This window comes from Limanda limanda, chromosome 4 (genome assembly GCF_963576545.1).
Source record: "Limanda limanda chromosome 4, fLimLim1.1, whole genome shotgun sequence".
In the NCBI taxonomy this organism is placed as follows: Eukaryota; Metazoa; Chordata; class Actinopteri; order Pleuronectiformes; family Pleuronectidae; genus Limanda; species Limanda limanda.
In genome coordinates, this window is record NC_083639.1 from 7,268,679 (window position 1) to 7,340,767 (window position 72,089).

Sequence of the window (72,089 nt, forward strand, 5' to 3'; positions counted from 1 at the left end):
CCTTAAATAAGAAAGAGAAAAATGAACTTCTTTTGGTTTGAAACTGAGGCCTCAGGGCAAACCTTCATTTTGCTCTACAGCTCCACCTGCTGGGAGCGCAGAGAACTGAAGTCAGCTGAGTTTTAAGGGGCACTTTAATTTGACATTTTCATGGTGCATATTTGAATCAAAGGATCATTTAAAAAGCACATTTAAAAGCTATAAATAGAATGATTAGGATCAAGGTTTTGCATAGATATGAAGTGTGACCCATATTAAAGATAAATGTGTAGGATATCTCGACCTCTGTATTAAACTTCATGCACCAGGGACCATCTTTATTATGCTTAGTACTATTTTGTGCAAATATAATCTCCACAATAAACTGCTAAATGCTATTTGAAGAATAATGAATGTGTTTGAGCTACAACAGCATGTATTAAAACGATTTAATTAGCCATTACCCATGTGAATGATGCTTCCACTGCACAGTTATTATTAAGAGTCAAACCTTGCTCCTCTGTAGAGGTCAAGTGTACATTAACAAGACTGGATAATGGGCCATTGGTGGGTACACATCCAGAGAGCAAAGAGAAATTGAGTAATATACAAAATAATAGTTTAAAACCCAAATTTGTATTTTGTTGAATATGATCGACTAAATCTGAGTTTGCCTTCTGTGCAAGAGGCTTTTTACAGCACATCATTATTCGGATAATGTTGTTATTGCCACCACTCAATATTAATCTAATTCAATAATTGTTAAAATTACAGTTTAAATTCAACGATAAGTTTTTTTTGATCTTGCGTTAAAATCCTTGAGTTGTTTCAATGAAAAAGAACAAAAAGAACCCCCCCCCTCCCCATTATGAATCAATACCATCAATACATACGACAAACACTGACATGTTTTCAAGGTTTATTGATGATTGTTGATTAAAGGATTCTTGTTCAGTTCAAAAGATAAAGAGTCAATTATTCCCTTATGAGCGTTTATGTGGCAAATTAAATTAAGTACATGGACTTTACTGTATAACATGGCCAGCATGTAGACTTTGCATTTAAATTAGCATAGTTAAACTACACTTGAAATAAGACATGAGGACATTTCTGTGACTGCATCTTACCTTGGGAAGATGATCTTAATCTTAACACCCCCTCTCCTCCCCACTTCCATCTATCAATCTGGACATTGTCGTCTTGTTACAAACAGTGACTAAATGTCAACCTCAGTTAACCTCGGTTTATTCTATGAAAAAGCACTTGTAAAAAACGTCTACTGGTTTGTATCTGGGGTGGGATCCTGCTGGGATCTTTCTGATTGCTCCTCTGGTCTGGACGTCTGTTCTTCTGTCAGTTTGGGTTCTGAAAATCCTGGAGGATCAAGGATATCGGAAAAGACATTGGAAAATGTTTGTTCAGCTGAAAGGGAAACGATATCTGTATCTATTGATCTCCTCATGGGATCTATCTGACATGAATGGTGTTTAAGAAATCAAATCAGTTCTAAAAAATACCAGTGTTAAACATTTCTGTTATCATTTTAAGTTAGAAATCTTAAACTCAGGTATGTTGATATCACATTAGGTCTTTGTTCACTAATGAATATGATGTGTTAAATACCATTGGGGCCGCTCTCCTTCCATTTGAGCTTGTTGTCTTCGGTGTGTCGTGTCCATGTGGAGCGGAAGCTCACCAGCTCAGCTGTGATGTGAGCGAGACTCCACTGCAGACCTCTGGAGCTCTCCTTCCACAGGCTACTGTTGGGACATATAACAGAGAGCTTTCATCCTTTTTCTTTCTTTTCTTGGTTATGTGTCGACAAGGAGGTTTGGATAATTTTTTCTCCATAACATTCTCACTTTTACTTGAAAAGTATTTTTAAAGGTATTAGTTTAAGCTAGATTGTTTACCTCTGTGTAAAGTTGATAATATTGATATCAACCCACATATCTCTTTCATAAATATGCTTGAAGCTACAGTCAAATTTTAATGAACCTCATAATGCAACAAGATATGTGCAGCTCCTTCAGACATTGATCACAGTTTGGCATTAAGACACTTCAGATGATAGAGAAAATTAGCAATGTTTATATCAGCCAATACCAGGAGTGGGGATCGAACCCACGAGGGCAAATGCCCATTGGATCTTAAGTCCAACGCCTTAACCTCTCGGCCATCCTGGTACATAAATCTGTAGTTTGTCTTACAATTTAAAAGCACAACTCATTCATTATCATAACCAATCACTTCAGGGCCGGCCCACACATACTAGTGTTTTGTTTGTGTCTTGCCTGTGTGTCTACCTGTGTCTGTTACAAGGGTCTGGAGGACCTGGATTCTCCTCCACCAGAGGAATAACAATCTTTTCAGCCATGTCCGTCAGCAGAGAGAAAGTAGGATACACGATGAAGTCTATGAAACCTGTAAGAATAAATGTCAGCGCATTAGTATGTCAAAATAATATGTTTCTGGGACATAGAAATATGAATTTTGCAATGTGGTGAGGAGCAGTGAGGAAAGACAAATACATTTCAATGATTTAAATGATTTTCATCAATGCTGAAATAAGAATAAAGCCTATAATGATTAGGATGTTGCATTTGAAAAGAAATAGAAAAGGGCAATAGCTATAATTTCTTATTTCATGTGAACAATCAGTTTATAAAGGACACAATTGAAGTTAAAATAGGTTTTGTAAGGTGTTTGTGAGACGTACCGATTTGGGACTCGGCTACAAGAGTGCTTTTTCGATCACACAGAGGAGAGAAGGGCAGGCCCAGCTCCGCCTCTCTATCACCCTCACAAAGATAGAAAGAGAGAGAGAAAACATCTTAAAGAGCGTCCCACACATTGCCTGAAAATAACTTCCTGAAGGTTATTTGATTCTAACTTCCGTTACCTGAGAAACAAACAAAACCATGTGAGTGCTCGTGTTGTTTTTCACATGAAAGAAGATTTTTAATAGGGAAGTTTCTCACGTCTTATTTTCAAGGTGAACAGGGCTTAACAACTCCTCTATTCTATTTCTTTTTCAAGTCCAATCTTCTAAGGAGGTTCCTTAACATACCAATATTTACACAAAGTCTCAATATACCAGAGTTACATATTCCAGTATCAAAACAAATAAACTAGTTATACAACAGTTACATTTTTAGTCCTTTATATTCTTTGAATATAGCAATACATGATTTAAGCTCTTAAAGAGAGATTACTTTGTGACTTTCTATCCATCTATTGTTCCCAAAGGTCAAGAAGGAAGTTTTCATTTGGTTTCAACAACATCAACTAGTTTAGTTTATATCTGACTCATCGAGTGGATGTTCTCCAGACTTCAATTCTGGATGAAAGCTGAGGTCCCAAGGTCTGTGCTTCAGCAAACAGAGTGGGTGCTCAATAACCTTTAATGGAGACGTTCTTCTCCCTGACCGTCTCCACTTCATACACCTTCGGTCTGTGGTTTTTCATTAGCTCTGACGTAATGAACCTCTCTGAAGGTTTTCCCGCTCTGTTTCTTAGACCCAGATGAGTCATTTACAAAAGCCACGATCTCACATCTTGCCTTTCGACGCAGCAGTTGAGGTAATTTCTGATCAAACCAGTCAAAGGAAGATTAGACATGAGAGTATGATGATGTCTAGACATGAAGAGGAGAAATTATCAGAACATCGCGATTTTCTTTACAATCCTTCAGGGAAAATGTTAAGCTCAAGATGTGGCATTAGTATTCTCAGAAAGACAGTAACACAAAAGATAAAGTTACTCTACATAAAATCTGTAATAATTTTTTCATATTTTGCTGAAATACAGTTTTTAGTTGATCGCTCAGTTAGTTGTTTGAGAGAAAAAATTAATTACATAATCAATTTATTGTTCTAATATCTAAATCGTATTTAACAAAAATGCATAATAGCTTTAACCATAGACCTAGAGCAGAGTGGCTTGGTGGTGGCTGCATTATAAAGCATAAATCCCACCTACACCATGGTAGTGGATGGGTCACAGAAACTAAAAGTCTAAAAACACGTCCAAGAACTTTTTCCTCAAAGATGGTTTCTGTCATTTCAGGTCTCATCCCATTTTACCATTAAGTTTTTTTTTTTGTATTTGTTACTTCATGCTATAAATATGGGTTGAATTTCATGATTGACAGCCGAGGCTGACTGATGATTGGTCGAGGACGTAGACGACCTTGTTATAAGAAGAGACAAGAGGATGGAAGAGAAGAGAAGAGAAGAGAAGAGAAGAGAAGAGAAGAGAAGAGAAGAGAAGAGAAGAGAAGAGAAGAGAAGAGAAGAGAAGAGAAGAGAAGAGAAGAGAAGAGAAGAGAAGAGAAGAGAAGAGAAGAGAAGAGAAGAGAAGAGAAGAGAAGAGACATAACAGCTGTGTCTCAATTCAGAGGCTGTATCATTAGAAGGCACCATTTAAAGACCTATTGCGTCACAGGGGCTCGACCGTCTCATTTCAAAGTTCCTCCAAATGTTTTCAAAGAGGTTGTGGTGACAAGACGTCCGATGCTTGAGTATCACACTTTAACTCCAAACAGCTGAAGATACACTCCTTAAAAAAAACAAGGGGCATTCAAATTTTCTGGTCCTGTCCAACTGCAGCTCTGTTGCTAGGCAACAGCAGTAAAGATGGGATAAACAGAAATCTTCTGTAGACCAGAGCGTCTCATTTTAGTTTGGCCTTAAAGATCCAGGGGGACCAACAAATACCTTCTCCTTCATGAGCTGCGTAGAGCTGTATCTGTATCGGGATACGACGTATGAATTGAGGTCTATGAACCTTCCTACCTGTTGGAAAAACTCCTCCATCAGAGACTTGGTCCAGCGAGAGTGCAGCGCCCAGGGCTTGGACGGATGGCTTATGTCGGCCGTGTGCAGTAGCAGAGAAAGGGCTTTGGGCTTGTCAATCCTGCTGGAGAAAGAAAAAAAGCCCTTCTTGTTTTTGTTGTTGCGCTGTTGTTGTATCTGTTGTTGTGACCCCGGGACATGACTGAAAACCTCCCGTTGACACCAGCCAGCGTGACAGTAATTTCCCCGTCTGCCTCGCCGTGCAGGATATTTTTAATCAGCAGCGGTAAAACATTAATTTTGTGACCTGTTGATTATGCAACACAGCGTGAACAACAGCACAGTCCATTAGCCGTTACCGCTCTTGTTGTTGGAGGCAGGATTTCATGGCTTTGACTTGGAGTAGGTGGGAGGACATGTCTGTGGACAACACCATCTCTATAACCAGGGTCCGCAGCTCCCTGTAAACAAACATATACAGATTACTAGCCGACCTTGTACGATGAGAAAGCGACGTACAGAGTAAAACAGGTTGGAGGATGCAGTGGGGTTGTAACCTTTGTAGATTTCCTGATGGATTTTCTTGTTCCCATGGTAACGCTTGACTGCTAGAAAAGCCCATTACAGTATGCTGCCGGTGTTTATCTTTGGTGATATCTACAGATCTCTTCCATAAATAAGTCTCACATTGTGTATATGATATTTAAAGCATCAGTCTCCATTATTAACTGTACAGTATAAACAATATGGATACTTTGACATCGCTAGCTGTACTATAAACGTCACAACAATATATAGAAACTGCAAATATAAGGTTTCCATTTTTAAAAAGGTTATTTTACTAAAACAGTTTGGCACTATAGTTTTTAGCAACGTAGGAATGAATAGTTTTTTTGTGTAGGACGATTTTTAACTGCGAATTAATACACATTTGGTTCACCAGTGAGTAATAACAGTATCCTGTGTGTGTGTGTGTGTGTTTGGGGGAAGGGGACGGACAAAAACCAAAAAAGTAAGTGCACATGTGTCCACTGATGAGCTTTTAATGGGTTTTGGAAAAGACATTTTGGTCTATGGCACAGAAAAAAAGCATGTGACTCATCAGACTTTAGCTGCACAGATGATACCAATCAGCAGGATATAAAACCCATAGCTTCATTATTTTAGGAGTCGATATCTGTGTGTGTGAGCAGTTTGGTGCAGTTGGTTGAATGTAAGGTGACTGTTGTCTTGGTGCAGGTATTGGCTCTATTAATAGTCTTATCTGGAGTTAACATCTGGTCATCTTACATCCACTCCTCTCGCGTCAAGTTGATGAAGATGTTCATTTGGTCGTCCTGCAGCAGCCGAAACGCTGCACTCAGGTGATGACTCTCCTGGACGGACCGGTCGTTGTACATCAATGCGAACTCTGACCTGGAAAACAGAGAGAGAGAAAGAGAGAGAGAGAGAGGGAGGAGAGAAAGAGAGAAATACATGGGTGGGCTGGGAATTAAAGGGCCACTGTACATCACTGTAGTTGCAGGTTGGAGGTGGTGAGAATGAGATAAAGAGGCGGTCCTCAGGGAGCGATTAAAGCCATGTGACTGCAGGTCTATAATGATGAATTTAAAAGTGTTGAAGAGGGAGTGGGATGTGTTAAAACACAATGTGGGTATTAATGACTCACTATGGCAAGTTAATTAACTAATTTCTCAGTCAGGAGTCCTTTGTCCAGCCATTTGCACTTAATCTACTTTACTACACTGTTAAAATAGGTAACTAGTGTTAAAAGTCTTATTTTGAAGCTTCTGCTAAAACCAAACAATGCGTAAAGCTCCAGTGAAAATGGTGTCAAAGATAAACATTCAGCTCAGCGTTAAATGTCTTTTGGGAGAAGGTTTGCAGTGTGAGGGGCTGTGGTCAGCTTGAATTCATGTGGGTTGAATAAAGAAAAGATTCATAGTGGATAGAGACAAAGTTAGAACTTGTTTTTATGGCCCAATAATTTCCTACTAATGTCCCAGGAAGGAAGGTTCCTGGTGAGGTCAAAGTGATTGGGTCCTAATTAAAATGAAATAGAGAGAATACTTTGAAACAGAGTATATAGAATGCAATGTTTTTCTTTTAAGAAATTGCCCAATCTGCTTGTTAGCGTTTTTTGTTCACCTCAGCTGCTGTGGAACAACAATAACTATAATTACCACGTAATAACATCTTCATTGTGATAAACATTCATATGATTTCTCTATTATAATTAATAGTAATATTAATAATAGTTATAGTCGTAGTATTATTATAATTATTCAGAATCATTCTGAGCTTGGTAGCCAACATGACTTCAAGCTGTCCAGACAACATTCTTCATGAGGTAACAGACTCCACTGTCAGAACAACCAATATCTCAAGCCTGCAAGAGGTGAGTGTTTGAAGATATATTTTGGGCGGAGTGTGACTTTAAGATCGATGATGCTACAGATATAAACGGGACATGATATAGTTTTTCATGGACAAGCATCTTTGTGCTTTATCCCCAAAATAAAGCATAATGATGATGGCTGGTGCCAAGAGACTGGACTGTGTTCTCCCGCTCTCTTATGTGGAAAATCAACATCTAAAAATACTGTGTTCCTTCCACAAGTGTTTTCTTTAGTGCTCTCTCTGCCTCTCTCATTCTAAAACTACCCATCCGTCTATATACTGAAATATTTGCTATTCTACAGCTGCACAACAGGATGTCGGATATGTGGATAGTGTATAAATATATGTAGCTGTTTTTGAAGACAGGGTCTATAAAATACATGTGCATTAGAAAGAGGCCTTACTTTGTGTGGATGTGAAAGTTGTTTGTGGTTCCTGTGTGTTCGTAGTCGTGAATGGCTGCAGCGAATAGAGACGCCAACACTTCCAGCTCTGTCAGCCAGTGCTGAACACACACAAGAGAAGAACAAGTTAATGTGAAAATATACTGTCCATGCATCAGATTGTACATAGGACAGAATCATATCAGTTTTCATGTTTATGGATCAAGTAAGCACAGTATTAACGCACAGCAGCAACATATCAAAGTCTGCATGTTGTCAAAGATGTTTAGTGAAGGAACATGCGACTGATCCTGTGCTTTTTCTTTGAGAACAGAGTGACCGCTCAGTAGCACATCCCTTCATCAATCCTACACATGATAGTTCTTATCAGCAATTGAACTTACATTCAAACAAACACGACCTTCTTGGCAGATGTCATTATATTGAAATTATAAGTTATGATCAAATCCCAATAATGAGTATTGCCTGTCTGTATATGTAAACTATATATAAAAGTATAATGTTTGTAGTCTTTCCTTTGTACGACAGACCTAGAAAAAAAAATAGAAGGATATGACTGAAGCTAAAAGAACGTATCAGAAGCATTGGATAATGAAGAGCTTAATCTTAATGCCCAGTTTTTGGAAATTATCTCAAATATTTGCAACCTTTAAGATTATAATTAGATTTACGTCTACTGTTAAAAAATGTGGGCTTGGGGCTGAGGTCATGACGATGGAAAGTTTGGGGTTTTTATTCTTTGATTTCATTTTGGTTTGTTGACACTGAGGAGGGAAAAAAACAAACACGGGCCTTATTCTTTAAAAGAATGTGAGCGATGTGAAGTGTTGAGATGAGAGCAGCGTACCACGAGTCCCGAGCGCAGCAGCAGGCAGTGCAGGGTCTGAGTCACGTCAGCAGCGTGGACGTGGCTGTGGTACGGGTTGTTGTATCTGCAGTATCCTCTCTCCAGCGCAGTCAGGAACTCCGTCAGGCACGAGATGGGAATCTGCAAAATGCATGACATCATGACCACTCTGGTTGTGTCAAGTCATGGTCTGGCAACCACACAAACAGATCCCTGGTATATCTACATACACAAAAGCTCAGCCTTGATTACTGGCAATCTTGCATATCTGTGATAACGTGCATGGAATGCGTGCCGCTTAAAATGTGTCAGGAAATCAAAAATGAAAAGACCTTAAATCGGCTGTTGAGCTCATATCTGGTGATCAGCTCGAAGAAAAGACTTCGTAGTGCGTGATTGGAGCTCGCAGAGTTCAGAGCAAACACGTCAAAGCTCCAGCGGTCAACATCCTGGGAAAAGAGAGAGGAGAGCGACTGCCTTATTAATGCATACTTGTCCTGTGTATACTACGTCTTTAGTGATGTCCGATTTATTGCATAAACACACGACTCACTGGGAGATTTATGTTCACAGGCGGGGCTTACCCTGAGGCAGTTTACGACCGCAGCAGGTTGGTCGGGCATGGCTGCCGTGTAGGCCCTCTTGAACATCCTGGAATAATGCAATGCTTATGTTGAGTTCACTTAAAGTTCAGGTGTGGACACTGTGCAGTGAACTAGACTCAGGAGCTGTTTATATAAATCCTCCAAAGTCCCCGTCCCCTTTGGAAGGATGTTTTCACGAGAGAAGGAGGTTAATGTTTAACAGTGCACCGCAGCTGTCTGTAGCTGTAACAACACTACGTGAGCTTAAATTACAGTTACACCACATCAGTCGTTTACACTGGGAGTTTCATGGTACAGTATAAAGAAAGATTTCTTATATTATTGCATTGAGGTGTCATAAAGAACGGATAGAGCTGTACGAATGCTTCTGTATCTTTTCTAAAGAAGCTGCTTTGTTCATGCAAAGTTTAAAACATCCTGACAAGACTTAAACTGGATCCTGAACTACTATATTAAAAGTAAATATGCTGTTGCCGTGTACCTCTCCACAAATATCCCGGCCTGCACCGCGTGGACAATGCTGCGGAACTTGGGCTTCTCATCCGAGCGGCGCATGGGCCGTCGGACCCTCTGCGTGAAGGTGGAAGCCAGCCAGTCGGTGACCTCTGAAGGCACGCCGTCCGACTGCAGCTGCTGAAGATCGTCCTCGGTCTCCAGACACTGCCTGAGAGGGACGGCAGACGCACAGAGACATAAACACTGGTGGTTAGACACACGTGGTATGAAGACACAGTCGATGACTCAAACGCTGGACGACAGTAATAAATAATCAGCGTCTATGTTTTTTTGACCTCTGCAGTCAGAAAAAAAAACACAAATATACAGGTGGGGGAATTCTGCATATCTCTGTTATAAGTTATGGTACAGAGCAAAACTATGAGAAAACTTAGAAGCTTTAAAGGTCCCATATTGTAGAAAGTGAGATTTTAGAAAAAAAGTAAAGCAGGTCCAGAGGCTATAGAAAAAATATGAATACTTACTTCCTATGGTTTCTTGTCTGCTCAGCCCTTTACTCTCTCACTGTTAGTCTCTCTCTCTCTCTCCCTCTCTTTCTCTGCGTGTGTGCTTTCACACAAAGTTAAGGGATTATGTCAATTGCCTTGAGTCTGAGCTCTGAAAAAGGGATGAGCTGTTGATGTCCCCGTACCTGTTGCCCAGACTAAGTGTATTTCCATAATCTCCTCATATATGCTCGTGTCACCTTGCTCCTGGTCCTCCTTCCGTCCACGCACCCAATCAATCCCGTACAAAACTCCGGACAGTCCGGCAGCAACAGGAAGGCGAGCTGCTCCTCCTGATTCTCCTGGTAATCCACTCGTCATGTTCCACTCTGTCTGTAGCAGCTGCCCACTCACACACCTCCCTGATCCCTCTGTTGTGTCAGATTCGGCAGCCTCGCTCACGCCACCAACAGGCCTCAGAGCACGCTGGCAATGTCCCAGTGTTGCGACAAATTATGTATTCATGTGGACATTTGTTTCCCCACTTGTGTTTGAGTTGCACCCACCATCAGTGGTTTGGGTTGGGATAAGGCTGGGCTCAGGTTAGGGGAAACACATGTCAACAGGGCAACTTTGACTTACCACCAACCTGAGGCTCCAGCAGCTGAGGGGAGTGAGCTGGTGGCAGGAGCCAAAGAACTGTGGACAGTCACCGTGACAGATCGTAAAGCGGCTCGCACCAGAACCAGGCTTCACATCAAGTACAGCTGGCGGGTTTGAGATTGGATTTGAGCATCTGTTCTGCACATGTAAGTGCTGACGGCATTTACTAAGCTGTAGTAGTAGGCTGCGATCTGATAGGCCTGGTCACACGTTATTTAGAAAGCATCCAATCATACGAGAAACTCAAATCCTCTCTTTTGTTTCCAAAGTTCGTGGATAGATGTGAAACTGAGATGTTTTTAGGTTGTATCATCAAATATCAAAACAGCAGAAGGGCAAAATATGGGACCTTTAAAGGAAAACTTCAACATTATTATGAATATGTTCATTTACTCTATTTCTAAACGTTGTACTATGTCAACAATCAACATTAATCCCAACACAAGTGTCTAGTTTCCAGACGGACGCAGTTGTCATTTAACCATCTGGTGCCCATTTTGCATGAAGAGCAAACTGACCCATCTGAGCATCCCTGGACGAGTTAGTCATAAAATGAAGTGTTGTCTGGTGCGTTTTGGTGCATCTCTAACGTGAGACATCCGTGAGCAATTGTGCAGTGGTCTGATTAAGGGACTCACATGTGGGGACAATGTGAGGGGGGGGGGGTCTACTTGTTCACAAAGGGAAAGTGCGGAAGGAAGTGTTCTCTCTCATTACAGGGGAAATTAGCCATTGTGTTGGCAGTATGTATAAACATGTTGATTAACTCTCCGACTGGGAGATGGCATTCTGATTGGTTTATTGAGTTCACTGCATGACTATATAAGTGCCATCATTCTGAACCATGCCTCTGACAAAGTGACCTTTATTTAATCGTTAAACAAGCGTAAGTGTTTTTGTACACTTTCCTAATTAAGATGCATTCGGATGCCTTAAAATAGAGCCCAATCATAAAAGCATGAAAAAAGATCATGAACACCTGCAGATGCCTGCATGCAAATTGAACAAAACAGCTTTATGTATCAAACGCATTACAATCTTTTTCTCAATGAGACGATACGTAGATCAAGATGAAATGAAAGATGATGTGATTAAAGAAAAACCTTGTTCCATCCAGGTAAACTGCCTCTAGTAACGATGTTGTGATATCCAGATTCCTTCTGATTTCCTCAAAGTCGACATCTTTCTCCTCCAGCTGCTTCATCATGCTCCGAAGCCTGAAAGGAAACAAAATCAATCATTCGGACGGGATCAAAACAACACACACTGTACTGGGAAGCTGTTTCATCTCTGGGTAAGGGAATCGCTGAGAGGCAATAGTGTGAAGATGGTTGGAGATTGCACCCGGGTACAGCTATACAAGTTATAACTACTCTACAGAAGAAATGTCATTTTGAGCCAGTGTAATAGAAGCATTCTAACCACAGCCCTGTGTAAATTGTCAGCACTTGTCACTGGAGAAAGTGAAATGAAGCCCGAGAAGTGCTTTAGCAACAGGTTGAGAGAATTTCCTCATGAAAGAGTTCATTTGGAAGCGATTTCAATGCCAAGCTGTCCGAAGAACGCCAGTGGCAAAAGGGCACCATTAGTGCCAAACTTTCCATTAGAGGAAAACTTCCCGTGGTCAGAGTCTTATGTAACCCAATGTTGTTAAAGTGGGCTTACGTACGTGCAGAGATATGTTTTTGCTTTTTCTGCGCCACATTCTGGTCTCATTCTTGGTTCTAGAGATTTTACACAAGAGAAGTGCATCAATCTCCTGCTGTATTTTAAACAGCAAATGCTTCATCTGCAATGGAATCTCTATAAACAGATTCTGTATCTGAACATACAAGGGAAAACCTTCTGAATTCTGTTTCCAGTTTGACCAAGCGTGTAGGCTGGTTGCCCACGGTTAAGCTGTCTGGGTGGAAAGCAGAGGTGGAGTGCAATGTGTGAAATGCATCAGCTACTGTTTTTTTTGTTTATCTACATTACGATGCGAATAGCTGATAATAGAGATTAGGCAAACAGTCGTCTGGACCTTTAAACACTTCCAAGAAGTATCACTGTTTGTGTTTTGTGAGGAGAAACATTCAACTCATGTGATAAAATAAACTGTTCAGATTGTAAACAACGTTTGGCGAAGACAAGATATCTGCTTACTTTACTGGAAGCCCCCAAATATTAACCATTGTGCCCAGAGGCTAATTTGCCATCAGACGACACCAAGATTATCTACAATGTTCCCACCTGCAGTGTGTTGACCTCATCTCAGTATTTATTCCAAAAGCATATACAGTGTCTGATCATCACCCTCGGTTTATAAAACTTGAAACTTTCTTCTTTGACAGGATTTTACTCTCTCGCCGGCTGTTTGAAAGAGCGGTTCACTTGCTATGATAACACATTTGTTGCCACAGATAATTCCTCTGAAACGTCGTGGTGGGGCCGCCCGCCTGCACGGTGCCGCCACCAGTATGATTGTGTTCTCAAACTGCACCAGGGCCACGCTGCGGAGCCAGCTCCCGGAGATGAGGCGCTCGCTGCTTTCCAAGTGTTTATCACGCTGGCAAGGTTCTTTGAAAAGCTGTTGAGTCATAAAAATAGCATGCGTCTAAATACCACGGCTCACTTTCAATCTCAACTAATCTTTGGTGATAGCGCAGTCTTTTTTTTTCTTTCAACTGTTCGCAGCAGAAGAGCCTCTGACAGGACGTTTACAGGAAATTTCTTGTCAAGTGCACTTGAGAAACTTTGTTTATAGAGACAAATGACACATTTCCCTTTGGCTCAGACGTTGTTGAATCTCTACACTGCGTAGTGTCATCCTAACAAAGTGTGGATCAGAGCAGTAGAGTAGAAGACTCAATGTGTTGTTAGCTCAAAGCTCTTGTCACATTCAGCGCTGGTATTGCACAAACAAGAAGGAAATTCATTGTTAGATCTACAACAAAATCTACTCAAAATTCCACCTGTAATTATGGACTAACATGACCTACAATACGTGTGAAAAACTAAAAAACTAAACACCCAACAAGAGCTCTGAACCCTGCACAAACTCACACATCGATGTGTTGACCAAAACAAAACCACATGACCTATCACCTCTGCACCACGTTTCCCTCCCACTGCGAAAGCATGAGTCAGATTGAGAGTTCTTGCAGCCGCTTGGAGCAACAAGTGTGTGTTCCCATGCTGCTGCAGTCAAAGAAAACTGTCATGAGTGCTTTCAATATTCGACAGCAAGAGTGAGGATACTTTCTAAGGTGAGAATAAGCTTCTGGTGTTTTGATTTGCAGAGTGTGAAGGTATGCAGATATTAAATATGCCCCAAAATATCCACTGCATTATCACTCACTAGTTTCCATAGCGTGGTTAATTTTTTAGGTCACATATTTCCGTTACTACAAAACAAGAAAACTACATCAGTATATGCCTACAGCCTGACTGCACCAAACAGTATCATTGTTAAGATGTTGGGTTAAGATTTTTATCAGTCACACAGAGGTGGAAACATGTACATAACTAATAATGATATACTACAGAATAATCGTTACCCCCTGTCTTACCTAGAGATGGGGATCTGCAGCCGTTTCTTACGGATTCGCACCAGTTCAGCCATTCCACACTCAAGCTTTGCCCTAATGGACCCCAGGGTTCATAAAAAATAATAAAAAAAATAAGTGGATGAAAAAAGAAAGTTTTTCTGCAGCGAAGAAGTGAGCAGAAAAGTTCTCCAAACCACCAAGGCAAACTTTGTTCGTCCTAAGACAGACTTCTGTTTCAACAGCTCTCCCACCCACTTCTGGGGACCGAGTGCAGTTCACTCTGATTGGTTAGGCAGGCCCAAACACTGTGTGTATGTGTGTGAGTGTGTGTGTGTGTGTGTGTGTGTGTGTGTGTGTGTGTGTGTGTGTGTGTGTGAGAGAGAGACAGAGTGAGAGAGAGAACGCCTTGTGTGTGTGTATCTTTGTCAGTGAGTGAGTGTTTGTGTATATGCGCACACCCGTTGTGTGAAGTGAGTTACTTGACCTGACTCGCTGATGAAGTGTTGACTGCGAGGCTTTCAAGCTGCGTGTATGTGTGTGTGTGTTTGTGTGTGTGTGTGTGTGTGTGTGTGTGTGTGTGTGTGTGTGTGCGTGTGTGTGTGTGCTCAAATCCCAAATGAGAATTTTCCACCGCAGCCACAAATCAGGGAAGTGCACAGAGGGAGTCTTTGAGAGAAACCCACCAGAGTCACCCCTTAACCAAGATACATAAACAAGGCTTGTCCTCCAAAGCCACCCACAACAGGCCGATAGTTTGACTGCTGCGTGTGCACTACAAATATAATGCAGGGTGGGAGGACAGCCTCGCATTTTAAAAAAATATTTCAACGACTGCTTTTAACATGAAATGGTGCCTTTTCGTATCCCTGTTTGAGTCAAAGACGAAATTTGACAAACTGCTAAAAACTTCAGTGACACACTCGGCGGCGGCGGTTTTAATCAAAAGCACCGAGGGTCAAAGCACAGTTAAAGGTTCAATGTGTAAGTTTTAGGTGAAATGGATCTTTTGGTAGAAATTGGGCATAAAATAATCCTAATGATGTTTTCACGTGTTTGATCTAAATTGTCTGAATTATTGTTCTCTTTACCCTTTTATTTTTAATTACTTTCGGGAAACGGTTCTCAACGGAGGCCGCCATGTTTTTTAAAGTAGTCTAAACTGGACGAACTAAACACCTGGGAAGGCTTCCACAGGTTCTCTTTCATGTGGGAGGAAGAGGAGGAAGAGGTGACCGATATTCAGCTGCAACATGCAACTTCACCACTAGATGTATCTATATTCCACACACTGAACCTTTAATATTAAATCAGTAGTGTACATGACATGTCTCATCAGTAAATGTAAGACTTTTGTGATCAGTAGAGAGTTTGGCACCTAAAAGTTCAGATGTCTAAGTCGTCCCTAAACACTTTTACAGTTGCAGATCCTAAATCTGTGGGTACTGAGAGAGCTGTGCTCCAGCGTGGCTTGGGAAAACCCCTGCCTGCTGTCGTCCTCCCTGCGTGTCCTGCTTGGGCTGCTGGGTCAGACTGACTCTCATGCTCCCATGCTCTTTGACATGACACAACGTATTATCCCAAAAAATGAAGAGAAGTCACATTACGACATATGATTCTCCATCTCATGTGTCACTGTATGGGATCATCCTCCCCCTAGTACTTTCATGTCAACTAGAAATAAGAATAAGAGTAATACATCCACTTTCCTTCAAAGTCACTTAAAAACTAATGTCCATCCCTTGTAACTTGTCTCTGTTTATACTCTAGACATGCTTTATTTCTTTCCCTGCGTTGGTCCGTCATCTTCTCAGTCTGTGATGATGACGAACTTCCACCCTCTGATCTGTCCTCTGACGGACCAGAGACGATTATTAGTCACAGACTGGACAACTTCCGAGAGAGAAATCTGCATTGTGGCATCATAAATCACAGTGAAAGGTTACGTGCCTCTGCATGGGAATCAGTGGTTCAAGAGACTGAGGGTGCTGAGGGGCACAGGGAGTGGTCACTTTGTGTTTTTAGTTCATTGACAACATGGAATTGAGTTTATTTTGCCCAAACCAAAGAGTTTCTAACTGGATACAGAACTCAGAGGTTCATCAAAAATAATAAAGCTTATCTGGCTGAACTTCACAGCAAGAAAAGTCTAACTCATCCATATTATTTTTCAAATTATGCATATTTTGTCAAAGTTTTATCTGTCTCCAACCGAAAACAACGGCGGTGATGGTGTTTTTTGAGAAACTTTCAGAACTGAAAACGTTTTAAATTTCAGTGGCAATCTCTTTTTCTCGATAAGAATAATCTAAAGACCTCACTGTGATCATTTACTCGGCCAAGGAGCTTATGTTCTCCCCAGTCTGTTTGTGTTTGTTTATTTGCAGGGTTACGAAAAAGTTACTGAATGAATTTACACAAAACCTGAAGAAGTACTCAAAGCAGAACCCAGTAGACTGTCCATTGCATTTTTAGTTTTGACACTTTTCCCAATTTCTCAGAGATTAGTTTGTAGATCTTTCAAACTTCAAAACTCTCTATACGAAAACTTTCAGTGTGCTTTGTCGATTGTTTACAGTGTAAAGGATGCAGGCTCTTAAAAGACATGCCAGAATGTAATTTTAGCCAGATTAGCCTCAGGGATGGCAATGCCACCCCATCTCCATTTTGGTCAACACTGAAAAGATGTCATCCACAACTGGTTGGATGCCTTTACGCTGTGTACACATCACATGCCTACATTTTTTGAGGTACAAATAATCCATTGACATTTATCATTATGCCAAATTACCTATCTTCAAGTTAAAACACCAAAATACTTCTTAAAACACAGATGCATAAGTATTGACCTTATCACAGAATCAACAAATCATACAGACTATATTAGTATATTAGTGTTCATATCACTGATGAGGTGGAAAGTCCGTTGACAGCTCACTGCAGCAACCTGTTATTATGACTGCAAAGTGTCCAATCAGCAGAACACACAGAGTAAATCTACATGTATGCAATAAACATTGGAAGCAGTTTCTGACCTTTCCCGTGTGGTCCTCCATGTCACAGGACGCAGATGTCCATCAGCTGCTCTGTGTATCTTACGAGTCTGAGACATGACCTGTAGATCCGAACGCTGCGGTAGAACATGTGTGTGTTGAGACTCAGGATGAGCTCTGTGTGTTGCTATAAATCCAACTTGTGATGGTCTTCTGTTTCATTTGTGTGTGTATGGATACTGTAGTTTATGTTAATCTATGCTGCTCTGTTAACACTCACTTCCCTCTGTGCATGTGTGTGTGTGTGTGTGTGTGTGTGATCTTCCACTACTCAGCAGGAATGGCTGTGCGTCACCAACACAATCAGGGGAGAGTCTTTATATCGGGACCAGAGTTTCCACCATTAACTGTCCTCAGGGTCTCAGGACTGGATCCACTGCGGAGCTCAAGGGGAAATAATTCCCTTGCATGCATGACCTTAAAAAGCAAAACAGTCAATATGATTACAATAATGAAACATATAAATTCTAATATCAATACTAGTAATAGTAATATGCGATTTCCTGTTTTACTTCGGTTATACTGAAAACAGCAGAACTATCTTTAATACTTGACTCTACGCCCATATTCGTTATAAATAGTTTATAATGCACTATGACACATAAAATGTGACCTAAAGTAGTAAAATTCAACAGTGTTTATATTTTTTAGATGTTTAACAAAAGTCTTAAAAAAAGGGTCTGACCTTTACACTGAGAACCAGTGGACCAGATTAGCCAGCTGTACAAAGGGGAGAGAGAACAGGGGAAAACACGCAGCAACGGGCCGGGTCAGAACCGAACTGAGGGCCGCTGCAGGAGGACTCAGGACTCACATCAATAATCATGACATAAAACAATAGATTGTAGTTTTTTACTGGTATTGATGAAATGTTATCGTGCATTTAAAAAAATGCAGACACAGCCTCTTCTAAAGCAAGCGAAGAAAAAATCTCTTCAATTGTTTAGAAGGAAAATAAATGAAAGAGTCGTGGAATAAGGCTGTGAAACCCCAACACTGATATCTGATCACGTAAGAGACATTTTAAATGACAGAAAAAACATGTTTTTCTTCAATCTGCATCATATTTTTGCATCTTATTGCCATAATTTTTGTCATATTATATATTTTGGAACATGTTATCTGTCTCATGATTGCTGAGACTTTAAGCCTCTAACACAAAAACACTCACTCATTTTGCATCGAGTGTGTGACTGGACAATGAGCTGCTTTTAGATCCGTCATCTGTTTATTATTCAGCGTACATCTGTGTTTTCACACAAGTGTTGCCCAAGAGGGAATTGATCCTCTTGAGATCTTGTGAGAAGATTGGGTCATCACATAGATACACGCACACACACACACACTTGATGTGGGCATTGTTGTCTCCAGTGTGGTAACCAGAAAGGAGAGGGAACAGATGAGAAGAAGAAAAAGAAGAAAAGAGGAACAATGCTGTTCAAGGGCAGCTCTAATTTTAACAGGAAGTGTTTCTGATTCTGAAGAGCATCATTCAAATTATACATAAAATATGAAGAGGACAATACTCATCCACTCAGGAAGGAGAACAGAACAGAGGGAGGAGACTAGCCTCAAAGTAGAGGAACACCAACAGAAAACAAACAGCTAATAATTATCATCTTTATTTGTCGGACATTTGAAAACAAAAATATCTCACGTCAACTATTAAAATAACTATCTATAAAAATCATAATTAATGTGTTTTTATTTTTTAAATCGTGTATATGGTACTAATACACAGAATATGAAAAGGATTAAAGAATGTTAACTATTCACATTTGAATGATTCAAGCTGATATTAGTTATTCCACTCTGGTTTTAAAATCTACACTGGTGGACCTGCAGAGGGAAAGCAGGTAAATAGTCTGTAAAATGTAGCGCTGACTCACAGGAAACGTTTTCAGCACAAACTGCGATCATAATATCCAAGACAGAGAATCTGGGAGCCTGTGAATCAGAGGCTGAACAGTGCAAAAAAACAACAAAAAAAGACTTAAAAACATCAAAATACTAGGGTCTTAATAAATCCGAGTCTTCAGCCCATGGTGATGATGAAGGACTTGTAGACCTCTCTGTAGGCGTTCCGCAGCAGAACATACGGGAAGCAGCTCTCCAGCATGTCCTGAGTCAGGAACGGAGACTCCTCCACCATCTAAATGAACCAGTGTTAGAAAATATCACAACTCAAGTCGACAACAATGTATCCGTGCTCCTATTGATGATCTTAATCTGTTGAAATAAGTCCCTACAATTTTGTATTTCATATTTGTTAAGAAGATATTTTCTATAGAAGATGAGCAGCTGTAGTTTTTGGCCTATTTGACCCAAAACGGGAAAATACAGCAGTTGAGAAGTTATTACTTAGTAGGTAGTAGAAAATGCTGTTCTTGGTATTTTCACAAAATTTGTCGACAAAACACGGTAATGTTATGTTATTTCTCTTTAAATTTGTTGGGAATATAATGATTTTCTACAGTTTAAAATCCTTGTAGTTTGTTGAGGATTTGAGAAGGTTGTTGATCAGGACCAAATAAATGAATGTACTTTTATCATGGCTGAAAACAATAGAAACTCATCTGTAGTTTGGAAATTAAAAGCATTTCTCCATCAATTTTAAACCTCACTCCCACTTTAAAATATGCATACTTAATATAAAGGGTTTAAAGTTTTCACTAATGACTTTGTTGTTAATGATTCATTTATTATTGCCTTACAGATTAGAAATAAGCCATTAGAGAAGCCGCTGCAGGCTTGATGGCTTATTGTATAGAGAATAGCTTCAATTAATGAATCATAGATTGTTTCCATTAGTCAAATTATAAACCCAGTTGTGCCTTATTGTAAATGTGATTAATGGCAGACCTACCATGTGCAGGAGCAGGTAGACGGACTCTCGATTTTTCACCTCCACTCGCTCCACATTTTGTCCTAGCTGGAGCAGAGTCGAGGAGGCCATCTGCAGAGTAAAAGAAAAAGAGACGGATCAAAAAACTAAAATGTTTTATGGCAGTGGACCTGAACATGACTGGGGCAAAATAGGTCCAAACAACACTTAATACGCATTTTATGTTGATATCTATTGGCTTTACTGACATCATTTGTATTATGCAGTCATTTAGAAAATCATGGATTCAATTATGTCAATACTTTTTGCTTGTGATTGTGTAAAATGAGTCGATATCTACTTTAGACTGGAGCTTGAGCAATTTAAATCAATAGAAATCAGCCAATCTGAGACTTTCACAGACATATTGGAGTTTATGTTTGCCAATAAGTCTCAATATGAAAACTATAATTTTACAGAATAAACAATGCAGAAAGATAAGCACTGTGTAGAATTCTATAGAAACAAAATTATTTTCTTAATTCAGGCTCTAAATATTTGGTTGTAACTGTGTTATCTTTTTATTTATTGTTATTTATAATAAAGTGTCTGTTTAAAATGTCAAGGCTCAATTACATTTTTTTGTAGTAAGAGTTTCAAATCTTAAAATTATTTTCATTTTTTTATTAAAATGTACGATTGGTCAATATCAGTATTGGCATTTTTTTTACTCTTGAATATTAGTAACTGCCAAATATTGTTCCCCAGAAAATCCATATCGACGGGGCTCCACTTAAGACCTCTCATTACAGGGAGCAGATCTATGAGATTTTTAATGAATTGAGCATTTAGACTCTCAACAATTACAGAGACTGAAGATCTAGATTTAGATCGAGTTGTTGGGAGCCATTGTGTTGATTCACACATTTATGAGGCCATAATTATTATTTTTTGGCTTGAAATGGAAAGAAAGGTAATAAAATGTCTGCCACTCACCAGGAGAAACTCTTTGAGGTGCTGCTCTATGTTCTTGTTCTGAACGGTGAACATGGCGGCAGCCAGCTGGTTGATAGCTGTAGCTAAACAGTGGATGTTGTTGTTGTGGCCTGAGAAGATAAGAATACAAAATTCATTTGAAATAGAGAGAATGAAACAGCGTGTCCTGTAACTTTAGCCTCACAGAGGATGTTTTTGTAGTCGGACGATTAGAGAAGTTAACTTAATGAGCTGTGACTAGTAAGAGGAAGTGTTCTGAGCACATTTCCTCAGGCTCACACGGTAAATATGTCTCAAACATGGCAGTGGAAAATGGAGACAAAGAAAGCAATCTGAGACAAACGCCACCCTGTGCCTAGATAGAAATCTTGGCTATTTACTGCTCTTAATGTTGCAGTCCAGGCGCGGAGCCAGGCAGTCAGGGTCAGCACGGCCACATGCCAAGAGTAACCGTATCGATGCACGTCAGCCAAAGTTATCTGTCAACAAAAGTCTCTCAACAGAAACGTGTTTCACATTAACCAACATACTTCTGCTTAGGACCACGTCCGTCAGACTGGAAAGTATGATGCACAGAGATGCTAATAGTGTTTCAGGGTGGAGTTTGTTTTTGTATTTTCTATCAGCAGCTGGAAGGAGAAGTGATTGGTTATTGGCTGAGGGCTGTCTGGAGACTAATCGCTGTCAAGCAGGTTGCAGCAGATGAAAATGAATGAATGAATACGAACCTCCGTGCTCTCTGCTGTAGGACGAGTTGGAGTCCAGGGCCAGTGTCGGCAGGGACACAGCGACGTAAACGAGCAGCAAAGAGGACAGCTTGTACTCTTCATCGATGGACGTGTTGTCTGCGGGTAAGATATTAAAAGATGAAACAACACTCTCACTTCCTGATGACTCAGCAGGAATGGCACTAATAAGTTGAGCGTTACCTGTTAGCATACTGTTGATCGCTGCAACAAGGGCGGGGTCGATGTTGCATCTCAACCCTGCGGCGGACGCCAACTCAAAAACACTCAGCGTCTCCTTTAAGGTCATAAAGCAATAATTGTGACCTTTTACGAGTGACCAATAGCAACCAGCCGTGTAGCTAACTTGCTAGCTGTGTTTTAGCATATGTTGTTTGCCCGGGACGTTATAGCAGAGACGGACAAAGACATCTGACATATTACCATCGGTGAAGAAATGACAATGGGTAGCTTCCTGTATGTATCTTTTTGTTAAATACAAAAAGCATCCATGTAAAACAAGTTTGCAAGTTTCAAAATCCCAAGTTGTAGTAAGTATTACTCCGGAGGCATTAATATGAGCATGGTAAGTATCTTTTAATGTTGATATATGAATATATCAAACGACAATCCTATGTTTTGTAAAATCTTGATTAGTAAAGTAACTTAATAACTATAGGTAAAAATTAAATGTAGTGGAGTTAAAGGTGTAGTGCATCTGTCTGTCAAAAGCAAATGGCTTGAAATGGAAATACTCAATTAAAGTACCAGTAAATGAAATATGTAGTCTTTTACTTTGAAATTAAAAGGAAGCTGTGCATGGTTTGAACAATCTTCAGCTCAACAAGATGAGTTTCCATTTCCAGTGACTTGATGTTTATTGGGGTTAAATTTAACGCACCATTTAAATGTCCATCGTTTTGTCGTATTTTATTGCCCATTGGCTTCACCACAAAACCACAGCCAATGCAGCTCTACTATGTGCTGTGCATGTTACGCTGCAGAATGAAAGTGGTGCACAGTCCAGGACCAGTAGCGAGTGTCTTAGTCTTGACACAGGTTTTTGATCTCGCCCTATTTGTGGTTGCACGGATGGTCGGCCTGTCTGTGCAAAATGTTTCCACTGATGTGGTTTAGAGTGCAGCGCTGCAGCAGCGATCACAGTCGCTCTCACGGAGGCAAAGGGGGGGCTGCTGACGTCTTTGGGGTTATCCTGGCCCGGGCTGTGGCACGACTGTCATTCCTCACTCAGAGGCCAGACGTAAGTAAAGGGAGCGGGAGTTCACCAGCCACAGCCGCACACATCTCTCCAGAGGGAGATTAGGAATTTAATTTGGTTGGTACCGGAGAATACAAAAAATGGTTCTCTGCATCTCTCCGGTTCAGATCTACTGTTACTCACTGTCTGTTATTTAGACAGATTACATTCAGCTACACATTGAGCAACAGCACGGTCTGTGTGCTTAACCTCTGATGACGCTCCCCAAAGTTCCTCACGTAAATATACATTAGGATATATATGACGACAACTGTATGTTTTAAATTCAAAAGTCTCCCACATTATGTTTGCCCTCTGAAAATAAACTGTTAATATTCTGTTCATAAACAGTGATGGGATGATTCCAGCACAGTGAAAACCTGCTTATAGCACTTTACTCCTCTGTGGGAGCTCAACATATAGATGCTAAGAGCTGTGTTTTACCTTGATGTCAGCTTCAGGGGAGATGAAGTCTTTCATGTACTCGATGGGTCCCATCAGATACGGGCAGTGCTTAAGTAGGATCTAGATTAATGGATAATATAACCCACATATTACAGGAAAGACCTTTACATATACAGTCGATGTCAAGGTCACTTCTTTTCCAGCTTTATATAACTAAATGTGACCCATACATTATTATTATTCAAATTTATACATGTGAAATACTTTGAGATGCCACAAAAAAAGACTGAAAAGTAAAAATGTATCAAATCAGACCTCCATCAATTTAACACATTAGATTCTGTTTACAGGTTTCATGGGAACAGCTGTAGTAGTGTTGTACTCCTACTGTTATTTTAGGTTTACGCGGCCCCAGACAGAGATATGTGAAATCTGATAAACTGATGTCAATTGAGTCAGCGCTGGCTCGGGCCGAACTGACAGCCGTCTGTGATTGACATGCATTATGGGTACTGTAGGCACCAGGTTTTGACAGGGGAGAAAAGTGTGCATCGATTTCTGCATCCTGCTAAACCCTTTAGCTACTAAATCTGCAGCTATTATTAACTTAAAATCCATCTAAAGCTTTAAAAGAGCCTTTCAGCTACGACATTTCATCAATAGATTAAATGTTAGAGTTTGCTCAGTTGACATTATAACCTACACAGCATAATTCTCATCTTATTTGTGAATATCAATGACATTGTATTACATACTATTCAGTCATCTATCTAAGATTTTCACGTTGTCAAAAGATAAAATTGTGCATTACATCTCTCAAAGCGTCCTGTGCCATTGCTTTGAAGGACAGAATCACCCCGATGATCGTCATCCTCTTCAGCACGTTCTCTCCACCTTCAAGTGCAGATGAAACAGATCAGAGTTCAGTCATATCAAAGTGTTTATTATACACTTATACACACACACACACACTGGATCCACCGCTGCTCTCATTAACCCGTGTGCCCTCTAAAGCAACACGGAGTGAATAAGTCACTTGGATTAGACAGTTCCTCTGATTACATGTATTTCAATAACGCTTGATACTGTGGGCTTTAATAAAAAAATAGTGCCATTCTGGGAAAGGTCAATTATTAAGATTATGAATCACCGTTTGATTTTGTGTAAGCTTTGTGAAGATATTAAGGGAAATTGTTGAAATTATTTGGTGATTGCCGTCACAAAGGGAGAAGAAATAAATCCTTATAATTTCTTACTATTTCAGTTGTTTTACTTGATCTTACTAATAAGTCGAGGCTTCTTCTAGTATTTTTACCTCCACATAGAAGTTTATGTTTTCACCCCTGCCGATTTCTTTGTTGGTTAGTTTCTATGTTTGTGATCAAGATAACACGAAAACAACCAATCAGATTTCCGCAAAACTTGGTTGAAGGATGCAGTGTGGTTCATGAAAGAAGCCATTTAATTTTGGTGCGAATTCCGGTCATGGGGCGGATCTGGGGTTTTTTTCTTCTACATTTTCACCATTTTCTCAGAGAATAATGAATGCATCCTCGTACTAAGAGGCCTGATACAGAGTTTGTTAAATTTGATGCAGTTGGATTGAATTTAAGGAGACTGTTGGGCCTTGGAGGAAGTTGGTGCTCTACTGAGTTACTATTATTGTTTTGCACATGGACATGTGGTCTGCAAGAGCTGATGTCTTCCTGCTCCTCATCAGATGATCCTGACAGCATCTTTTCAACATTGAAAACCTCACAGAACTGTTGTGCAAGCCCGGTTCTTTATACATGTGCACACATTATAAACAGAGTAGCGTTTAAGAATAACAAATTAATCCTAATAAGTGTTTAAAGATCATTCTATTAGAGAGATATGATGTTTATGAACAGGGTCCTGCTTTTCTACTCATACAAGACAAATAATTGCTTGCCAATAAGCATAGATGTGATAATGGCTCCTGCTCGGAATGATTCATCTCTATCCTCCTTCACCTCTGATTGTTTTTCCTCTTCTCCCTGTCATCACATTCCTTCTCCTCCACTTTGTCCTCTATCTGCAGTCTCACATCTCAATTCCTTCCCTTTCAACCCGTGACCTCCTCCTTCACATCTTGCTCCTCCTTATCTCTCCACTTCTCACCTGTCAGCCTCTTTCTGAGATTGGCCATTTCCTCTGGCTTATCAAAGTTGCTTCGCATCTGTACGAGGGTGTCCATGTTCTCAATCACCAGTTTCTGACAGGACGGGGGAAAAAGAAATGAGATAAGCGATAAAAATCACCTTCAGGAGGGAGTCATAGCTGTGACTGATCTGTCGAGCGGTTCAGAGCTGCAGCAGTTGCCACTCCTCACTTCAATCATAGGTGTCAAGGTGCGGGAGCGTGACGCAGTGCAGCAGAACTAAGTGATTTCTTCTGCGTGACGATCGGCTGGTTTTGAAAGAGATACACGGGTTCGACAAGATGAATTAAAAGTACAAAGGTGTTTGGAGATACACACCACAAAACGTGAGATGGATCAATTTAATTCTCTTCAAGGAATAAACTGTATGTGAATAACCACTGTGATTCTAGATTTAGATTTATAGATTTAGTTTATCCGTGAATCTTTCTTTTTGACACAGACTATTTTTATTTATAAAACAGTATTATTCCATGTGAATGTACGACGTGTAAATGTAAAATGAAAGGTGTTACAAAGGATCATTGGGCAAGATACTCAACCTCAAATTGCCTGTGCCCACAGTGTATAGATGTACTGTATGAATATGTGCGTGAATGGGTGAATGCAACATAGTCTAAGTTTCCTAAAAAGGATACATTACCATTCAATATATTCAATTTATTAACTTATGTATTATACTGCAAACAGTTAAATATATATATTTATATTTTAGTATTTACTTCATCAATGTATATTAACATAACAGAAACCAAGAGAAAAAGAAAGATCTTTACAGAAAGTGAAAATACACATGGAAGGACAAACATTTTAAAATAACAAATCCCCACAGTCGTAATGAAGAGGATCCAAAGGTGGAGTGCAAATGTATCTTCAGTTTATATTTAAAATGAAGGTTTTTGCAGCTTTTTGTTTTTAATGTTACATGTTGCCTTGGTCAAGCAAATGACCTTAAAATAAGCAACAGGTGGTGCTCAGGTGTTTTCATCAAAAGACTCTAAATACCATCACGTAGGGGCATCATCACTTTTGTACAACCGGAGGGAGGTTTATCTCATTGTTTTAAAATCATCTGACTTTACTGACTGAAAGCAAGAGATTCTTTTTTTCTACACTTGTCCATATTCCAGGTTCAGGCAGGTTAATTTATTAAGTCATTATATTTGAGCAGATATCGCACTATAGCCTCACTCTTAGATCTTCATGAACTGAAAACTGAAAAGAGCCCACTGCATCATACTTTACCTTCAGCTCGCTGACTTGAGAGGTGATGTGCCACATCAGGTTCTCGCTCACGAACTTCAGGCCATATGGACCGATTAGCTCCGCCAGGGCCTGTAGCTCTGTTCAGAGGGTCACATGAATACACAGCAGGGTGACGAGGGATCGACAGATGCTTGAATTAGCGTTGATGTCCAGCAGCAAGACACAACCCAAACGGAACGAGACTCGGCTGAAGATCAACCTGAACCTCCCCCCTATTGCATTACATTAACAGTAATAAGACAAGGGTCGGATTGAAATTGGTTTGTGAGTGTAGCTGAATCAATGAGAGAGAAAGAGACAGCTGCAGGTATCAGACCTGTCACTCACATCTGTATGTGTATGGATAAGGACGTGTGTGGTTGAGAGTGGAGGTGGTTAATGGAGAGGAGAGTGAGTCACTGAGGAGTAAATATAGACAACGAGGATGACATTGTGAGGGGGCGTCTATCGGAGTGCAGCAGTCTCCAAGGTACCAGGTCTATGAGAGCCTCGTGAATGCATCTCTGAGCATAGGTGTGAATTATATCAGTGTTTACATGTGTGTGTGTGTGTGTGTGTCAGCTAAGGTCAGTGGAGGGAAAACAGCTTTAACACAGTCACAAGGAGTTGCGCTTTTCCTGCAGGCTGACACAAAGGAGGAAGAGGAGGCTTAGTGGAGGAGACGACAAGGAATACTTTAAGTTTACCTTAATCAGGAAGTGTCAGAATAAACTACATGACAGGCAGCGTGAAAGAAAAAAAACACACACCACGTCAATAACAGGCTGTTGAGCAATAACACGCTCGCTCTGCATGTGGTGACACAGGAGTGAACGAGATCAGCACAGTTGTGTCTTTGGAAACGAGTGAGTCATCTCTTGGATGTGTGACGCCCCTGAACATGAAACCTCAGAGTGCAGGGGAACTTTCTGAAGATGTCAAGTGCAAAAACAAGCATCTTCAAAAAGTAAAAAATAAGGAAAGGGCTTGTTTCATACTGATCCCTTCTTACACCTGTCATTCAAATTCTCTCAGAGAAAATAAATGTTCAATTTGTGTCAGACTTCAACCTCAAGACTGAAGGTTTCCCTGGTTAAGGTGACAATAAAAGCATAAATGCATGAATGCAAACTTCTGGGAAAACCCAAATTTGTTGCTGGAGTGACACTGACTACTGATAAACTATTTTTATACAGTAATCTACTGTATTATCTTACTTTTTTACTATTTCAAAATACCATAAAAATACAATACAAATACTAACACTACTCTGGGTAGAATCACTAAAGATGTTTTTGCAGTACTGTGAGTAAAGTGTTTTTAGTGTATTTTTTTACAGTGTAAACCCAGCAAAGTGAAAAAAAAGTTGCACTTGTAATTGCGATCATAGATCCATGAGCTTTCAGAAATGATAAGCTTCACGTTAACATGTTGGCATTCAATAGGCAGCTGATTGAAATACTGTGGTTGAGATATGGGACCGACCTGATATATCGGAGTACTCCTCTGCTCTGAAAACCGCTTCATTATCAGACGTCTGGTTGATGAAGCAGTGCATCGCAGGACAGTGGACGATCATGGAGTTGCTGGCCTGACGCAAGAGACTCTGAAGGTACCTGAGATGCAGAAGAAAAAAATCCTCAGCCAAAACAAATAAATTAAAGAAGGTGAAAGAGAGAAGTAATCAAACAGTTAAATTTACCTAAAATTAAGTACACTTAATTATATGTAACTTCAACATTTCCACTTGAGCAAAAGTGAGTAAATAATTACCTTTAATTATACTCAAAGTATTAAAAGTGAAAGTATTTGCAGACTGTAGCATTTTCCCTAGTGCAACATGATTAACTGGGCCTGTTTATATTCAGTTTAATACAAGAATAATACAGAGTCTATTCTATTAAAAAGTGTAAAGTACATACAGTATACAGGAAAAAGGTACTTGATGTATTTTACACTACTTGTCCGGCTCTGTGTGTGATTATCCTTCCTGTGCTTTTCCACGTCGGTTATGAAGCAGGGGTCAACATACTTGTGTGTTGGGCAAGGCCCAGTGATCCGACTTAGAACAAAGGGTCGTAAAACCTTAGGCCAGGCTCGGGTAACCCCTTACATTTAAAAACCCAGCATGGACCCTTATCTCCATGTGGCAAAAGATCACGTCCTGGTCCCCCACGGTAAGCCCGCCCCTGGGGGCCAAATCCTGACAACTCAATTGGCTGGAGGGCCACACTGACCCCTGACCCCTCCTCCCAGGGGGGAGTCACCTGAGACATGACTTAAAAGGGCTGAGCTCACAGAAATCTCTCTCTCTTCACTCAGATGCCCAAGCGACAACAGAACCCCTCCGGGGTTCTACTAGTTAACTCGGTATTTTTAAGAGACTCTCTTTGTCATCTTCCTTTCCACGCTGCTCAAGTTGTTTTCTGACCTCAAGAGGTCTAACCACACGACTCAGTAACTAAGGAGGCGACTAGACGTTTGTTTTATTCATTTCAATTCATTTCATTCATTCATTCTTTTATCTTAGTTGACGTTTTTATTTTGAAAAGGACTTTTCCTGTTTTTAACTTGGAAAGATCAAAACAGGAAATTGCTCGCTGGACGATCTCAGACTGTTTCCTTATCCACACGGACTTTACTTTATTCTTTCTCCACACGATCTACAACGGCTACAAGCAGCCGAACGTCCCTGTGAGGCAGCACGATCTCCGCTGCTGCAGAAGAAGACGAAACCTCATCTCGCCACGGAGCACAACGGATCGGCTCCGGCCCAGCTGCGGTGCTCACGAGAGCCCGTCTGAGAAACTTCAAGCGATTCACTGAACCTCCGGGGATTCGCGCCAAGTCGCATGCAACCCACGAAATCACGGTCACAGTAAGAGGCTTATGTTGTCTGGGCAGATGTTAGTTTTAATATGTAGCGTGTTGATTTAATACTTGAGTGTATTTTGTTGATGGAACTTCCGTGTTCCATTGTTTTAGCCGGCCACTACTCCGAGCCGCTACTTCCGGTTTCCGGTTGGATCGCAATGTTTTGTGTTGCAGTAAATAGGGCCGCGAGAAGCGCCTCCGCCCGCACTGTTAACGTCTGTGTGCGTCTGCAGTGATTTCACCGATCAGAACCTCGGCCCACAACGCTCGCTTGAGGGCTGAGGGGTGAATCACTGTTAACTCATCTCAGACGTATTTTTAAGAGCTTCTTTGGACTCTCCTTACATGTTTTCTCATGTTCTCTCTCTCTCTCTCTCTCTCTCTCTCCTTCTAAACCGACCTATACACACTCCTGACCTGTATTTATAATACAGGTCATGTCACATAGTTAAATCTATGCTTAGAGAGGCTGAACACATCTGGAAACCATTCGGCCCCAAAGCCAAGCAGAGATAAGAATTCTCTTTGTCTAAAATTTCCTTTGTGTAATTCATGTGACGACCACCAGTGTGCGCTCCGGCCACATGGTGTCATTAACATATACTCCATCTTGAATAACGCAAGTTAACCCACCATTTTGAGTCTATTATTGCCACGCCTCCGCTCTCTCTCTCCTCCCATCCTGGCTCTAAATTCATAACGGCTCCGCCATCTTGTTTTGTAGTCAATCCGCCATTTTGAGAGTTTTTAGGCCTTGATTCCACGAATCATGATCGGCCTCCATCTTAGATGTGATGTCACTACGCGTCATCGCCACCCCCCCTTCTTTTTCTCTCTCTCGCACACACACACACACACACACACACACACACACACACACATTGATAGACACACACATTGATAGACACAGACAGACACACACACACACAGAGACACATAGATGGACCAGAGGTTACATGCGTGTTCTAAATTGTGATGAGCTGCTGTTGTTATCTTTGAAATATGGGAGTTTGTTAAGATGATGAATCATTAAATAACACTAACTTTATTTCACACACACACACATAGACACACACACACAGAGAGACACTTTGACACAGACACACACACACATAGAGACAGACATACATAGGTAGACCGCAGGTTGTCCATGTATTTTCTGAATTGTGATAAGTGCTGCTGCTGTGTTTACCTTTGAAATATTGGAGCTTGTTAAAATGATAAATCATTGAATAACATTATAACTTTATTTCCCCTTTTTAATAAATACTTTTGTAATTAAAGTATCTGTAGTCTGTGATTATTTGTGCATATGTATGTGATTGCAGCTGGATTATGATCGCCTGTGCTCGAACTTAGAAGCCTTCACTGTTTATTAAGTAATCGTTAATATTAAAATATTGACATTATTAATTTGACATTTATCATTATGAGACTGATAATTATAGCTTGACATCGTTGGTCCCTGGTAACCAGGGTGGTGCCCCCCTTTCTCAATTATTAATATAGATAGTATTATTCTTAAATTGATAATTTTATTGTTTTAGACTAATTATTTTCATTATTCTTGGTTGATAACCTTATCATTGTTAATTGACAGCTTGTACTTTCTAATTGATAATTCCTATTTTCTCATTAGTGGTTTTATTGTTATTTGATTACTGATCATCTTCAATTAATAATTTAATTATTTTTGATAGATAATTTTTATTATTTTAATAATCCTATTTCATGATTATTAATAATTAGCCAACGTCAAGTCTACTCCTATTGCACAACATAAATGGTGCCCCCTGTGAGGCGATCTAACTCCAGCTGTATCATAATACTGTGTACAATAATCCAGATTCTTTTTTTTCCAGAAATTTGATTTTTTTTTGAAAAATTTAAATTTTTTTTGAAAATTTTTAATTTTTTTCAAAACTTTTCCTTTCTCTCATTTGGTATTGATCATGATTCGTTGTTGAAGAAGAAAATAATTTTGGAAATTTATTCTTCTTTGCAAAGTTTTATTTTTAATTCATTTGAACTTTTACCAAACCGGTATACCGGTGCCTGGTGTATCCGTAATTGGCTGCAGATTGCAATCGGTGGTTGTGTTCTCGAGGCACAAGAATCATAAATAATTTAAGAAAAGAGAAAAATAATTCTAGGAATTTATTTCTCTTTGAAAATTTTTATTGTAATCCCTTTGCATCTGTCCCAAGCAGGTATACTAGTGCCTTGTGTATCCGTGGTTGGTTGCTTCTAGCATATAAGTGGTTGTGTCATCTCAATGCACAATAATTATGATTAATTTTTGAAGAGAGACATAGGTTCGAAACTAATTTCTCTTTGAAGTTTCTTTATTCTTAATTCCCTTTGCTAAGCAGACTTTTGTGTAACTTTGGTTGGTTGCTGACTGCGTTTCAGTAGTTGGCAATTTTTATAGGAGATTTTCTGCATGCTTTTTGATCTTAAGGAGACAAACTAGATTTGAGAGACTAGTTTTGAGAAGACTAGTTGTTGAACAACTAGGTCTTAAGGATTGAGCCACCGAGCTACCCTTCATTGACACTTTATAGACACAGGGTGAAGCTCACCTGTGCATCTTGTTGTGTAGTTTTTAATTAAGTGTTTTACCCACTTTTTCTAAGCAAGCGTGAGCAGTCCACCAGGTGTCTTTTCGCACTCAGAAGATGAGTAGCATGTACCACCATGGGGCAAGTGCTCCCTCAGGACCAGAGGTCCTATTAGAGACTGTAGCCAGTCTGAGTAATTTTTTCTAATGATGCGGTGAGTGAGTTGAGTGAGTATGAAATAAGTACCTGCGATCGTAAGATCAAGAACTGTCCATGCACTCATCAACCCCACTGGCCCGCATCCAAAAATACCCCATGCGCTGGGTCAACTGACACTCCTCTACCAGCAGAGAGCTGAGCTGCAGGCCCAAGAACATGCGAAGGCGCTCATAGCCATGCAAGCAGCATGTCGAGCGGAGCAGGAGAAAAAAACTCCCACCTGCGGCACATCATCGAGACCCGCAAAGAACAGGACCAGGCGGTGCAGGAGCATGCGCAGGTCAAAGGTCAGCAGAAAGGGGGGCACAGTCAAACAGAGCTGTCCCCCCCTCCAGCTGAGATCCCTGATGACAGGGCCAGGAGCTGACGTCATTCCCGGTGGAGCCAGCGGAACAGAGACACTGGGAGAACAGCTGCGAGCACAGCTCCACAACCCTCATGCAGAGGGAGCTTTGCTCTGGAGAGCCAGACACACCCAGCAGTCCACCGCTCCGACCCACTCAACACCAAAGGGGGAGCAGGACTCAACCCCTAGACGTGCAGTGACCTGCGACCGCTATGAGGCAACATCAAATGCCTGTCCAGCGGACACACAGCATCCACTCCAGCCAGAAGGAACACATCCTGCACGGAGCCATGCTGATCCACATCACAACGACGGAAGGACTCCGTCCTGGAGGGCTGAAGGAGATTCCCAGTCTGTCACTCAGGTAGAGGCGCACCATGACTCACGGTCGCGTCCTGGATGGTCCTCCAACCCCGGTGCAAGAGATGGTGGCCACGAAGATGAGTACCTTGGCACATTCGAGTCAAAAGACACTGATGACTCAGCACCCCCTCAAAGAGAGGAAATCCGCAACCGGCGGCAAGAGCCCCTTGAAAAAGACATTTATCGCTTCGACCCAGACAACCGAGGGTGTAACGAAGACGACACCGTGGTTCTGGCAGTTCAAGTCCAACACATGTGGACCCGGCGCTGGAAGATGACAACTTTCCCCACGCCAAGATGAACCCCAGCAAAGAGAACCAGAAACAACGACCCTTCCAACAGGGTGCCCCTCAAAACCAAGGGGGTGAGGATTTCAACCAGCCCCACAAACAGTTTCGACCTCAGCACCTGAATCCCTCTCCACAGAGAAGTAGGGGCTGTAACCAAAGGAAACCTCATCAATACTAGGAGTATAGAGATGGTGACCGAAGTCCAACACATGGGATGCATCCTGGCACAGAGGAATTAATACGGAGATGTGTGGATGAAGCAATGAGAGACATTGTGCCACGTGTTCCTCCAGGCTCCACTGAGAGACCAGACACTGAACCCCGTTGGCGAAACTAGAAGCAGTTGCCCTCCTTCTCCACTCCTAAAGATGACTTCAATGACTGGGAAGGACCGAGGCGCTGCCAGAAACCCCCTCTCACCTCCACACCTGAAAGGGGGGGGGAAGAAATCCCAATTTTAAAACAAAGACCGCTCAAACCACTCACTCCATCAATAGCTGCATGCTTTAGACCCTCTGTCAGTAAATTGTATAACGTATGTTCAGGTAGTGAACTCCTTAGACCTCGTTGAGGATTTTGAAGTCGTTACCACTACGGTTGTGCAGCCCTCACGGGTACAGTTGGCAATTCAGTCTTGGCAGAAAAATTTCAATATCTGTAGATTTGCAAACCTAGAAATAGGATTTACCATATATTCACAGGTTAGCGAACAACAGAACGTGACTCGCCGTTCTAAATGTTTTGGTTTGACAGAATAACACACATGATTACCTCAAAACACCAGCACCTACTCAAACATTTTCTTCTGTTCCTTTTTCCACTCTTCTTTCATTTCACTCTTCACCGAAATTCATCAGTATGTTAACAATAACTGCCGATAAGCATTATGTGAAATTGAAATGTGCGCCGTGTTTTAGAATATATGTTGTTTAGCCTCTGTCTGCCCAGACAATTACCTCTCTCTGTTTAGACTCATGCCTCAAAGACATTTATGCCTCATGATGAACTAACTTTCAATGCTTCAACTCCACTCAAGGATTACCTCTCATGGATTATCACTGGACTCTCGACCCTAGCGTGCCCTGGAAACTGGGTAACGACCCACTTCCCAGGTCAAAGGGGGACTGTTGGGCAAGGCCCAGTGATCCGACTTAGAACAAAGGGTCGTAAAACCTTAGGCCAGGCTCGGGTAACCCCTTACATTTAAAAACCCAGCATGGACCCTTATCTCCATGTGGCAAAAGATCACGTCCTGGTCCCCCACGGTAAGCCCGCCCCTGGGGGCCAAATCCTGACAACTCAATTGGCTGGAGGGCCACACTGACCCCTGACCCCTCCTCCCAGGGGGGAGTCACCTGAGACATGACTTAAAAGGGCTGAGCTCACAGAAATCTCTCTCTCTTCACTCAGATGCCCAAGCGACAACAGAACCCCTCCGGGGTTCTACTAGTTAACTCGGTATTTTTAAGAGACTCTCTTTGTCATCTTCCTTTCCACGCTGCTCAAGTTGTTTTCTGACCTCAAGAGGTCTAACCACACGACTCAGTAACTAAGGAGGCGACTAGACGTTTGTTTTATTCATTTCAATTCATTTCATTCATTCATTCTTTTATCTTAGTTGACGTTTTTATTTTGAAAAGGACTTTTCCTGTTTTTAACTTGGAAAGATCAAAACAGGAAATTGCTCGCTGGACGATCTCAGACTGTTTCCTTATCCACACGGACTTTACTTTATTCTTTCTCCACACGATCTACAACGGCTACAAGCAGCCGAACGTCCCTGTGAGGCAGCACGATCTCCGCTGCTGCAGAAGAAGACGAAACCTCATCTCGCCACGGAGCACAACGGATCGGCTCCGGCCCAGCTGCGGTGCTCACGAGAGCCCGTCTGAGAAACTTCAAGCGATTCACTGAACCTCCGGGGATTCGCGCCAAGTCGCATGCAACCCACGAAATCACGGTCACAGTAAGAGGCTTATGTTGTCTGGGCAGATGTTAGTTTTAATATGTAGCGTGTTGATTTAATACTTGAGTGTATTTTGTTGATGGAACTTCCGTGTTCCATTGTTTTAGCCGGCCACTACTCCGAGCCGCTACTTCCGGTTTCCGGTTGGATCGCAATGTTTTGTGTTGCAGTAAATAGGGCCGCGAGAAGCGCCTCCGCCCGCACTGTTAACGTCTGTGTGCGTCTGCAGTGATTTCACCGATCAGAACCTCGGCCCACAACGCTCGCTTGAGGGCTGAGGGGTGAATCACTGTTAACTCATCTCAGACGTATTTTTAAGAGCTTCTTTGGACTCTCCTTACATGTTTTCTCATGTTCTCTCTCTCTCTCTCTCTCTCTCTCTCCTTCTAAACCGACCTATACACACTCCTGACCTGTATTTATAATACAGGTCATGTCACATAGTTAAATCTATGCTTAGAGAGGCTGAACACATCTGGAAACCATTCGGCCCCAAAGCCAAGCAGAGATAAGAATTCTCTTTGTCTAAAATTTCCTTTGTGTAATTCATGTGACGACCACCAGTGTGCGCTCCGGCCACATGGTGTCATTAACATATACTCCATCTTGAATAACGCAAGTTAACCCACCATTTTGAGTCTATTATTGCCACGCCTCCGCTCTCTCTCTCCTCCCATCCTGGCTCTAAATTCATAACGGCTCCGCCATCTTGTTTTGTAGTCAATCCGCCATTTTGAGAGTTTTTAGGCCTTGATTCCACGAATCATGATCGGCCTCCATCTTAGATGTGATGTCACTACGCGTCATCGCCACCCCCCCTTCTTTTTCTCTCTCTCGCACACACACACACACACACACACACACACATTGATAGACACACACATTGATAGACACAGACAGACACACACACACACAGAGACACATAGATGGACCAGAGGTTACATGCGTGTTCTAAATTGTGATGAGCTGCTGTTGTTATCTTTGAAATATGGGAGTTTGTTAAGATGATGAATCATTAAATAACACTAACTTTATTTCACACACACACACATAGACACACACACACAGAGAGACACTTTGACACAGACACACACACACATAGAGACAGACATACATAGGTAGACCGCAGGTTGTCCATGTATTTTCTGAATTGTGATAAGTGCTGCTGCTGTGTTTACCTTTGAAATATTGGAGCTTGTTAAAATGATAAATCATTGAATAACATTATAACTTTATTTCCCCTTTTTAATAAATACTTTTGTAATTAAAGTATCTGTAGTCTGTGATTATTTGTGCATATGTATGTGATTGCAGCTGGATTATGATCGCCTGTGCTCGAACTTAGAAGCCTTCACTGTTTATTAAGTAATCGTTAATATTAAAATATTGACATTATTAATTTGACATTTATCATTATGAGACTGATAATTATAGCTTGACATCGTTGGTCCCTGGTAACCAGGGTGGTGCCCCCCTTTCTCAATTATTAATATAGATAGTATTATTCTTAAATTGATAATTTTATTGTTTTAGACTAATTATTTTCATTATTCTTGGTTGATAACCTTATCATTGTTAATTGACAGCTTGTACTTTCTAATTGATAATTCCTATTTTCTCATTAGTGGTTTTATTGTTATTTGATTACTGATCATCTTCAATTAATAATTTAATTATTTTTGATAGATAATTTTTATTATTTTAATAATCCTATTTCATGATTATTAATAATTAGCCAACGTCAAGTCTACTCCTATTGCACAACATGTGTTTTAAATGTACACTTGAACAGCATCCAAGTGGATAAACTAAGCCTCTACATCACACACGCACCAGTTAGTGTAGAGGGTGGTGATGGTCTGCCGCCCACGTGAGTCCATCGGCTGTGTCTGCTGCAGCAGGACGCTCTTCACCAGCCGGGTGACGTCCACGTTGATGTAGCTGGAGACGCTGTACAGGGTGGCTGTGTAGGCTCGGATTCCTGCCAGCAGGTCGGAGGGCCGGGCTATCTCCTGGGTGGTCTGGTTGTAATTGGCCATTCTCACGATGATCCTGGGGAAACATGTTCCACCAACGTCACTTATCGTCGGCCCAGAGTGGGCTCAGTGTCGGACAGATGGGACGGGTTAAACGAGCCATGGCGACATGGCACCGCTCTCATTAGGTCAGCATTCACTGCTCCCAGGCATCGCTGCACTTTGATTTATTTTTTGTGTTCGGGTCCCTCTCTCCCTGACTAGACTGTATTTACAATTTTGGCTATGGAGGGTCAATCACTGGGAGCATGCTGCTACTCGAGGGCGCTAATTTTAGGGTGACAGGGGAGATAATCATCAGCTAAGACAGGGAGACTAAGCAGAGCATATACACAGAAACATTAGGTTGCCCCGGTACCAAGCTCTAATCTAAATAACAGTTAACAATGAAATGACACAGAGCAAGGGAGTGACATGACAGATCTCCTCTTAAGTTTGTTTTTAAGTGGGGGCAACGTGGCCTGACACGGAGGAATCGGCTAGTGAAGCAGGATTCCTCAGAGTGATGGAGGAGACATTTCACAAGAGGCAAGCTCCAAATTATTCTCTAACTCAGGAGGATGAAAAATAAACTTAAGGGAGATTTTTCAATGGGTGATGATTCGAAGATAATCTATCTTGGGATGTATTTGACTAACCCTATGACTTAAATGCGAGTGGACAGCATGCATGTGAGTATTTGAGCCATAGACTGTGTATGTAGATGGATTACATAGCTCCTCTTCCTCTCACTATATGAAAATGAAGCCATAATATCTCACTCATTAGTTTCTACCAAGTGCCTACAACATAATTTGGAGACTGCCCAGTAACTATCGGGATGAAACTTCGGTATTGATGTCCCAGTCACGAGTAAAATTGATCTGACTTTATCTTTGACTTTTAAGTTTGGTCCATGTCCCTTGAAGGAAACCAAGGTTATGACCTATGCTGCTGCCAGCCACCAGGGGCGATCAAGATGCCTTGGCTTCACTTTTGGGGAGCAGTCATGTCGACCATCTTGACTACCTCCACCAATTACCAGTTATGTTTTCAGCTGATAGTTAACAGGATTACATAGATATCAATAGATTTGGTTGCCATGTAACTTGCTGGAAAGATGTGGTTAGAGTCAGGGGAGAACTCAGTACATTTTTTTGTAACATCGTGATCAGTTTTCGTCACTACCACTGATTTCCCAGAGGATGATTAATGGATGTTGATGTAAAATAAGGCACATTTGGTGTGTGCAGCTTGATTGAATTTAAGGGGAGTGTTTGGCCTTCAGTGAGGTTTGTGCTCTACTGAGAGCCATTCTAGTTTATTATCTACGATTTGAGCCGGCAGTGTGAAAAACAGATAAAATTGGGGCATTATGTTGCTACACTGAGGTACGGTTATACTGCACATTAATGCTCTAACAGAGGAAACACTGTGACCTGGCTAGTATGTTTCTCTCTCACAAATAAAGTGGATCCTAATGTTTGTAGCTATTTCTGACAGTAATCACCTCTGCCAACTAGGTTATGTTTTCACCTGAGAAATTGCACCTGGGCCTGAGAATAAACAAGTACATTTGTGCAGATGCAAATTAAGGAACTGATATAGGATTTCCCCTTTCTCGTTTATATTTCTACCATAAAAACAAGAATATCAAAGGATTTTTTAGTCTTGGTGGATGTAAAAGTTGTTCATGTAGCCTCGAGGACCTTTTATACACTCTTTTATAACACTCCCTCTATCCCCACTCAGCATACTCAGAGAGATACGTCTCCAGATGAGACAGGAGGAACTCTGTGGGGACGACGATGTGGTCGAAGACGACGAATTCACTGCAGAGGCTGTAGGAGGAGCAGAGCTCTGTCAGCGTCAGATGCATCTTGTCAAAACTGGAGGATGGAGACAGAGAGAGAGAGAGAGAGAGAGGAGGGAGGATGCATCCTTAGGACAAATATTTTGACAATGACTATAGTGCGAATGTGTTGTTCTCAGACAAATAAGGTAATAAACGTTTTGGAAAAGTGTAAAACTGTCCAGACTCGAGGCAAAGGGGAGGAAAAACTGAGAGCAGGGAGAGAGACACGATTACAACTTTACAGATTTAATTTAGGTGCTTTCTGACTGTGGCTACACACCGAATATTACTAACACAAAGTCTCAAAATAAAATGTACTGCCAGTAAAACTGTTTCTCCAAATGTCGGAGGTGTTTAGTTACTTACTCTAATGGCGTGTTTAACCACCTGTCAACGCTGAAGGGTAATAAAGTTCAAAACTATCTCTTCCCTGCAGGGGAGAACATCTTCATCCCGACAATTTAAAGTAAGAAACTTGTCATGGGGGAAGAAAATGATTTGAAAACCTCTGAAGACATGGACTGCATTAACCCTAACCTTCACTGAACTAGAATCCAACACAGCGTTTACTCAACTGCAGATAATGATGCTGATAATGCTGCATGTTTCCAGAAATTAGGGATGGATTAATTACAACATCTTCTGCCAGTACAGGAAAATGATTGCAGCATGAGGCAGGGTGAGATAAGTAGAGGAAGAGATTAGAGATAATGAGAGAAATATGAGCTGAGCTGACTTGGTGACGATGATCCGATCTTTCCTCAGGCTCTCTGCGCCCGGTTTCTCCTTCTGGACCTCTCCTTTCTTTGGCAACGGCTTCTTCTGCTTTCTGTGGCGAGCGGCGCTGATGGTCTCGGCACAGTGCCAAGGCAGCAGCTGAGGGGTTAACAAGGTCAAGGGGTTAGAGAGAAGAAAGAGGAGAAAAAAATCCAGGTAAGCAAATATTTAGAAAATATGAAACGTAGGAGTTATGTGTTCATGTCACAAGAAATCTTTCAGAATGTGAACGCTTTTGTAATATTCTCCTCAGGGGATTGGAAAAGCAACACAGCCTTAATCAACAGCAGAGTTCTAGCCCCGTCTTATCGTTTTATTCAAATTTTTCACTCTACCCGCCGCCTCCGGCTAAATCCACGGGCCGAGCTGTGACCAGAGAGCGATTAGGTTTGGATATGGAGTTTGACAGAATCGATCTCCGCCACATAATTGGTTTCTTTAAACCTGGGAAAAGACTCCACCTTGTCGTTGAGCTTGCTCTGCTCAGCACATATCTCTACCACCACACTGCCGGTCTGCTTGGCGATATGCTCCAGGAAGGTCACACACAGGCGCAGACTCTTCTTCTCCATGGCCTCTATCTGGAAACACAGACACAGAGCTGTGTGTGAGTGTGGAAGACAGAGTTTGCATATAGATAAAAGTTCAAAAACAGTACAGGAATATAGATTCATGGAGAAATACACTGCAAACGGACAATGGAATAGTATAAAGAAAGATATCCCAATTTCAATGTGACAGCCTTACAGTAACTGAGAAAAGTTGCAAACAAGCCGATACAACATTTTTAGCAGACTACAAAAAAGATATTTGTTATGTAGTTTTAACTTTCACTCAGATGATGATTTCTGTAGTAGATTCGCTGCAGCTGACAGAACACTGACCTCTTCTGGACAGAGGGAGTGTCCACAGAAGTGGAAGTGGGAACAGACCAGAGGGAAGGCCATGAGGTAGTGCTTCATGGACACCTCCTCCGTGCTCTGGGCGTACATCTTCTCAAAGACACGTGGGTAGAAGCTGGGAGACGAAAAGAGAAACACAACAGTTCAAGAGGAGGGGAGAGACATGAAGGCAATGAGTAAATTGATGCTATAAAAACGGGGTGAAACATGCAAAAGATGGCAGTGTCTATATCTGTAATATTTTAGCTTAATTTCTGGATAGTGGAAGGAAGTGGAGACACAACGTCCATCTTTATACATTGTCTACGATTTGAACTATTCCTTCAAAGAGAAGAGAAGAGAAGAGAAGAGAAGAGAAGAGAAGAGAAGAGAAGAGAAGAGAAGAGAAGAGAAGAGAAGAGAAGAGAAGAGAAGAGAAGAGAAGAGAAGAGAAGAGACGAGACTGACCAGAATATGGACACTTCAGATGTCTCCTGCAGCAGCTCCTCCACACTGTCCACCATCCTGGTGTGAAACTGGATCAAGTTCATCACCCTCGCTAAGTCGGGGTATTCCTTTATCGCCAGTGGGGCCTTGTTCACGCTTGTGTAGGCCTACAATACAACAAGGAGGCTTCACGTTGATATGTGTCTCCATCTGTAGTTGTCTTATATTATGTTGCACTTGAACTTGGTACATGTGTACCTGTAATCTCAGCCAGTCCAGTCTAACCCCTCGGAAATCAAACTCCTCTTTGTTTTCCACTGCAGTGAGAAATTCCATTCATCATTGTAAACATTCATTAATTTATTTTTCTCGTTTTAAATATATTATAGTAAGTAGTTGTTGTAACCTTGTTTGATAGAGAGAGCAGACAGTGTTGAGACAAATGAGCTCAACAGGACTGATTCCTCCTCTGGACACACATACATGTTCTGTTATGGACAGAGACAAAAAGTTTGAAATATAAATGTGTATTGTTGTCTATTTCCACTTTCTTCATCTAAAACAATGCACAGTACAGTGTCAGTATACCTGTATGGTGTCATTGAGAACCAGGGCATCAAACTGTGCCAGGTACTGAACATGATAGCGCTGTATTACATGACTGTATTTTTTCATGAGGCCATGCAGCTTCTCCATGTAGAACAGCAGCTCCGCCATCTGACTGGGGAAATGGAAAAAAGCAAATTAACACCAAGTTTTTGCACATATCTTCGGTCGTAAAAGCTCTTTGGCACAGTTTAGGATAATTAAATTGCTAAGACCTAATATCCTAATATACACAGCTGCTGCGCTGGGGATTTTTTTTATCGCAGCGAAGGAAAACTTGATTGTTATTTTTTACTGTTATTTCTCGGGGTCAGGATTGAGAATTCACAATCCATCCATTTACACGTACAACGATTTAGGAGTCTGCAATGAACCTGACCCCAATCTGACACAGGGAGAACAAGCATGCAAAATGCAAATTATGCAAACTCCACACATTAACTAAACTTGAATTTGAAATGGGAACCTTCTTGCTGTGAGGCGACGGTGCCAACCCATGTAACAACACGCCACACAAGATGACACCATGAAGGAATAGAGAAATATGTGAAGACTGACGGTCAGATTATTCTGCACTGGGTCAGGACACTGTGTCATTCAGCTACATCAGTCCACTGTGTACTTCCTCTGTTCCTATGACCTACTTGTCAATGTAGTCCTCGGGCGTCTTCAGCTTCGGCATGTTCTCCGAGTGTCTGACAAGCCACAGGACCTCGTCACGGGAAAAGGACAGAGCCATGAAGACAAACAGGGCCTTGGGGGATTTGATGGGAAGAAGGTTTCGAGCTGGATCAAGCACTTTTTCATAGGTCATGTACCCGGATTTTCATTTTCAAGTTATAACTTGGAGTAATGAAATTATTTAAATTCCATGTGCCACTGTTATGCTCGTTACTGAACTCCTACCTTTGGTCCCAGAAGTCCAGGTTCATCCTCCAGCACGTTGAATAATTCCTTTATCGCTCCTCTCAGAAACTGCCTCCTCTCTCTGTGCATAGCTCCGCTGTTGATGACACAGGAAGTTGGCAAGGACGTTTGGGTCTCACAGTTCATTTTAAAGTTTTAAAGATATATTAGAAAAGACAAAAAAAATGCCAGACTCACCAGTTGACCAAAGCATGATCACGGCACTCCTTGATGTCTGCGACTCGCTTACTATATCTAAAAAAAAAAACATGTTGAACAGGCAGTTATAATCCAAAAAGTTAAAGCAGTTACAGATGCCGTCACTATCTCTTTCTGACTTTAAGGCAGTAAATCAGTGTATTATCCAAGCTGCTTCTTCTCCAAATATTATAGTTCCCAAATATTGCTATTACTCTGTTTCTTCTGTGTTATTTTGAAATTGATTAAGAACAATTAAGTTTTTTATGACCATATTCATTTGAAACTGATATCTTGCACTGTAGAGACAACGATTTAAAAACTAGAATTGCACACAGTAGAGTGCATACCTCTGCCAAGGCGCAGCAGTCCCCTTATGAAACCACATTTAAATTGATGACATCCTGATTTTTATTTGGATTAGCACCAAATGCACATACTTATAAATATCAGTTCCCTAAACATGTCAGATGACCATTTTTATTATGAACCACAAATTATTCTCTGAGATATCAATGATAAAAACGTCAATGTTTAAGAAAGTGAAAAAAGTTTTTTCTAATCTTGCTTACAAACAAACCGACAGACAAACACTGAAAACCTGATTAGCAGAGGTAATACTTTGGTCAATACTTGCCTTAGATACTTAACACACAACTAAAGAGACCAGAGGAGAGCCCATCAACAGTTCAGACACTTCACACATGGCACAATTTAAAATCCATTATCCGTATTTAAGTGTCTGATATACTGCGTGCAATAAAGACTTTATTACCTTTCATCCCCCCTCTCTAAAGTTGAATTACAAGCTCTGTCTATTTTTCGCAGGCCAAAGTAAAGAGAGAGAATACAGTGGAGCGGTGCAGCCTCCGTACCCCTTGATGCTGTCGAACAGGTCCTCGGAGACTTTGTGTATGTTGAGGACTTCATCCCTGGTGAGGGTGAGGTAGAGGCCGCTCCGCAGGCCCATCTTCCACAGCTCCTGGGAGGCCTGGTTGCTATTCAGGCTGCTGTGGCACAACAGGAAACCGACTGCGAGAAGGACAGTAGGCAACACCAATGAACTGAAAGACTGTTTCTACTGCGATCAGTGGTTAAATCATTACGTTTTAGGATTATTAACAAACTAAAGTTACAGGAACTGCCTTTTCTCAAAAGAGATGTTGTGGGAGAACTGGGTGTTATTGAATCTATAAGACATGTCCACACCAGTTGATGCTCCCAGAAACTTTTTTATTTTACCTCTCAGGTAGGAAACGTTTAACCTTAACTCTAGCCCCAATTGAAAAACACCATGGCTAAGTAGTTAACACTGCAGTAAACAAATGCCAAAGAAAAGAAGAAAAAAAAAGATTCAACAGTGAAGACATGTGATGTCACAAACCTAAGAAACCAATCCTCTCAACTTGTGGGTGGGGTTAGTAACTGTGAGGGTGGAGAGATTGAAAGCAGGGATGGGGCTATTATTCTTAGATCCCTATCACGAAATAAGGAATAGTTGCATTTAATTTTGAGGCCATGAGAGGAATTCTGGGGGTATTAACAATGATCCTTAATTGATAATAAGTAATTAATCGTTTGTAATAAATGAAGAAGTCATTGTGAGGTTGGGTAATACTTACTGATGATCCATCGCTCCATCGTCTCCATGGACAAGTATTCACATGCTATCTGTGGTGGACAGCAAGCATATCAGTACATTTACAATATACATTACATGCATTGACTTCATAGTGAAGATGAGAAAATGGTTGCCTGGAGGTGATTTTCATTTCCAGTGGTTCTTGTATGAGGAAACCTCAGACAAAAGGGGATCATAGCATGACATCATAATGACCATAATAGAGTGTGATGATGACAGAGAGCTGGAGGGTGCAGGCAAGAGAGAACCAAGGGAGGTCAAGAATCAATAAAACAAATGATATTCTAAATCATAGTCCTTTAACTGAACAACAGGGAAAATGGCACAAGGTTAACATCGAGCATGTGACCTTCTGAGACAATATAAATACTGTTGTTGTCTCTTTTGACTGTGACACCATCTCTTATCCCTGGCAAAAACACATTTTCAACACGACCCCTTTCCTTTGTCTCTCTGCCTCTGTCAGAGATAAACACAAGGAACGAGGGGGCAGGAGAAAGGACTCACTGTGTCACAACAAGCCGGGTCCAACATGGCAGCTGGAGCGCTGAGCAGGCTGAGGAGCTGGGCATTCCGCCACTGCTCCGCTGGCAGGTTCCTGCGTGGGTAAACGTTCTTCAGTGATAGCAGTGCTGCCGTCACAGACTAGGAGACAGAAAGAAAGACGGTGATTGAGGAAGCTGGAGACAGAAAGAGAGAGGGAGAGTTCAACAAAAAAGGAGAACATTACCCAAAAACCAACTGGAGACTTAAAACCTGTGCTTTGATTGTTTGTACATAAGCCTAATTTATGATTCACCACACAGACAACAGTAAATAGTGTTGTTAAATAAAAACATTGAGAGGAGGTTGGGTTGTCTTTCTGTTAGGTGGCAAGTAAATTCATTATTGGAGTGGCTGCAGATCAGGGGAAGGATCCACAAATTGCTCTCCCTTTCTTTAACATGGCCAGATGGAGCATTTTTCATTGATTTCTAAGAGAATACTTCAGGGACGTTGATGAAAAAAGGGTAACTTTTAGGGGATGGATATTTATTGTCTGTGCAAGCTCCAAATAAGAATCTGGACCTAGGGAATTTAAATGTGCTTTCATAAGGGGACTGTTGGGCCTTAGCATATAGTCATGTGTCCTCTGAGTGCACTTCTAATATCATTGTGTTGGTTCTGTGTGCAGCACTTACAAGGTACAGCTTCAGTGTCAGGCAGATGTTTGTCCTCATACATTGTCTGTGTTTTGCTGTGGGCTTTTTAATGGTAGAACTGTTTGTTCCAGGTGGTACAAGTACATCAAATATGTTGTTCTTTGAAAAAAAAGATCTTATAACTCGGTTCAGAGGTATCGAACTCTGCTTGCAAAAGGCAGCATCTGTAAATGAATTATGTGAGATGCCTCCTCAGAGCTCTGACCTCAGCCACCACCATTGGAGTGAAAATTAGTATTTCACTGTCATTATCATTATCATGTATCATTAAGTGCAAATGTTCTGTGTTTAAAACAAAAATGATCAAAACGTTTAGACAGAGATTAATTTAATTTAATTTTCGCTTTTCGGAGCCACCTTCCACCTATCAACTAAAGCAAATCACCAGCTGCTGTTGTATCTTTGCTCTGTGAGTGTACTAATGGACTGTATGATACTAACCTTTGTGTGAGGGCCAAACTCCTCGGTGATCTTCTTCCAGGGATGCTCATACTCAACAAACATCTGGCCGAGTCGCGGGTAGGACAGGTCGCTGTAAAATTCATGACAGCAGATAAATTATCAGTGTAGAGACAAGAGGGAGGAGAAAAGTGAAACGTCTCCTTCCCCAGGGACGAGCTGTGTGTGGTGTGCAAGTCAAATGTTACATTAAAATGTATGTGTTTGTGTTTTCTGCTCTTGTTTAAAACTAAGAAAAGCTACCTGCGGTTTCCAGAATGCATAAATTATAAATATCATGCAAAGCAGGCAGACTCAAAATGTCATCAGCATACAACCTGGCAGTGGGTTTGTGGTTGACTGTTGATGTCTGTGGCAACTAAAATTATAATTCTATACAACAATACTCTTTCTTGCAGCTGTGGGAACCTGTGTTGGCCTTTCTCATTATACCAGGTCTATGTTGACCAAATGCTGTCTTGAGCAATAAGGGTGAGTACATTCAAAACAGCATCCATAACATGTCTTACGTGTCTGTTTTCTTTGAGCAGTTTCATGTGGTCTTACCTGCATCCATTGGTCATCTCATGGGCACAGTTGAACATCCCCACCAGAGCCTTCTTGTCGTCGATGCGAGAGAGCATTATGATAACTGACGTGTAGGTGACAATCAGATCCAGGTACTTCTTGGTGAAGTCAAAGTTGGTCGCCTGAATCAGAAATTTAAGTGTAGTCTGAAATTACTAACCCACTACATCAGCATATTGTGCATACAGTAGCACAACACACTTTTATCACATCCCTGTCACAGATGGAGCCAAGTATTACACTGTCAGTGTTAAGAAGTGAAGTTCTATATTTAACTATATTTTGGGGGAAATTATGGGAATTCAGATTTTGGATCATAGCACAGATATACTCAACAGAGGCATACGCCTACTACAGTTCAGCTACAACCCTGTGAAATCTCAAGAAATACCCTCAAGGCAGACTTGAGATATCGTGTTCAAGAGACCAAAAGATTTGTTTTGGGAAACGTTGGCCTTTGACCTTTCGTGTCTAGGTGAACTTTTGTGCCAAATTTGAAAAAATTCCCACGAGCTTGCTGAGATGTCGTGTTCTCAAGCCCCAAAACATGATTTGCAAGGTCACAGTGACCTTGAAGTTTGAGCTTTTAGCATTAAATTCTAATCAGTTTATCCATGGTCTCAGCTAAATGTTGGCACAAAATTTGAAGAATTTCCCTCGAGGCATTCCTGAGATCTCACGTTCAAAAGATTTGGACGGATGGACGAATAGACTGATAACTCGCAGACATAAAGCCTCAGCTCTGGCCACTGAGCAGAAGCTTAAAAACTGAGAATCAGCTGAAAATAATCTTAATCAGCATTATTCTCCATCAATGGTGAAACTTTGTCCTTTTACAGTTTTATAGTCAGAAAGATTTCAAAAGATTTGGAGTAAAATATCTCTTTGTCCGCTTGAAGTGGAATTTCATCACAGATGTTTTTCAGTAAGATTTTGAAAGATAAATGTATAATTTCTTAAGATTTAATCATATAAATTATGTTCAGTGAAAATTGTGCTTGATCAAATAGATCTTCATTTATATTTGACATGAAAGGACTTGAGAGATGCTCCCCAAATACATCCAAATAAGTGAGATGCTCAATATGCCCAAATCGAGCATGCGGATCAGATGTCAGGAGACAGAGCTCAAAGAAATAAACAGTAGGATATACATAATGCAAAAGGGTGGAGGCGCCAGATTAATTATGATAATGGTGAAAAAAACTGACAAACTGAACAAGAGGAGGTTGGGGCGGTGAGAAACATGCAACGTACTGCAGGAGTAAACACCATATTATTGACAGTTACAGAATAGCGAGTGATTGTCAAAATCATAAGCAGATGTTGTGTCAGACTTCAGTAAATACTCACAATATCAAAGAAGCACTGACAGGCGTCTATGGCGTTCAGCAACTCATAGACATGATCCTGAATGAGAAGAATCAGATTAGAAAACTTTCAACAACAAAGTAGCTTTTCAACCGTGTTGAGCCTCAAATGCAATTTCCTCAACACGTCATCATTTTATAGCCTAATAGTCACTGCACATCTGCACATCCCCATAACATCATGATTAGCATATTCTCACTCCTACAAATACCCATGATGCCTTGGCCCTGGCTGCGACCTCACTCACAGAATCATGCAAATGTGCAGGGAGGTGTAACAAATGGTTATTTGGAATAAAAATCAGTTTTTTCCCTGAATTAGAATAAACCACTCTATATGTAAATGTATTCTGGAAAGGAAAAATATCCCCCAAAAAATGAATGTGCATCAGAAACAAAAGGGCCACCGACATTGTCCTATATTTATAAATTACTGGTGTCATTTAAAAAAAATAAAAGATGTATTGGTGTTTTTCATTATTTATCTTGATTGTTTTTCATTGTTATGAATGGTCAGCGGCCTTTAGCAACATGTTGGAGGAGTTTAAGTAAAGAATGAATGAATGAATCACCCTGAACTCTATGACGTCCAGGAAAGAGTCATAGAAGCTGGATGTGGCTGTCATCACTTCAGCCTTCTGTCGCTGGATGCTGGTCAGGTTTTGCTGCGATAAACAACGATTGAACAATTTGTGAAATGTGTTAACATAAATTTAAAGACATAAACATACATATATATACACAATGTTGACACAATCAGATTTTTTTGTAGAAAAGAAAATGTAGCATGAACACTGGGTCTTACAATGTTTCCTCTGAAGTCAATGTTGGGGAATTTCTTGTTGATGTACTTGATGGCCGACTCCAGGGCTTTCTCCGACAGGATGGACGGACGCAGCTTTGGATCTGTACAGATCTGTAACAGAGGTTAAAGAAATGACACATATGTTAGCGTCTGATGAGTTTGCACATCACACCGTGACGCCTGGAGTTCTCCTGCCCTGCAGCGGCTGTGTGTGGGTCTGCTTGGCAGGATTTGAGTGTGGATTTTTTTACTCTCTGTGTAGCAAGATTAGAGCAAAGCATGCACGTCAGCAGAAAGTCACCGAATCCCGGACTGGCTGAGAAGATGACAGGCAGAGTGAGAAAGAAATGTGCTCCCCAACTCCCTCAACAACAACTGTCAAGGTGACCTTCAGCAGAACAGTTTACACCAAACTGCTCCTGTGAGGCTTTTTAGAGGCTGACAGTAGAATACTGTGCAGCAGCTCCTGAGACTGGTTGTTCGAGAGACCAATACAAGTTTTTGAGGCATCATTGACCTTTGACATCGGGCCATCCAAATCGAATCAGCTAATCCGTGGGTCTAAGTGAACATTTGTGCAGAATTTGAATGGATTCTATCAAGTCGTTCTCAAGATTAACATGTTCACAATGCAAAGAAAGTGTTGAGCAGTCAAAGTGACCTTGACCTCCAAATTCTTCAGTGACTGTTTCTGCGGGACATGACAAATTACCCATCAGTGATCTTGACCACAAAATCAAATCAATTCATCTTTGAGTCGTTTTGAAAAACTGTACCAAATTTGAAGACATTTTTGAAGAAAGGCCATCTTAAGGAGGCAGGAATCTTTAATCTTTTTTAGAATGAACCAAAACAAGCCTGCTTTTTATTACTTTCCTTATTTGCCTTTTCATGCAACATACAACTCCGATAGGGTGACAGAAAAAGGGGATGTTTTTGTATGCATGTACACAGTTAATAGAACCTATTCTATTTTCTCACGATCCGAGTGTTGCTTCCTCCTTCTTGTCACATCCAGAGATTTGTGTCACATCAAAACAAACCATCACAACCATCAACTCTTCTGTATTTGCAGCCACTTCTCAGCAGCACCCGCATTAAGGAGCTCTCAAAAGATAAAACTGTTAAATTATTGTTTTGTACCATTACTTTACTATGCTGGCGTGTACGTTTCACAGCATTTAGCTGAAGAATAACTTCGGTTTGTGGTGACTGTCGTCTCAAACTTATTTCCTGCTTGCACTTCCTCTTTGCTGAAAAAGCCCAGTTGCATTTAAAACACTCCACTCCTGTTACGCCTGAGCTGGTGCAAAAACAAAATACTGTTATAAACAGTAAGAATAATGTCTCAACACCATGTCTGCAGTTTGAGTAACAGCTCCTGGAGCATTTCTTGCCTTTCAGAAACAGTTGGGTCCCCACATGTTGTTTGCATCCTTTTAGGACTCAGTTGTATTAACTTGCAGTACAGATATAAGTATTTGTGTTTGGCTTTATACAATTATTGTTCTTCACTTTGTAGATACAATAGTAGATGTTGATCTGTACAGTCACTTTCCCATCTCCTTTAGAAAATATAAATAGAGCTTACTGTATACAAATCAAAATATGATTCAATTTTACTTTCATTTTAGTCGGTATCAATGTAATAGTACATTTACTTTGAGTTGTATATTTGTTCTGTGTAATAACTGTCGAAGAAGCACATTTAAAACAAAATGTACAAGGCGTATGAGTCGAAAGTGAAGTTCCTTATTTCTCCTCTCCGTCACACACATTAGATTCATCTTCCTTTTCTCCCTCACCTTTTTAATGTAGTTCATACGTATCAGCACCCCATTCCCTCTGTCATTGAGGATGGTAAGCTTTTCAGCCAGTTTCTGTTCGTAGGCCATTGTGACACACTGCACCTCTCCCTCCGTTTGAGCCTTGGCCTCCTGGTCCTGTATAGCAGTCGAACCCCTGGAAACAAGTGCACACAGAGCCTCACCCTGTCGCCAGGTCACATGGGACTCATGGCTGTGGGTGGAGCCACGAGCGGAGTTGTGCTATATATCAAGTATCAAGATCCCTCAGACCTCACACTGATGTATGGTTAAAACTGGCTATGTAATCTAAAAACCAATACAATTTTAAGTAGAAAGAAAAAAAAAGTTCAGTTTGCTGAAGTGTTGTTTGTGGTAAAATGGTAAAATTCTCAATTATATTTGGATTTTCAGTCACATTTTATGAAATCAGATTTTATTAATCTAATTTCATTATATCACTTAATTATTTTATATAATGGTGTAGATAACAAATACCATTGTTAAACTGTTATGTAAATAAACGTCATATTTCCTCTTTATTACAGCACTTCTTTTGTTGTCATATGGTTTGAACCACTTCCTATTGCTCTGTGAAAACATTCAACTACAGTATGAGTGGAGGTATAAAGGTCAACATTATATTACTCAAGTGTAAAATGAATGCTTTTGGATCAAATACTTTTAAGGAGTATAAATTATTGTCATACCAATTTGAGAGAAAGAAATTGTTGAACTGCCATTTACCACAAGATGGCGTCAAGTACCCACTGAAACTATTCGGCTGTTTGACTGAATGGAGGTCAAATACAGAACAGACTGAAACACTTGAACTGATCTAATCCTAATCTCACAAAAAGGGTTCGACACAGACTGGTGACCAATCTGCAGCAACCCTGAATAACAGAATACAATACAGAGCAGAAATATGTGATATTAACACTTTTGCAGGCTTTTGCTTACATAGCTAGAAAAAAGACAATGTTGACTCTTTCAAAAGCTCAAGAGTCCTTTTTCACACAGGGGAGCATATGTAACGTTTTGTTATATATTGCAATATACAGTCTTTGCTTTTGTCTCTTTCCTGTAGAAATATATTCCTGACTGCACATTCTGTATTCTAAGAGTGCTGATTTTATCGCTTTTAAAAGAAGAAACAAACATGCAAGGTCTTTACTTATGTGTTAATGGTTACTGAAGTTCCCCCCATTCAGCTAGAACGCATTAACAGTCTCGTTACTCCCACATCAAATTATTTTCAGGTTGTAAAAACGGAGACTTAAGGGTTTTGTCACGTAAACTAGAGCGGCCCTCAGATATTCAGCAACCAAGTGTCGTTTGCAGTTTTCCCCACAGGACCCCAGTAACTCCCCTTGGAATTCTGTAACAGTTTCAGTAAAGTGTAAATTGGAGAGCGCGCAGTGGAGTGCTGTCGAGTAATTTTCTTAACGAGGGACACTAAACCACAGCAAGTGCAGCGCGGAGCAAAAACGATGATTCAGTGGACTCGAAGAAATAATCTGTTTATTATTTCCTCACTGGCAGAAGCCCACAGAGCGGCAGGCATGTTAACAAGGCTGTCTGGGAAAGCAGACGGGGGTATGTGGATGTGGGAGGAAGAGGAAGAGGAGGAGGAGAAGAAGGTGGGGATGGAGTGGCCGGGGGGTTAATCATCCTCTCACTATCTGTAAACACTTTAAAAAATATATTGATTCTCACCTGGCTTATTTTGAAAGAGTGAGACTTGTGAGGCAGATTTGTTTCCCAACTTAAAATTGTAGCCACTTGCTCCTTCTCCAGATGCAACAACTGTAGTTGAGATTCAATATAAGAGTAAACATTGATCTTGGGAATAAAGAGTCGATGAAAACTGGTGGTAGAGCAACTGTAAGACTGTGTGATTCACTGGGACAATAATTAATCATCTCTGATCACTGAAGGAAGACAGGATGGTGCAGTGGTTATTACTGTCGCCTTACAGCAAAAAGGCTCTGGCCTCGAACCTGCCAGTCAATGTTTTTCTTTATGTTTTCTCAAGTTTAATCAGGTTTCGTCTCACAGTCCAAAGACATGCAGTTTAAGTTACAGACCCTAAATTGCCAATATGTGAATGTGAATGGTTGTTTAGACCCTGTATGTCGGATCTATGGCAAACTGTATAAGTTATACCTGGCCTTGTCCACAGTCAACTGAAATTAACTTTATCTACCCCACAACCTTTAAAGAATAAGCAGTATAGATAATGGGTGAATAGAACAACATTTAAACAACAGTGCGGGCAGCATGTTGAGTGAGCTGGAGTCAGGTAAAAGGTTATTAAGGCAAATAGAAACAAAAAAAGATATGTGTTCATGCCCAGTTGTTTCTGTATCTGCCCAGTTAAATGGAGTGAAACTACAAAAATAAAGAAACTATATTGGGACACTTAAAACCTCCTTACCGTCTGTGTGCAGGGCAGCAGGGGGAGGTTATGGTATAGAAGAAGAGGAAAGGTTTAAGGAAGTGCTCCTTGCTGCAGCTGCAGCCCAGATGTCGTAAGAGAGACGGCAAGATGCATGGACATCAACATCGTATAGGCAAGAGTACCAGAGGCTGCTGTGCTAACAATGTTACCCATCTTTATCTTAAATCAGCAGTTTAATCTTTTCTTTACCTTTATTGCAAAGTGTTTGAGCATCTGTCAGCTAACTGCTACTGTGCATGTAGCTGCTGAAGAGCCAGATTAATTATTTAGAGCTGGTGGCGACCAAAACAGAGCTAAAAGGACAGTAACTGTATCAGACTTAAATGCAATTGTTTACATTGTCAGTTAATCACTGCAATATATGAACATAAAGGTGGTGATGAGTCCCTATTGTGCTCTCGATATCCAAGTGGGCAATAAATCAGTTATTGAAGGTATTTCCCTCCTCTGAATAGTGTTTCCCTCTTGTTAGAATAAAGTCTCCTGATTGGGTTTAGAGCTTGTATGGTTAGTTTGTCAGTTAACTTGTGGAACAGTTCCAGTAGGTGTCGCTTTATCAGACATACAGTAGGTGTGTACCACACACTGTGACATTGTACTTTGGTCATTGACGTACAAACAAATGTTCTGCCACTCAAGCAACTCCCCCTGGGTTTCTCAGCCTTGGGTCTTTCCACATATCAAAGGATGTGGCGTTTCTCTTTCAACAAAATTGTAGTAAATTTGGCCCCACGGCTGTGACATCCTGCACAGTGTGTAATTACACATCTAAATGGTTAAACGCACTGAGGAGTTAAAAGAGACGGCATTCTTCCGTGACACGTTGGGGCATGGTGCAGAGACAGAAACCAAAACAAGACACTGGGCGTAATGTACAGCTCCGATGAAAAGACTGACAGGCAGCAGCACTAACGCTCGACACTTTAACTTTTACTAGAATGTACTGTATGAGTAAGGACACATGTGATTCACACAAATATGAGTAATGATTGTCTCTTCAGATGCAGTTATAAAATAGTTATAAAATAGAGGAAACATGTTTTCCTGCCCGCTGGCTAGATTTGCATTTATTTGTCATTGCTCAGAGCCTCGAGGTCTGTGCTCTTTTCAGCTGGTAGAAGTTAAATGGATTAGTCTAGTGGAAACACAGTATTGTTTTGTAGTAGTGTACTAATTTGATTCTGTTGTAATATGGAAGAAATTATGGTCTGTGATACTAATATAAAACAAAAAGAGACTTCTATAATACAAACCACAGCACATTCTGAACCTTTTAACAGAATATTCGGTACACAAAGGAAAAGCCAACGACTGGCACTTCTTCACCCATTTCAACATGTGCCATTGTTGGGAAGTTTACATCCCATTTACACTGAAAATAATTACTCAATTTGCTTTGTGCCATGAAGCCACTGGCCAGGTTTCCCAAAATAACCGACCCCTGTGGCAAACAAAATAAAACAGCAGTGTCGAGGCTGGCAGAGACCACCACCCTCCTTGGCTGTGGTCTGGTTTGTTGACAGTAATTACCATGATGGTAATATGATAATGAGGCATTGAAGTTCAGCCAAAAGCATACATTTAAAAAGGCCAGGCATTGTCTGGAGATCACTTACTGTCTCGAAATCTAATGAAAATTCAGTAACAACTAAATATTCCTACAAATCCCCCCACTTGCTCCACATGGGCAGTGTAATGTTTCCTCCTTCAAACTCGGATCTTCTATCAGAGGCCTGGGAGCCTGCACAGTATCTGTTCCTGGGACTGTGCTCCTCTGGACTAAGATCCCAGATGTTGTTCCTGGACTCTGCTGGAGTCACTCTTCCAGTTTGGGAGTTACAGCCCTGAATCCTTCGGATCCCTGTTGGTTTGCCATCACTAGTTTATCTGCCTGGATCTGGAAGTCCCACAGGATTTCTGCTCAGTCATTCTCAGCCCCCTTTGGAGGTGTCTTCGAATTTTGACTCTGGGACTTCAAGCCCATACTCGCAGTAGATATTCCTGCACAACATGCTACGTCCTGTCATATATACAGTATGTGTTGTTTGTATTAGTTTTGGAATAATGTCAGAAGTATACTTACATAAGGCTGTACAAATATCAGTAATTATAACAGTACATTCAATTGAAATCATCCAGGCATGAAAAGAAATTGGAATTCAAGCCATTTATCAAATAGCAGGAGAGATGTTTATGTCTGCTGTCTCACACATTAGCCAGTAGTGTGACCTAGTATCAGTATCTGTGTTTATAATCTGTACAGAACTCAAACTCTTTTCTTTTTTACTGTGTGTTGTCACCGTTCATCAGGAGCCATGTCCAAAATGAGTCAGCACTTTTTCTCTGCTCAGGTTTTCATGTCAAACTGACAGAGGAATGCACTCGCTTACAAACGCCAGAGAAGGTGGGTGAGTGAGAGAGAACATAGAGCGGAGAGACAAGGTGAGAGAGAGAAGAGAAAAACCCAGCGAGAAGAGGGATGCAAAAAGAGAGAGAGAGAGAGAGAGAGAGCGAGTGACCTAAATGACCTGAGGCTGAGTCTCTCAGATTAAAGGGGTGTGAAACTGCAGGACACCAGAACTGCCCTCCTATATCGTCTGGTAATTACACTGTGAACTGAGATAGTGTGGAGGGACTCAACGAGTAATGATGAGAAATGGGGCTTGAGAGCACACACACACACACACACACACACACACACACACACACACACACACACACACACACACACACACACACATACACAGAGTGCACCCTACAGCGTGTGCCAGTGGGCAGCTCCATGAACTTTATGGTAGCAGAGACCTGTAAATCCAATAAACTGGCAAAACTTCACACACAGATACAGTGAGTGAGAACCTGGCTCATTGACAGCGAGACCCCAGGCAAAGAGAGGGAAGTGCACGTCAGGGGATTGAAATGAAGGGATGGGGAGGAAGGAGCGTCTTCTGAAGGGACGCTGTTAGACAGTAATCCTTTAATCAGCTACCTACTGTTGGTTTCATGGGAATGCTCTGAGTAAAAAGAAAGCTATTAGAGATACAAGTGGAAAATATCTTTATTCATGCAGTAAAAGAGTGATAAATCAGACCTTGAAATAATAAGACAGAGAGCTGGAGCATATTTATTGCAATAGCTGTGAAATGTGTTGGAGTTGGACGATGGCTGCTGCTGCTGCGATACACATGGTGAAGCCATCAGCTCCTGCAGGATTTTTCCAAAACACAGCAGAAGTGTCACCTGATCTACATCTGCTGGTCACGTGAGCGTCTGTGTGATGGAAACCACACAATCAAGAAACAATAATATCTCCCTATTGGACCCAAACTATTTCAAAAGTAGCCACAATTTTTACAACTGACTTTTAAAAAGTTTTGCACATTCCTCCACAATGCTCTGGGTAAGGATTTTTCTCATGGTTTGTTTTTCATCACCCCATGCATGAAAAACAAACCCAGCTTTGCTCTGGCGTCGCTCAGGGTCTGTCAAGGTTCATTTAGCCGGGGTGTGTCCCCCTCACTGCACATTGCACTTCTCAGAAACAAATTAGAGCTGTATTAATGGGCCTGTTCCTCCCACCCCGAGCAATCCCTGCCTCTTTTACTTTTCCAACTGCACTAACTGAAAGAGAACATATATATACATACTCAGATTTTTTTTTTCTTCAGTAATTACGACTGTGAATGAAGATGAATTGAATTTTAGGACTGAGATATTCTTATTTAAAAAGCCTAGATAATTAAATTGCAATGGTTATATAACAGCTTTGTTTTTATTTCTTATTTCTATATTATGACTGTCCAAACGCCAACTCAAATTCAGGGGAAACAACGGCAGAAATGCTAAATCAAGCCCAAAATATTTAATTCAAGACAAAGAAAGTTCATTTTTGTAACACCCTCGGCCTCACTGTTGTTGGTCAGCTGTTTCTGGCAGCTAAGGTATTTCCCATTTATTATATTAACAAGGCGGCTGAAATTTGTCAAACATCCAGTGAGAAGAATGTAAATTGCTCACAGACGATCTGGGCCCCGAGTCGGAAACAGGTCAGCTGTCTGCCACTGGCTCAGCTGGTAGCTCAGATTAAATAACAGGTGGTTTCATTTTCCTGTTAACTGTTACCACTGCACCGACCACTACTCTGACTCACTTGTGATTTTAGGCAGAGACTTGGACACTGGAACACATTATTTATCATTTGTATGTGTGTGTGTCTGTGTGTGTGTAAGTATAAGAGTTGTATAGTGTTTGTGGGTTGTGGTTTCTCTGGTAGTCTTTGCAGGAGTGTTATTATCGGTGTATTATCATCCACAGCGACACCACTTACCACAAACTTGACCTCAGGGAGCATATGGGTATATCATGAAATGTTTTTCTTCACTAATAAACCTGTTAATTACTTTCCTCCTGAAAGTCGTGTCTTTGCAGTCTTTTAATAATGATCAAGGACTCACTCGGCGGCAGGCTGCTACCTGACCTCTGGGAGATAAACTGCAATGATTGTTGGTGGGAGGAGTTGATAAGATTAAAGAGAAGACGGAGAGAGAGTATTGGTCCAGTGGAGGGTGACAGCAGAGAGGAGAGGAATGTAAAGAGAAAGAGAAAAAATGTAGGTGAGAGGGAGGAGGCGAAAGTGAATAAAGAGGAGGTGAGCGAGGAGTTCCTTCAGAGATGTGGGGTTTCCTTTTCTGACAAAGTCCTCAACTCTCAAACATGGGGCGTAACTCGTGAAGGAGGGAGAACTTACAATGTATCGTATATGTGTTTGCCTTCTTATATCTTCTGTGACACCTGGAATTTGTTCCTTTAGCAAAAGAAGCTAAATGTTCCATTCTTCTCCCCGTCGCTCTTCTCATCTTCCTTCCGTCCTGCCAGAACGTCTCATCATGAGAGGAGAGCTCAGGCGAGCCAAAAAGGAAATAGCTCTAGCAGCCATGGATCCAGGTCTGAGAGCTGCCATAGAGAGGCTCGCTTCTTTAGGAAAATAATCTGAAGTCGACTGTCCAGAGGATGTGGTTATGCTTCATGCATATTCTTCATTTATAATCTTTTTAAAGACAAAATATATGATTATTACTGCTGACTACCTGATCATTCTGATTTTCACTTTTCTGTAATCTATGTAATTTATGCATATTACCTTTTTTTTGCTTTTCAGGCTCATTTGCTGTCCATTATCTTTTCTGTTTTTATTTTTCCAGTTATCCTGAACAAGGTTTTATTGTTCACTTAAAACTATCCATTCCCATATGGAAAAAAACTTTTATTTATGATTTATCCCTATTGAGAAGAACCATCAACTCCATAAAACTCTCTAATCTCTCTCACATTCTCACTCAAGCCTGTAGGTGGCGCACTCTTCCTGGCAGTAGCTGTGGCCGGTGTAGTGCGGCTGTAGATTTGTGGCTTTTGGCCCACTGTCTGCTGTCTATGAGGCCATTGTATCAATGAAGTAAAGATAGCATCTCTCAGTGGACATCACCTCCACACACACAGAGTGACCAGTGTTCACGTCCAACTGACCATGAACGACAGATCAGCGGCCGGTTGAAAACTTTGCTTGGCTCCCTCTGACGAGTCTCTCTCATCTGCTTCTGTTTTCTCATCTCTCCCTCTGGTCACCCTCTTCTAGCGCTCACTCTCTCTTTCATTCGGTGTCACCAAACCACTGACCCCAGCTCATTTATAGATTCATCGAGCTCCCCCAGAGATTACAGCTCGTATTTGCCTTCAAACTACTTAAATAAAACAACTACAGATTGACTGAAACTGTTAATAATGACAGCAGAAGTCATCTCACACAGTATCCTTACAAAAAAGGCTGGTTCACTAGTATCTCAAGGTTAAAATACCCCCATCATATCAAATAATTATATCATCTACCCATATTTGACATGGGTACCCATCTGTTTCCATGGTAACCGTCAGCAGGGCAGTAAGTGGTCAGGCAACATATCATTTATCTGTCATCGCAGACGGATCGCAGCTGATGAGGCGGCTGCAGGAGGGAAGTGACGAGCGACAGGGTAATCGTGTCCGTCAGACAGATCTATTATCAAAAAGAGCTCTGCCACACAATATCACATGTTAGAATGTCACATTTTAGGGACAAGCAGAGACAAAAATTCAGTTTGGAATATTATAATATAAAGCAAAAACCCAAAGAATACACATACAACATATACAACAATCACTATTCGACTATATTGTGCATCATATACTTGCAGCGGCATTTTGAACAATTTGCAATAAAGTTAATGAATAGTTATGAGCCTCAAATATAAGTAGGAGAGAACAGTCATGATGTTAGAAAGGCGTGAATCACATTTTCCATATCCTCGGGAGACAAACCATATCCTCCCAAAAAACATAACACCCAGATTTCTTGCGTGAGACATATGAGACCTGTGCACAGAGGTGGCCCCCCCACTCGGCTTCCGGATTTAGGTGTACCAAAGATAATTACTTTGGTTTTCGCTGAAATTTCCTGAATACAGTTAAAGAGAGGCTGTAGGGAATACCTCAATGTTATTGGTAGGTGCAGCTGTCAATCATCTGTATATAAATAGTCAAAGTAATCTCCACACACATAGAACTCAGGAAAAAAACACTTCATGACGTTTATGTGTTTTATATGCAGACCTCCTCCCTACAGCATCTGAGGAATGAGAACACTATACCTACATCATCAGTGAATATATATGCATCCCGCAATTACTTTTCCGATACACAGCCTCATAATTTATAGAACAATTGACACGATTGTGCAGTGTGGGAATCTCTAGAATAACCTTTCTCAAATATGTTTTACTTCACCCCTCCACCAACATCACATCCTCCCACTTGATTACCTCAAATTACCACATTCCTTTCTCCCTTACCTGCTCTTTGCAGTTTGAAGGTGAAGTAAAAGGAAGACAAAAATCTATTAGACTGAGGCACATACTTACTGTAGCTATACTCACAGAAATTACCCGAACAGGACACAGAGCTCACTGTTAGAGGAGCTTCAACAGTTGGGAGCTGCAGTAGACAAAGATATAGTACTAAACATATTCTAACAGCCATATTGTCTTTGTTTCTATAAGGATAACACAGTCTAGTTGACTTTTGCGTAAATCAGTATTTTTACAACTGGACACAATGGAGTAGAAGGGGCCGAATTGAACAAAACAATTAGCAAAATCACAAGAATAAGGACATCATTTTACAAGGACAAAATAATTTATTTAATATTTGCTACCGTAATATCATGACTTTCTTCTTGTTTTTTTAAGACTTCACTCTTTTTTTTCTTATTTTATGAATTTATGAACATCATCTTCATAACCACAAAATACACGCTACTAATTAGTTTGTCTCTCTTGGGCTCTTTGATCTCACTTGTAACACCCACACTACTTAATAGAAACATCAACAGTCTTCATTGTCTCCAGCGCTGTCAGTATCGCCCCAGGACAGAGAGGGAGAGAGAGAAACATCTTCCCCTCAGGAAACAGGATGTCCCGACTCAGACTGATGCCCTCAGATGATTCAAACCCCCAGATAAAATAACATTTTTCTAAAACACAATATGGGGCAATCGGAAGCTCAGAGGCCACCCAAAGCTGTTTCATCCTTTTGATCATCCCTTCATACGTATTTGTATAAGCTTTTAAGAGGCAAAACTGGTTCCAAGTTACTTCCTTGGATTCCTGCAAAATCATTAATTGGACGAAGAGGGTCTGTAGCATCTATGACAGCAGAATGTGAGGAAGTCATTAGAGCTTGACGGTAACTCAATAGGGAGGTGTTTGGAGGAATTGTTAGAAAAAGGTTGGTCTCTGACATCTGAAGCACATGTTGATCTACAAATTCCAAGTTGTTTTTTTTTGTTGTTTTTCAGAAAATGATTTCCCCATAAACCAAACTATATTCTTTTTATGGACACACCTAACCAATGATTAATCATGGCATTGTCACATAGAGAATAAATTAATGGTAGGCTGATAAATGACATAAATTTGTGGTTTATATTGTTCAGAATTGGTCATAGCTAATCGGAGCAGACTGATGACTGTGAATGGAAATTGTGTTACGCTATTTGGAGGTGGACAGAGACTGAGAGAAATGAATTATCTTTTACCTTTAATTTTAAGTTTGGTCCATGTCCCATTAACATGGAGGATGTGGGATTATTAACCTGTACCACAGCCAGCCACCAGGTGGAAATCAAGATGCTCTGACTTCACTTTTGGGGAAGTCTCATATTGTCCATCTTTATATAACATAGACTTATGGTTTGAGATCATACATGCACCAAATGTAACGGTATGTTCAGGTAAATCAGATGCTCAGCTCCACCAGGCAGCATCAAGAAGAGCTGTCTGAGGCGGCCCAGGAACGGCAGCAGGTCCCTCTGGCGTCCAAGGCCATACAATCCCTGTGACCACAGCGGAATAAGATCGAACTTCTGAGTTTTGTCCTGGTTCTGCTCTGTGTGGTGCAGATGCCTGGATCCGTTCGCCCCTGTGGAGATCTGAATGTGGCCCACAGCGAGCAGACCCTAATTCACAGCGGCGGGGACCTCTCCCCTGTCTGTTGTCTTTGCAGATTTGCCCCTTGCTCGTGTTTTCAGGGTTTGAGAGGAAACGTTTTCGATTACTCGGAAAAGAACATGAATGGTAGCTTTGTTGGGTTGGTCTCTGTGTTGATTTGGTCCGGTCTCTGAGTCCCCACTAACGACAACCACCACTGCATACCCCGATATCTTACAACCACCAAACTACCACTCTTTCCATCTTTGGCTTAATTTATTCTCTTTAATAAATGTAAAACTAATGTCCTTCTTTCCACCTAAATGTGTTTCTGCCTCCTTATTATAATTATTTTGATCACAGGAAGTAAAAAGTTCAGGGCAAGGCTGGTGGAGCTTTGATCCAGATGGGGCCGGGTGAGAGCATGAGTAAGACCCAAGAGCCAGGGCTCAACAAAGGATGCTCAGTCCTCCAGACCCCTCCGACTTTACTTGATGGAGAAAAGGAAAGGGTCTCTGTTTCCTCACGTGTCAACTTCAGCACATTCTTTACAAAAAACTCCCACATGATTTTACACATCTCAGTTTTACCGGGATCAAACATAAATGCAGTATACACAATGCCTTCAAGCAATCCCAAAAGATTCAAAGGAAAAATCTTACTGGGAAATAGTCAGCGACAACAATTCAGTTTTTAAGAATAAATATCACAGATCACACATAAATAAATATAGACAGGACTCAGTATTTTTGACCTTTTTTTTCTTTTGATAGCCCTTGTGGGTCCTTGATGAGCAGGTCTATGGGGCTATAAAATATACTAAAATAATTAAAATCCAACTCTCCACTTTAAAAGGATGTATGTTGAACCTATTTAAAACTTGCAAGTGTTTCTGAGAAGCTATTGATTTCATGCCAAAAGTCCATAAGAGAAAAAAAACTGAATAACAGAAGTCTCAGAAACACCTAAGTAGCTTTGTAGCCACATTGGTGGTCAGTGAGGTCATGTAGGCCGACCTCTGTTTGTGGGGGGGCGGCGGTATCCAGGGATATTGCTTGAAGAAGCCCGGCGGATGTGGAGAGAGGTTAGAGGGAGACAAACAGAGCCGAGGGTCAGTTTGTTTGGGATTCTTGAGAGGAGATAGCAATTCACAAAGCCGTTCTAATGGGAACCAGCTGACCGCTAATAAAGCAATAGCCAGGCCGGGGCTATTTGCTTTTGTTGTGGACTTTTGGAGGGGGGGCTTCTGTTTATTGTGCTTTATTCTCCCAAGCCCCTCAAAAGAAGGCTAGAGAAATTTATACAGGGTTGAGTTTACTCTGAGTCCACCGGATTTTATCCAGCGACTCTCTCGAGTTTTCCCAGAGTAAGAAATTTGCTGATATGCCATAAAGTAAGAGAAGAAAAATCCTCTTGATTTGCTGACATTGTTCTTAACGTTGAAATCTGATTTTCTTTAGACCAGTGCTACTTTTGTACAGAAACATCAGGGTCTTTACAAAAACAGTAGAGATATTTCTCTTGATTAGCAGAAAATGTGACCTCCTGTTGGCACTAAATGAAAAGTCATTGGATCATCAAAGACAGCAGAGCTGATCCTCTGGGGATTTTGAACATCTGTACAAAATGTTGTGAAAATCCATCCAACCATTGATGAGATATAAGGCTTGGTCCAAAATGGTGGGCCAATATCCACAGAGCCAAACAGCTAGCGTGGCAACTGGGCTACAAATAAACACAGAAGAGTGAAAGTACTTACAGTCCCCCTTAATTCTGCTGCTTTCATCACAAGAAATGTGAACTGGGGATTTGCGGACGGACTTGTAATATTGGGCACCAGACAATCACAATGACATTTGTTCCTTGTAGTCTGCTCTGTTCCCCTTTCTGGATGTGAGTTATGGGAAACGTCTGGTTTCTTGGGTAAGAACTTCTTCTGCTGCACATCCAAAATCAACAGGGAGATCGGCTCAGTTTATGCAGAGAGGCAAGATAAAGGAGAATTTGTTTCCCCTCTCAAGCTCCATGTCATTTATTTTTGCTCCAAAGAGAAACAAGAGGGTTTTGTTTTGTCTGAGCCTCTGCTGCGCCGTAGAGCGTGTCAGTATTCTTCTCAGAAGACGCTTGATTAGTTTTTGGAAGTGATCCAAGATGCTGTAGGTGTTGAAATAGATGGGTTTTCTCCCAACACTTTTCATATTTAAATCCGCCATGGCTTCTAATGAACACAATACTACACAATAGCTTTGATTCCTTAGTAAAAAGTAATCAAATTGAAACATTATGATGAATCAAAGGGTCACAAAACATTGTATATGTATGTAAATCATTTTGTATTTGTTGATTTGTACGTATTTTCAGCAGCTATACATTTTCACTGTATAACAACATGTGATATTAACATTAAATCTGAACAGACCGAAACTTTCAGACCTTTTTCGATAGCAAAAATGGAATAGGTGCTGTTGCTGCACAACACCATCCATCACAAGAAAAAATTTGAGAAACTAATTCTAAAACACAACATAATATAGCTGGTAAAATTGTTGCTTCGCTAGTCTTGGTGTTTGGAGATGTTTTGAGATGTGAGAAGAGAAGTGTTCCTGTTGAAAGACATTAGAAGACATTAGATTACACAGTGCTTTTTTTACATTCATAGTGCCACACAAAGTACAGTTGGTCAATTCAATTCAATTTCTATAAAAATGTATTTAACTTATGGCGCCAAATCACAACATACTTTATCTCAAGGAACTTTACATTTTATAGAGAAAACAAACAGTTCTCTGATGAGCAAGTTCTTGGCATCAAACAGGAAACAGGCATACAGAAACAATGGTGTCAAGCTCTGGCATTCCTTTATATCTCATATGTAACTCATAATGAGTATCCAATGAATGTAATACTTCTTAGTGATAAAAAAAACGAAAGGAAGCGAAGCAAACAAACAGGACTAAAGGGGAGATACAGATGAACAGGTGAAAACTTGAAACAGATGAACCGAGGTAAAGTGACCAGATCCCTGGAAAGTGTTGTTAAACTACACAGTACTGTGTACAATGTCAGATAATGGGATAAGTTGCTACCGTGCTGGACGTGGACTAAGATAGTTTACACATGGAATTAATACTCGCTGGCTGTAAAGAATCTCGATCACGTCCATGTCACTCTCAAACAATCTACAGATGGACCGTAAAACCTTGGCATCCAATCAGACAAGAGTTTGATGGGTAGACTGAATAAGTCCTGAAACTTGTTTTTGATTTAACGTTTCATAAATCTTTCAGTGCATGCTTCAAAGTACTGCCAGTCGGTGGTTATTTGGCATGCTGATAATTAACCTGACAAGCCAAGAACTAAGGGGGTGGGGGGAGAGATTTGTTGATAAATGTTGCGTATTTGTATTGTTGTGACAACACAAAGAGTCAGTCACATTCACAGAATACTATACAGGCAGGGATCTCTGCTTCCACAATTCCTTTCGCATCACATTCTGGCTGCTCAGCACAGGAAAAAAAATATATAGTTTGACATACTTTGGACTGATTAATGTTGCAGGTATCATAAAAAGAGAACCCGTGAGAAACATTGACTTTTACTTTTTATCATACCTGAATTCTGAGCTGTAACCCTCCCTCGTCTGTCGTTCCTCTTCATACATTTCACCTGGAAACCTCACTGTAAGTCAGATTTGTAAATAAGTGGGCGTTTCAGATAGACCTGTAAACTGGTAATTCAGCTAATTCTAGTGCGTCAGACTCTTGGATAAATCAGGACCTTGTCTGGCCCAGTATTGACACAAGCCTGTTCTCCACTGCCTGAAAAGCTCCCACTGTCTGCATGAGGTGAGCACTTCACAATCTAGACTTTTACCAACCTGCGCCCTGCAGAGTTCCACCTTGGTGACCGAAGGATATACCATAAGCTGGACGTATAGAGGACTCTCTGTGGAGAGCGGCAGGAAAATGTGCACAAGGTGGAAAAATGTGTTTTCATAAAGGCGCATGTATATGAAACATTGGAGAAGAGAAACCCATTTGGCTGAGGAATGTTTGAGCTGTGTACAAAGATTAAACTTTCAAGTCAGGATCTCTATGTAAAATCAGGTTTACTTTAGACTTGAGAGAACTTTCAATTATAAGGAAATATAAAAAATGCAAATGTGAAAAACTCAAAGCTGTTACCACTGTTACCAGGCTGTAACAATGGTAACAATGACGTGACCAGAACATCTTGTTCATCTCATTCTCTTTAAGCTTTTCTCTGCGATATTACATCATAATATCTAAACAACGATATTGTAACAGCATATATTTTGTAGGAAACGATCACTGGATGGATGATGTTTAGAGGTAACAATTTTTTTTAAATGAATGGAGCATTACATTTATTGAGGATAGTAGAGTCGCCGGGAGATGTTTCGGATGAAGGATGGGCATACTATATATGCGAACATATTTGCCAAAAATTATAAACTCTCTATTCATAGAAAATGTAATCTGACCACATTATGTTTTCTGCAATGGGCCTTTGCACGTTTGTTGTATTAAAAACTATTATTAGGTTCTCAGACATTTTATTAGGGTCATTTTATTAATGAGTTAAGTTTCATTTTTCTGTGAACTATCCCTTTAATTCCTGGTGGCTGTACAAATTGCACCTTGGCAATTAGCCACAGTTTTTCTGTTTCCATTGGCCTTTAAATTATCTTCAATGTAGCCCCTGTTTTTCAAATGTAAAGTCAAATAGAGGTTCCATGCTCTTGCTAATGGAGCAAACCTCGTAAAAACATACATTCATGCAAGAGAAAGCAGTTTTATGACCGAAGCCATGGATGGTTTGTTTCCCTGGCTGGAAGTGAGGCTCTGGTCAAACATTTGCTTCACTGAATTCATCTGATGGGTGGAGCAAACAGAGTTGGTGCAGTGTCAGAAAATACTTGAGCTCCGGAGCTGAGTTTACCTGTGGAAACATCATAAACAGAGGGACTTTAAATTCCCGGCTTGCTCAAGCAAAAGAGAGCTTCCAGAGAGGGAATGTGACTTTCTTGCCTCAGAATAAACCTGCAAGTGGATAACGTTTCCAGAGTGGGGGGTAGAATCACAACAAAGCCCCCTAACAGACTTCCTCAGCTCCTTAACTTTCTCTTACTGTTTTCAACCTAAACAGGGGCAGGATATGTATGTCATCCTTCCACATTCACACTCATACCTCCTCCTCCCTCCTGAGGACACAGAAGAAGGGCCCAAATGGAACTAGATCTAGGTTCAGCAGCACTAGCATTCTCTGAGATGATTATCCAATATATTTACGAGAAAATGTCAAAAGCTAAAATATCGACATCTCGGCGAGGCAGCTACTAAAAACTTTATTTATTCTGCAGTCCCTGGAAAATGAAGCCACTCTGTCAGAGCTGCTGAGTCAGCGTGCTGGTCGCTGCTGGAACTATCAAACAAGCTGAATGATAATCAACCTATAGGTCAAACTGTGATAGAATCAGTGATTGGTTTAAAACAATTATAGATGCCATTTACCCCATTAGGGGAATTCTGCTCAACAATAAGACATTTTGAACTAGTCATGAACAGCAATTAATAGTAAGACAGTTGTTTTTTATTAAGCAGTTTCAGGCCATGAATATCTGCATTAAACTGCAGTGCTTCACTAAAAATCTGGAAACCAAAAGTCACTTCATATCAATGAATCCTTCTCTCCCCTTAACAAATACCTGATTTTTTAATTCAATGTCTCACTTCAGCCTTTAATAGAGTACCTGGTGACTTCTTACCTACAAAGGTTTGATATGAAGAAAAGATTTATGTACTTTTAGTGATAGATTTGCTTGATTTTAATACGATATTTTCAACATGGTTTTGTTTGATTATAAAAAACAATGACAAGACATCTCTATATTTGTCCTGGTTCGTTTCCTCTCTTATTATCACAACCTTTTTACTGATCAAATAACTTTCCTCTAATTACTGGCTGCTCTGGAAAAGGCTGCATCTGACTCCCTGCAGGTGAACAGAGGAGCCATTCAGCTGATTCCCTGAAGTTATTTAAAGCATGCCAACCCAATCCACTGAGGGGGGGCTCAACGCTGTAATGTATCTGCATACGGAGGTGCACAACAGATGTGGATGGTTTTGGTGAATGTTAAGGTGCAATGATGAGGGAGTGACAGTTTTATTAAGTTTTTAATCTGGTCTGTTTGACAGAGCTGCAATGAAGAAGCCTCTTAGATGAGATGTGATAAATCTGGAAGAACTTTAACCTCAAGGTAAGTTGCCTTTGTATAGAACTTTGAAATTGTATAACACTAAACAAATGGAAACATTGCTTCGATTTATCAAAAATCAGCAGATCCCCTCCTCCTTTGTATGAGTGAGTCCATTATTCTGGTTTAAGCCCATTAAAAACAGAAGATAAGGCCAGCACCACAATTCCAGATACCTTTTAAGTGCTTTGGCAAGAACATTTAATTCACTGTGTTTAATGATGCACTCTAATCAGCTTAGAGGATTGGTGCTCTTTTTCTGGTGAGGTTAATGTGCATTTCTTCCACAAGGGGGCCTATAAATCTGAGATTGTGCCGTGTTACACTGTGCAGTACTGTACATTGAATATGGCCCCTCTTTATAAACGTATGTTCTCTCGCTGAGCACACACACAGTCACACAGCCTCTCCTCAGGTAGCTATGAATTGCTCTCTCTCTCTCTCTCTCTCTCTCTCTCTCTCTCTCTCTCTCTCTCTCTCTCTCGCTCTCTCTCTCTCTCTCTCTCTCTCTCTCTCTCTCTCTCTCTCTCTCTCTCTCTCGCTCTCTCTCTCTCTCTCTCTCTCTCTCTCTCTCTCTCTCTCTCTCTCTCTCTCTCTCTCTCTCTCTCTCTCTCTCCCAGACACTCACACACAGTATAGTCATACCCTCCTAAAATGCAACGCTGTGTTTAACTATTTCCAACCCTCACACACAGAGCTCTCTGTGTCAAAGATTCATATTCATGGACACACATCATGAATAACTCTGACCAAAGGACAAACATGCCATGGAGAGTTTTGGTTTCTTTTTATCTATTTAAGAGTTATCACCGCCGTATGTACAGCATAATAACGGTGGCTTGTCAGAACACTGTTCTCTTGTGCGCCCATGCAGGTGGCGCTCTCCTTTGGCCCAGTGACCTGCTTCCTGCCTTCCTAACCTGCCCTGATCATGGCCCAAGATATTCTCCCCTCAGCTGGAGTGAGCTGGGCTGGGTTACAGATACAGGACCTGCAGAGATCTATTAAGGTGACTTTTCTATCGGCAGCAAACCTTGATGGCAATAAGAGCTAAATCTGCATGTAGACAAAGAATGAGAAAACATAAGGCTGAGAAGAAGTAAAGCAGAGAGAGAGAGATATATTTCTTCACATTAAAGGCACCCAGGGGAGCTTTTCACCACTTGTGATGCTATGGAGCATTGTTTTTATGAGTGTGTCATTAGAAACATGCCAAGAAAGAAATTGTAGCAATATGCCAACAAAGACAGTTAAGTGGAGAACTGCTAGATATCAATAGTGCAGATTTTAAATATCTGAGACTGTTCCCCCCAAAAACCTATTGATCTTTTAAGCAAAACCATATTTATTTTTATGTTTACGTTCAAGCTTATGCTAATAGAAAATAATATTTTAAATATATTAGCTGTGTTGTGTTTCTTGTTGTCTGTCTTTTAAAAACACAGAAGATAAGAAAGTCACACAATATTAGTGGATTTAAATCACCACCACCTGATATTAAATCACTCATACTTGTGTCCCAGTGTCATTTGCCACTCCCCAATTACTATGCATTTGATCATTGAATGAAACCATCAGTCCACTTACACATGTGTTACTTGCATAAAGAACTCTTACTGCAGTGCAGCAGCATAGTCTGGTGAACACGTGTAGAAATTTCTTCAGGCTTAAGTCTTTAATCTAAACCGTTGTCAAATGTCATCTGGACTATAAATTCAATCATGGTCAACATGAGGCAGTAATGTATGAAAACAAAGGATAGAAAACCGGAACAGCAATGTGTGTCATTACCCATCAGACCTGTGTTGCCTGTAATATATTTTAATAAGCGACTGATCAGTGGTAGGATGCCTTCTTTATTTATACCTCGGCAAAACAGACGCATGAAATTTATTCCTTATGTTCACCAGCTGATTTTGAATCACATATGAAATACGTTATTCACCTGCTGTGTGGTTTTTCTGAATTTCAAGAAATGGCAGTGACGTGAGTACTCCGTAAAACTGAGAAAGTGATCCCGGACTCTTGTTGCTGTTTATATTGACAGAGTAAGTGAGTTTGTGTGTGCACTGGGATTTTATGCAAATTAATCTGTAGCTAAAAATTGTTCAGCTCCAATAGACAGTCCTCTTCATTTTTTGCTCGGAGTTATTTTCATTTCAAGATGCCATATCCAGGATTAGCTGCTCCTTCTGTGGCATCAGAAAACACCTCGTCCGACTGCTGAGTCCCAGTCTCCTGTTAGACCCCTGGATCCTGCTCAGTGTGGGGGAGTCTGTAAACAAATCTGTCATCATCTCTCTCTCTCTCCTCTCACTTTCAGTGTCCAACATCACTTAAATCCTTTTCACCTTTTCCCTCTTCCTCACTTTCCTCTTCCTCACTTTAGCCATTACAAGTATTTGCAGAAACTGCAGCGTTTTCTCTCTAAATCAACTTTACTTACCACTGAGGCGATCCAGCTCCCCCTACCTTAATTTCAGCCCATACATCACACACTGAGGTTACCTCCCACATGTTGTTTCTGTTGCTCTGTACTTCTCCTGCCTTCTGTCCTCATGTCTTATACCTTTACCTCCATTTTATCCTTTACTTTCCTAATCTTGTATTTCCCCAGATACCTCCTCTTTCTAATTTTAACTCATGCATTCACCACTCCGTGTTTGACTGTCCCCATCCCTAACTTCTCTCCTCAACCCCCTCCTCTCCTCCAGTCCTCCCGTTCTTACCGTCCCACCATCTCATACCACACTCCCCTCCACTTTCTGTCCCTTTCTGTTCCAGTTCTCTTCACTTTGGACCTCAAGCTCCACGTCTGCCATGTCTAACTTTAACTGGAAGTTAGTTATGAAGGCAACAAGACTGATTTAGTCTTCCAAATGAGAGTGGACCTTATATTCAATCTAATTCAAGTCATACCAAGAAAACTCTATTTTTAGGAGGTTCTCTAAATGAATGTGGAAGTGTTCTCTGACTTTTGGACCCATATATGTATGTAGATCAATATCTTAGTATCAGGGTAACAACAGTGTGATTGTGCACACGGGTGCAATGAGGGCTGAGATAAATACTGGATAATGTCATAAGTTACTTTATATACATGTTGGGTTATGTAGAGTTTAAGCATGTGAATAGCTTATATACATTCATCTTTGTAAAGTCTATACAATCTGCTTGGATTTACATTTTACCATAATGGATTTGTCATAATTATACAAAACATTGAAACAGCTGTACTGGTAAATTAAATTTGGAAGTACAGTCAGGTTAGTGAACAAATCATCACAAATGCAACTGTTTCAGCTAGTTTGATTTTAGATATAGTTTCATTGAAGATATCCATACACCTCTATAAATTACTGTGCTCAAAAGTTTTTTAGGGGAAAGATATGCTGAAAACTTGAAAACTTAATTTCACAAAACAAGAGCACCTCTAAATTGAAATATATATTTGCATATGAAAACTCTTACAATTTTTACCTGTGTATTCCCTGGAGTAAAAAAAATTCATTTTCAGCAACATAAAGTTCCTTCTTGACAGCAGGAAGTACATATATTTATCTACCATCCTTATCTGCCTCCCTCCATCTTTCTTCTTATTCTTCAATTAAAAATATGAGTCACATTTTGAATTTCAAAATTAGAAAATTCGCCACCAGTAAAAATATAAAAGATAGTAAAGATTAAATGAAAGAAACATAGTCAAGACCAAAATGTTAATGGCAGTGGCAAATCTATTTAGCCGAAAGTGTCCAACTCCATAAACTCAGAATGTTCTTCCTCATTGTCATGTCTTTGTGTTCACTATCCATTACACTCTTCTTTCTC

General features: G+C 40.8%; 2 protein-coding genes and 1 non-coding gene across 4 annotated transcripts; all 3 read right to left on the reverse strand.

The window, feature by feature from the left end:
• Positions 1-916: 916 nt before the first annotated feature.
• LOC133000107 (dual specificity calcium/calmodulin-dependent 3',5'-cyclic nucleotide phosphodiesterase 1B-like) lies at positions 917-14,350 on the reverse strand. 2 transcript variants are annotated; one of them, XM_061069985.1, is made up of 14 exons: positions 14,187-14,350; positions 11,739-11,852; positions 9,513-9,695; positions 9,011-9,077; positions 8,759-8,875; positions 8,427-8,567; positions 7,580-7,680; positions 6,066-6,191; positions 5,135-5,236; positions 4,776-4,896; positions 2,699-2,780; positions 2,286-2,403; positions 1,603-1,739; positions 917-1,353 (listed from the first exon to the last, which is right to left on the reverse strand). In XM_061069985.1, exons 1-14 carry the CDS (start codon positions 14,237-14,239, stop codon positions 1,256-1,258), a joined length of 1,560 nt encoding a protein of 519 aa, XP_060925968.1. In that variant the 5' UTR covers positions 14,240-14,350; the 3' UTR covers positions 917-1,255. The 2 variants fall into 2 exon arrangements, with proteins under 2 accessions (XP_060925968.1, XP_060925967.1); XM_061069984.1 differs by having other exon boundaries at positions 4,776-4,899.
• Positions 2,083-2,165, reverse strand: trnal-uaa (transfer RNA leucine (anticodon UAA)). Its single transcript has one exon. It is a non-coding gene; the product is annotated as a tRNA-Leu (tRNA).
• Positions 14,351-18,821: 4,471 nt separating the features above from the next.
• nckap1l (NCK associated protein 1 like) lies at positions 18,822-51,155 on the reverse strand. Its single transcript, XM_061069639.1, has 31 exons — positions 51,005-51,155; positions 49,200-49,310; positions 48,967-49,059; positions 48,378-48,434; positions 47,004-47,146; positions 46,440-46,530; positions 45,304-45,441; positions 44,777-44,825; positions 44,030-44,186; positions 43,155-43,211; positions 42,957-43,053; positions 42,695-42,804; positions 42,033-42,165; positions 41,851-41,932; positions 41,703-41,761; positions 41,466-41,611; positions 41,001-41,133; positions 40,578-40,697; positions 40,076-40,215; positions 39,242-39,373; positions 37,303-37,521; positions 28,336-28,466; positions 26,851-26,948; positions 25,566-25,659; positions 24,235-24,317; positions 23,463-23,543; positions 21,965-22,058; positions 21,764-21,880; positions 21,036-21,145; positions 20,082-20,171; positions 18,822-19,367 (listed from the first exon to the last, which is right to left on the reverse strand). The coding sequence occupies exons 1-31, from the start codon at positions 51,092-51,094 to the stop codon at positions 19,251-19,253; spliced, it is 3,372 nt and encodes a 1,123-aa protein (XP_060925622.1). The 5' UTR covers positions 51,095-51,155; the 3' UTR covers positions 18,822-19,250.
• Between the last annotated feature and the right edge of the window lie 20,934 nt (positions 51,156-72,089).

Excerpts from the sequence above, each read along its gene's own strand:
- nckap1l (XM_061069639.1), bottom strand. The coding sequence starts at position 51,094 with ATGGCCTACGAACAGAAACTGGCTGAAAAGCTTACCATCCTCAATGAC. Across the intron at positions 24,318-25,565 it reads TCTCAGAAAGAGGCTGACAG|GTGGAGAGAACGTGCTGAAG; the intron begins GTGAGAAGTGGA and ends CTGCACTTGAAG. Across the intron at positions 21,881-21,964 it reads GATCAACAGTATGCTAACAG|ACAACACGTCCATCGATGAA; the intron begins GTAACGCTCAAC and ends TCTTACCCGCAG.
- LOC133000107 (XM_061069984.1), bottom strand. The coding sequence starts at position 14,239 with ATGGCTGAACTGGTGCGAATCCGTAAGAAACGGCTGCAGATCCCCATC. Across the intron at positions 9,696-11,738 it reads GTTTACCTGGATGGAACAAG|GCAGTGTCTGGAGACCGAGG; the intron begins GTTTTTCTTTAA and ends CGTCCCTCTCAG. Across the intron at positions 4,900-5,134 it reads TGCCTCCAACAACAAGAGCG|CAGGATTGACAAGCCCAAAG; the intron begins GTAACGGCTAAT and ends TTCTTTCTCCAG.